The sequence below is a fragment of the Ascaphus truei genome, chromosome 4 (assembly GCF_040206685.1).
Source record: "Ascaphus truei isolate aAscTru1 chromosome 4, aAscTru1.hap1, whole genome shotgun sequence".
NCBI lineage: Eukaryota > Metazoa > Chordata > Amphibia > Anura > Ascaphidae > Ascaphus > Ascaphus truei.
The window spans coordinates 233,194,629-233,266,717 of NC_134486.1; positions in this window are offsets into that span (position 1 = coordinate 233,194,629).

Below are 72,089 nucleotides of genomic sequence, written 5' to 3' on the forward strand. Positions count from 1 at the left end.
AAAAAAGCTCTCCAATGGAGTCACGCCTCCAAATCTGCAGGTCACCCGAGGACCAGGAGAACTTTAGATCTCATCTCCAGAACATTCTAGTGGCCCGAGATTCAGAAAGATGTCAAGGACTCTCGTAGCCACGTGCCCAACTTGTGCCAGGACTAAAACTCCTAGGAATCTCCCTTCGGGACTTCTTCAGCCCTTACCTGTTCCCGACCGGGCATGGACACACTTGTCCATGGATTTCATTGTTGATCTACCTGTATCCAGGGGCATGAACACGATCCTCATGGTGGTGGATCGATTCTCAAAGCAATCCCACTTTATATCTCTCAAGGGCCTTCCCAACTCTTCCAAATTGGCTGATATATTCATCAGAGAAATCTTCCGACTTCACGGAGTACCACTGGTCATTGTGTCAGATAGAGGGTCTCAGTTTGTGTCTCCCTTCTGGTGCTCTTCCTACTACTGGGCATTTCTCTTCATTTTTCCTCTGGATATCACCCACAAACAAAAGGTCAGACTGAGAGGACCAATCAGTCCCTAGAACAATACAGTACATACGATGTTTTGTGTCCAATTACCAGGACGACTGGTCCGAGCTTTTGCCCTGGGCAGAATTTGCTCATAACAACGCACAAAGCGGATCAAACCTGGAGTCCCCGTTTTTCGTGAACTACGGGTTCCACCCGTCTACTCTTCCTCTCTCTTCTTCCTCATCGGGGGTCTCAGCGGCAGACGACCGGATTAAAGAACTGAAAAATCTCTGGAAAAGGTTCAGGTAAACATCAGGACAGCCACCAATAGGCAGAAGACCCAGGCAGATCGCCACAACAGACCGGCTCAGGAATTCAAATTGGCGATAAGGTCTGGCTGTCATCCAGAAACATAAGGCTGAAGGTGGCTTCCATGAAATTCGCACCCAGATTTCTCTGTCAATTTCCTATCACAGAAAGGATCAACCCAGTCGTGTACCGACTCTTGCTGCCTGCTTCAATGAGGATTCCATCCATCTTTCATGTTTCCTTACTCAAGTTAGTTGTCCAGAATGTACACTCTGTTCCTATTTCTCCTACTCCTCACATGGTGCAAGGTCAACCCGAGTACGAGATACAATCCATTTTGGACACCAAGTTCTCAAGAGGCTCGTTACACTATCTTGTACACTGGAAGGGTTTTGGCCCTGAAGAAAGATCCTGGATTCCAAGTCATCGTGTTCACAAAGCCAGGATGGTCCGTATCTTTAATTTGAAGTTTCCAAACAAGCCTTCATGGAGTCGTCCGGAGGTCGTTCCTAGAGGGGGGGTACTGTGAGGATTCGCCATTCTGGCGGCTGGAGACCTTCTCCTCACCTGAGAATCCCTGCCATGTCAGATGCCCAGGATGCGCGATCTCACGGTCCGGTTACGCGCATGCGCGCAGTCTGTCCTCCCGCAGGCTCCTTCTCCAAGGCCCGCCTCCGCAAAGGCGTGCGGCACGTTCGTTCACCTAGCCTCCCCTCTAACCTTCTTCCCAGTCTCCGCCCCCGCTCCTGTGACAGGCAGGCCCTGCGCGGGAGTGACGTGCGTCCCGGTGTCCGTCCCTGATCCCAGTGACGCGCGCGTTCAGTACCGCCTCCAAAACTTGGGCACGCTCCGCAGAGGGACATGCGCAGTACACAATTGACCCGCGACCTGGTCGCCAGTCCTCCATGTCGGCGACGTTGCTGACATGTAGCTCCGCCTCCACTTCTAATCAGGCTGTGTCATAGGGCTCACCTGTGTGACCCAGCAGCCTATGGGATTCCCCTCTTCTGCTCCGCCCTGGCTCTCAATTGGTTGATGGCACATTAAATAGCTGCCTTGCTCATTCTCTCATTGCTGAGCATAACCTAGTGTGACGCTGTGCCTTGCTGCATTCTTACCTGGTACCTTGTTGCATCCTGTCTTGTTCCTGCCTGACCCCCTGCTTCGTATTGGACTCCGCATCTCTCCTCTCCTGACCCGGCTTATATGCAACCATTCTGAACTCTCTACTCCTGACCTCGGCTATCCTCGCAATGATTACTCTACACTCTCCTATCCTGACCTTGGCAAAGTACCCCAATGATCCACTACTCTGCAATCCAGATCCGGCAAATATAAACGACTACTGTACCTTCTATACTCCCGACCCGGCTTGCAAGACCAATCTACACTCTAGGCACGCCCCCACGGTTGTGGGTTGGCGTTTATACAATTCCCTACCTCAGCCTCGCGGTCGCGTCTGGTTTGTGGTGAGCAACGTGTTACAGATGCTAAAACAAGACAGGTGCTATATAACCTCTGCACACCCATGTTGAGCTGATTTAAATAAATTTGGAATAGACATGTCTCTGTGCTGCTTATTGATTCATTTTATTAACGACCCAATTTGCGCTGCGACTCCACTTTTGTTGGCCAACTGTAAATGAGCCACTATGTTTATTCTCTGAAGTGCTGAGTATATGTATAATACTGTGTAAATAAACATATACTGTACATATATCCAATGGGCATGATTCACTAAAGGGCACAAACCAGTACAAACCCACTGCTTGTGTGGTGTTCCCCAACTTTGTACTCATTTCAATATACTAAATGTACAGTATACAGAACTGCCTAGCACAGTGTTCCTCAAACTGCTCCTCAAGGACCAGCAGCCACTTGAGGCTTCAAGAATAAGCAATGCACTTGCACACAGGTGAATGCACATTATTTGCATATGAATGGATGGTTTGCCTCAGAAACCTGGTCTGGCTCAGAGCCCTGGGGAGAGGTTCGAGAACCACTGGCTTACACTATGAGAGTAATTACAGTACAATATGCTTAGTACAAGAAATATGTCTTGCGATTCAATTAAACAATTTTAAACATGGGGAAAATGGGTAGCTCAGTAGTAACCTCACTGCCTTTGAAGATGGTGAATCCAGTTCATATCCCAATGTCAGCTCATTGTGTTCTTTGGCAAGTCACGGTACTGTACTGTATATCCCTGTGCGTCACTGGCGAAACATAGATTGTAAGGTTTATAGATTTTATACAATTTTTAAGCAGTTCAACTTAATCTAGAACTATATATACCGTAGCAGTAAGTATATTTTAGTACATAACTGAATGATTGTGTAGCCCCTTTTCCCCGTGACTTAGGGAACTACGCGTGCTGAATACCTGTTTAGTGTACAGGAGGCCTAATCCTCCTTCACTGGGAGCCTGGGGTGGTGGCGTTATATCGGTATTGTATTGTATTGTATGTCTTTATTTATATAGCGCCATTAATGTACATAGCGCTTCACAGCAGTAATACATGTGGTAATCCAATAAATAACAGATAATATAAATAACAGATCATGGGAATAAGTGCTTTAGACATTAAGGAAGAGGAGTCCCTGCCCCGAGGAGCTTACAGTCTAATTGGTAGGTAGGGAGAACGTACAGAGACAGTAGGAGGGAGTTCTGGTAAGTGCATCTGCAGGGGGCCAAGCTTTATGTGCCATGTGTTCAGAATAGCCACAGTCCTATTCATATGCTTCTTTAAGCAAGTGTGTCTTAAGGTGGGTCTTAAAGGTGGATAGAGAGGGTGCTAGTCGGGTACTGAGGGGAAGGGCATTCCAGAGGTGAGGGGCAGTCAATGAAAAAGTTTTAAGGCGGGAGAGGGCTTTAGATACAAAGGGGGTAGAAAGAAGACATCCTTGAGAAGAACGCAAGAGTCTGGATGGTGCATAACGAGAAATTAGGGCTGAGATGTAAGGAGGGGCAGAAGAGTGTAAAGCTTTAAAAGTGAGGAGAAGAATGGAGTGTGAGATGCGGGATTTGATCGGAAGCCAGGAGAGGGATTTCATGAGGGGAGATGCTGAGACATATCTAGGAAAGAGTAGAGTATTCAGCGCCTCCACCTGGGAGGGATCCCGGTGCTGCAGGACAACCCCTCTCAGGAACCAATGTAGTCAATGAATAAAGATACACACACACTGGTATGACTACTTATCTTTACTAACACATATTTAACAGTACAATAACAATATTAACCGCACAGGGTGGGTGTCCCCCAAAGTACATAGGGTGCTTGGCACCAAAACCCCTGGTGTTCTCCCCCAATTAGAGTCAGTCCCACCCAAGTGTAGGGAGTAGCGCTACCCCTGTGGACCGTTGGTGCACTTTACCTCCCTGGACACTCCTGTACCCAGGTACCACTGAATGATCAAAAAGGATCCTTTTGATCCCACAATGTCTGCTGAATCCTCTCTCTCTGGTCCGCATAGGCGTTCACCTCTTGAGGGAGCTCCAGCTTGAGGGTGTCCCTTAATGCCTATAGGGGCCTGTGGTCTGATCCCAGACCACAGGCAGCAGCTCACCGCGTAGCATCTCTTCGCTGGTGCTACACCTGACACTATAAAGCTAAAGGGAAGCGTCCCTGTCTGGGGTATTCTCTATAGTAGCCACAATCTAGATGGGGATTTAGGACCTAGCTGGGACAATCCTAGTCCTAGTCCAGGGAAGCACTGCTCCCTGGACACTACCTTAACGGTTGCTCTCCTTCTTCCAACTGCCAGTCACTGCCAGCAACTAGTGAAAAAAATGTGATTGCAACGGCGCTTACTTATAACAATGTCCTAAAAAAGTGAAATATGTGTAACAATGTGTTTAAAAGCAAATGACAGAAATAATATCTATAAATTCAATTACAACGTGAACTGTGATCTATTAGTTAATCATGTGATAAATCCACCACCCAGTGTAAAAGGTGCTAATAGAAAAGCTACTCAAAACCCTTGTAAAGACTGTTCTCTTAGTCTTTTTGATTGCAGAATTCCTCAAAGATTCAGGGGAGCGCCAATGTTCACGTGATTATATGAAAAAGAAAAATAAAGGCAACATAGTGTGATACAGTCTCAATTCTTTCTTTCTAGTGAAAAAGGTAACCCACTCACAATTTTCCTTTCAAAAATCAGGCATTACAGAGACACTCCTCTCTCTGTTTAGAGCAATGAGCATGGATATCCACAGGTGTAGACCCCTTTCACTTATCTCTCCACCACCGCACGAATACCCAGAAATAATAAGAAATACCAAAATTGCTCAATAACGTCTTAAAATGTATTGGATATCATCACAGATAAAACATATGGCTATGCACTCACATAAGGAATAATAGGTACAGTCATTGTACGAAATCCTGATAGATAAAGCAATTCACCGGTACACAGTGTGTTTCTTCCCTCTGCTTCTCTGCTCCCATCAACGTCACATCCGGTTGACGCAGGACTGTGGGCGGAAGTGCTGTAAGGGGGATCTCCGGCTGCCAGGACTTCGCAACTGTGACTTGCACAGACTGGATGCTGAACACAGGATTCTACGCGTTTCGTCGGCACGACTTCTTCAGGAATCTAATTGCCCTATCACTGCTTAGCATATTTATAGGCACAGAACTTTTTAATGAAAATTTCTTAAATGTTTTTAATTATGTAACATTCATGCTTATTAAATAGATTGTCATTTTTATACCATTATGTGTTATAAAAATTTTTTGGAGCACTACTATGTAATGAGTAGTTGCGTAACAATCACCACCAATTACCATCAAGTTTTTACCATATGGAATGTAATTAAGTGATTAATTAATTCACTAGTTCTGTGCCTATAAATATGCTAAGCAGTGATAGAGCAATTAGATTCCTGAAGAAGTCGTACCGACGAAACGCGTAGAATCCTGTGTTCAGCATCCAGTCTGTGCAAGTCGGGGTTACGAAGTCCTGGCAGCCGGAGATCCCCCTTACAGCACTTCCGCCCACAGCCCTGCGTCAACCGGATGTGACGTAGATGGGAGCAGAGAAGCAGAGGGAAGAAACACACTGTGTACCTGTGAATTGCTGTAATTATCGGGATTTCGTACAAAGACTGTACCTATTATTACTTATGTGAGTGCATAGCCATATGTTTTATCTGTGATGATCTCCAATACATTTTAAGACGTTATTGCGCAATTTTGGTATTTCTTATTATTTCTGGGTATTCGTGCGGTGGTGGAGAAAAAGTGAAAGGGGTCTACACCTGTGGATATCCATGCTCATTGCTCTAAACAGAGAGAGGAGTGTCTCTGTAATGCCTGATTTTTGAAAGGAAAATTGTGAGTGGGTTACCTTTTTCACTAGAAAGAAAGAATTGAGACTGTATCACACTATGTTGCCTTTATTTTTCTTTTTCATATAATCACGTGAACATTGGCGCTCCCCTGAATCTTTGAGGAATACTGCCAGCAACTGCCTGTATCAACATTCTACCTGCATGTCCCTCAGGCTCCTGGGATATGTAGTCCCTTGCCTTGCGGAGCCTCTCCTAAAATGGGCTCCGCAACTCTGCGGACTGCGCATGCGCAAAGACTCCACTGCGCATGTGCAAACCTAAAATGGACGCCACAATTTCTGCTTCACTGCGCATGCGCATATCTCATCCTGCGCATGCGCGAACACTGAAGATGGTGGCCCCCGCTTGCCGCATACGCCGCTGAGCTCCCGCTGACCGCAGCCGTCCCCCTCCCCGGCAACGGAGATAAGAGGGGACACGGCTACATCTGGTTTAAAAAAAAAAAAAGATAAATGACGTGCCTTTCTTTCTTGAGTAACCAACTCGTGAACATACTTGCATAAGTTACCAGGTAGATATTTTTGCTTTGTTATGACCTTGACCTCATGAATCTAATTCTTTCTCTATTATTATGCCTAATACACAATACTACTCTTGATAAAAATTTGCTTCAGAAATAATATAACAGGCAGCAATGAATTTTACAGACATACCCATTTAGATAGGGTTTGCCTGCATGTCTTAGGCCGAGTCCACGGTCCCTGCTGGCGTGCTGAGGCGCGCTGAGGCGCAGGGAAAACGGGTGCTTTCCCTGGCCTTGCGGTTGCTTACCGCAAGCGCTCTCAGCAGCCGTCAGGGGGCGGTCCGGGGGCGGTCCGGGGGCGGGCGCGTCACTGGCCGGGGGCGGGCCAGTGACGTCACGGAGCTGGTTCGCCCTCATTGGGCGAACCGCTCACGTGACCGGCCTGTCTCGCCGGCAAGCGGGGGAATTTTAAATTCCCCCAAGACCTGCGCTTCCGCAAGCGCGCGGAAGCGCAGGTGAGCCCCTACTAAAGCCGCTCTAATTGCGGCTGTAGGGGCTCAGTGCTGAGCGGGAGCGCGCCTCAGCGCGCTTCCGCCAGCAAGCACGTAACATGGCCGAGGCCTTAGAGTAGCTAGTTTAATAATATCGCTGAGAGAGTTAGAACAGCAGTCAATTCTGTGTTGGATGGAATAATAATTTTTATAAATGATGAAGTAGATATTTTGACGGGGAATGCCGTAATTGTGTGGCTATGATTGTATGTATTATAGCTGCATCTCATATTTTCTCTACTCTATTGAGAGACAACGATGAAATAAGGTGCTACAACCAGAATGTGAGAAAGCAGGTTGTTGTGTTGGTGACCTAGAGTTTATTGGACTATTTAACCTCAGGCGTCTGACACAGACAGTGGATTCCTAGAAACCTCACCAACCTATTGTAATTCAATAACATATATCACCTTCAACTTTTACAAACCACAATAACACAGACACCTCATTGTTTTATATTGCTATGCATTAGCTATATAGTGTTGCAAGAGAACAATGTTTTGTTGTACTGCACTGATTTTTTTTATACCGTTTTCCCGTGTTTTCAGTTTATTAAAACCTTTTTTTTTACATTTAAACAATAAAATTAAAATCGAAAAACATTTGCATTTGGTATATATTGGTGCACTTTTGTTGTTGAAATACTCCTCTTTTGACGCCTTTGTCTCCTATTTGTGGCTGGGTGGCTACAAGAGGTGGACTTCAATAGGAAATGATGCTTCATTTCAGTTTATCCCTAATTATGATCTGGTTTCATTTGGGAAAATTAAATGATAGTGTTATATGGTAGTTTTCAAATTAATGGGCCATAATGTATCTTCCAGTGCTTCTAGATTTCTTATGAAAAAAACACTGCTTAGTAAATAAGGGCCTATAATACCTATTTAGAGAGGGTGTTGTAACCACAATGCCATTCAAAGAAACATACACTGTAGGCAGGGCGGATTACCCAACAGGCAGACTAAGTACATATTTAGGGCACCAGCAAAGCAGGGGCACCACAAAAAAATAGATTTTTTTAAAAAGCATCAAAGTAGTCACCATGGGAAAAATCAAAACTTTGTTGGATTTTCTTTCACTCCACTATATACTCTTTCTCCATTTTTCTGTTCTCTTTTATAACTTATCCCCACCTAAACCAGGGGGTGTACTACTAACGTAGATCGAAATAATGCGAGGAAATCAGATCCTGTCATGTGTTGCAATAAATGTATGTTTAATTATTGATTTCTTTTTCTGAATTATATATTCTTGATTGTTTTTTTTTCTTCTTATATATTATATATACCGGAAACTGGTGTAACATTGGCCCTTTGTGGACAATTTTGGCCCACAATGCAAAAAAGTTGAGCATTTTTTTATCGAATATTAAGCACTAAATTTGTAGGTAACAATAGTTGCAACATCTGCTGTTTCTAATATCATTCTCATTTTCCTCGTTAGATGCCAAGACCGACGCCATTTTGTATGTTAGTCCTCTGTGGCTCGTTTCTGCTTCCTAATAAGCGGCCAATGGATGGCTTTGCGTAACCCCCACATTTCTCTCTTAATCTCATTACGGTATGGGTTTGGGCAATTCGAGCCATAGAAAGGTTAGAATCCCTATACTAGGAATTTGTTCCACATTTGTTTAAAAATAGTAGTTCGTATGTACAAAATGTTGTCTAATTTTCAATAATGCAATTATTTTCAAAGGAAAGGTAAGTATTATACTGTTTTATTAGTAACTTAAAGTAACTTACTAACTTAAAAAAACGTAATGGTAATAATGTCAAATATTTATGTGTTCTGTATACATTTTTGGTAAATCAAAAATGAAGCAGTTTTTATTGAAATTGTAAATAAAAGCTACTTTAATTTCAGCATACATGTAAGTTTTATGTAATTTCAAAAAATACAATTTTATTTTAGTATTGTTCTATTTTACATTGCATATGGGGGCACCTTAATCTTTTCAGTGGTTAGGGCCTCTAAAGGTCTTTATCCGGCCCTGATTGTAAGCATAGAAGTTGAGCAAAAAATTGGTAAGGGACAATTTTTATGATTATATTTAGTACTCTCTAGCCCTTTTCTAGGCTTCTTAGAAATTGCTGCGACTGCTTCAAAGTAACCTTGTGCGTATTTGAATGCATGAGGCTACAGATCGCTTGCTTGCACCCTTCCGGAGACAGAAATGTCAGACACTGTCGCTCTGCTCTTCAGAGTCACATGTCCGATGGGGATGCAAGTGTAACGGTGTTTCCCCCACCCGGTAGGAGATTTGGCCATTACTGATCGTGTGGTGCATGATACCTGCTGGTAACAGGAGGGCTGAGTCGTTCGCCGATGGTAGTGGGGACACAGGACCAGGCTTCTGGGATTCATACCCCATATATCTCTTTAGCAGTGCAGCGCCTCCATCTGCCGTAGACTCCAGAAACGGAAGGTGATCTCCCACGGTAGAACTGTTACCTCTCAATCACTGGTCAGCCCATTCTTATTCAAAAACTTAACCCTTATTATGCTGCAATGTCTCATCACTGCAGTTCATAGGCCCGACTTGTGTATCTTAAAAATGTCTAATAGCTTCAGCCCCCTTTAGATGTGGGATCTATTATATGTGTATAACTAGTGTGTATTTCAGGATACCCAAAAAACATGTTCTTTCCACTCAATATCCCTTAGTATCTCTAGGCGATGCATTTTGTCCCTACGGTCAAATTTAAGAGTCAATACCTTGTGGTTGTAGAAAATTATCTTCATACTGTACTCTGACTGATTAATAGTGAGAGAACCTATTCCTGAGATTATTGGTTGCCCAGGCGAATTTGTTGGGGTTTTGTGGATTTTTGGAAGGTAATAGAATAGTGCCATACAGTGCCATTCTCTGTTATTTATTAAATAAGTAGGCAAATTCGGATTCCTTCTTGTTTTACTTTTGGAACAACAATCATTCTAATTTTTGTATAAATATTTGTGTTGGATTGCTGTTTGGTTTACTGTATGTCATACAGTATCCCCTAATAATCTCTCATCTTCTTTTATATAATCGTCCCTGTTCATTATCACTATTCCCCCAGCCTTGTCAGCCTGTTCTAGAATATCAGTATTTTGTTCTAAACATTTTAAAGCTATTCTATTAAAAGATTGTCTTTATCTATTATGTATGTCTTTATTTATATAGCACTATTTAAGTACATATCGCTTCACAGCAGTAATACACGTGACATAATAATACAGTTAGGTGCGAAAATAATTGGACACTGATACAAGTTTTGTTATTTCGCCTCTGTACCAAAATAAATTAAAGTTACAGTTAAATAATGAATATGGGCTTAAAGTGCAGTCCATCAGCTTTAATTTGAGGGTATTCACATCCAAATTGGAGGGTTTAGGAATTACATCTCTTTAATATGTAGCCTCCTCTTTTTCAAGGGACCAAAAGTAATTGGACAATTGACTCAAAAGCTGTTTCATGGACATGTGTGGGCTATTCCTTCGTTATTTCATCATCAATTAAGCAGGTAAAAGGTCTGGAGTTGATTCCAGGTGTGGCATTCACATTTGGAAGCTGTTGCTGTGAACCCACAACATGCGGTCAAAGGAGCACTCAATGCAAGTGAAACAGGGCATCCTTAGGCTGCAAAAAAAAAGAAAATCAATCAGAGAGATAGCAGGAACATTAGGAGTGGCCAAATCAACAGTTTGGTACATTCTGAGAAAAAAAGAACGCACTGGTGAGCTCTGCCACACACAAAGGCCTGGACGTCCACAGAAGACAACAGTGGTGGATGATCATAGGATCCTTTCCATGGTAAAGAAAAACCCCTTCACAACATCCATCCAAGTGAAGAACACTCTTCAGGAGGTAGGCATATCATTATCCAAGTTTACCATAAAGAGAAGACTTCACGAGAGCAAATGCAGAGTGTTCACCACAAGGTGCAAACTATTCATAAGCCTCAAGAATAAAAAGGCCAGATTAGACTTTGCCAAACAATATCTAAAAAAGCCAGCCCAGTTCTGGAACAGCATTCTTTGGACAGGTGAAACTAAGATCTACCTGTTCCAGAATGATGGGAAGAAAAAAGTATGGAGAAGGCTTGGAACGGCTCATGATCCGAAGCATACCACATCATCTGTAAAACACGGTGGAGGCAGTGTGATGGCATGGGCATGCATGGCTTGCAATGGCACTGGGTCACAAGTGTTTATTGATGATGTGACAGAAGACAGAAGCAGCCGGATGAATTCTGAAGTGTATTGGGATATATTGTCTGCTCATATTCAGCCAAATTCAGCGAAGTTTATGGGACGGCGCTTAACTTTACAGACGGACAATGACTCAAAACATACTCCGAAAGCAACCCAGGAGTTTTTTAAGGCAAAGAAGTGGAATATTCTGCAATGGCCGAGTCAATCACCTGATCTCAACTCGATCGAGCATGCATTTCACTTGCTGAAGACAAAACTTAAGACAGAACGACCCACGAACAAACAACAACTGAAGACAGCTGCAGTAAAGGCCTGGCAAAGCATCACAAAGGAGGAAACCCAGCGTTTGGTGATGTCCATGCGTTCCAGACTTCAAGCAGTCATTGCCTGTAAAGGATTCTCGAAAAAGTATTAAAAATGAACATTTTATTTATGATTGTGTTAATTTGTCCATCAGAAAAAAGGGGGGAAGGAGAACACAAAATTGATGTGTCTCCTAAAAGAATTCACTATACTGCACTCCTACATAATCTAAAATTTAACTTTTAATAGATTTACATAAAACATATGTTACCAAAACGCCGTGTATTGTGAATAAAAATAAATTAAATTAAATTAAATGTTAATTTGTCCAATTCAATTTGAGCCCCTGAAATAAGGGGACTATGTATGAAAATGTTTGCAATTCCTAAACGTTTCATACGATATTTTTGTTCAACCCCTTGAATTAAAGCTGAAAGTCTGCACTTCTATTGCATCTCGGTTGTTTCATTTCAAATTCATTGTGGTGGCGTACAGAGCCAAAATGATGAAAAGTGTGTCAGTGTCCAATTATTTCCGGACCTAACTGTATAACACATAATGGGAATACGTGCTTCAGACCTAAAAGTAACATTATGAAAAGGAGTCCCTGCCCCAAAGAGTTTACAATCTAAGTGTAATTTTGGACCAATAGTAAGGGTGTTCTGGTAAGTATGTTTGCAAGGGGCCATGGTCGAAGTGGCTGGGCATGCATAGACTATCTAGATCTTTTATTACCAGATTGAAAAAAAACTTGTACAGTATGTGGTCACTTTGGGATTGCACAAGGAAGAAGATATAACTCCAATAATTCTATCTCCTGTGTTCACAGGAGAGAAGGAACCCATTATAGCACTCAGGTTCACACTCTGGAGATAAGTGAATGAATTAAAAACATAATCTTTATTAAACAGCATATATAAAATAGTTGTCCAACGACGTACTGAAGGTGAATTGATCCTAAATAGATAAAGCCATATTGGCTCTGGATCAAGATAAGTAGTGTGTGCCAGATGATTTTAATAAACCACTGGTACTGATGCAACACAGTAATCCTAATGCGGACCTGTGTGGTAGGTGATTATTAAGGTGTGTCCGGGTAAGTACTGAATTACTGTGACCGCGAGTCCATGCGGTAGTCTGCGAGTGCAGTCTTATATATGATAAAAGTGCACCGACGGTCATTTTTAGCCTCATTAAGGTGGTTACAAGGATAGTGTTCCCGTTTTTAAGTACTGAGTTAACATACCTGCAGCACGCAATAGCTGCCCTGCCGTGTTGGTGTGCGGCTTAACATCTGTGAGGTCTCCTTCAGCTCTTACCATTATCCAGCCTTCTGTCTATTTATGAGTCACAAGCCTGCCCCATATTATCAGTGTCTCCCAGACTGGGACACCGACCTCTTTCACGACCTGTGTCAGGACACCTATCTCTGACTTTAGCCACGCTGGTTAACACAGGTCCACACACCCCTGGAGTACAGTACCCAGAGGGTTACCTTAGGTCATGTAACACGGATAGGGGCATATATATCTAGAAGCGTAGCTGATTGATTTTCATCATCACTGATATACATAGTATATTTGTTTAGATGTCCATCAGTTGGGTCACACCTACCACAAAATAAAAGAATATATTATACCTTTGTGACCTACAATTTCAGTACTTACCCGGACACACCTTAATAATCACCTACCACACAGGTCTGCATTAGGATTACTGTGTTGCATCAGTACCAGTGGTTTATTAAAATCATCTGGCACACACTACTTATCTTGATCCAGAGCCAATATGGCTTTATCTATTTAGGATCAATTCACCTTCAGTACGTCGTTGGACAACTATTTTATATATGCTGTTTAATAAAGATTATGTTTTTAATTCATTCACTTATCTCCAGAGTGTGAACCTGAGTGCTATATTGGGTTCCTTCTCTCCTATGTCCACTACAGTTTACACCCAAAGCACTGTTCATATTATCATTTAACTAAGGCTGCAGCAGGGGTTCCCCTACTATCTCTATCCCCTGTGTTCAACAAGATTCCTTAAATTGTAATTGCAATTAAAAGAGAAACCTACATTGTCCAAATTGTGGTTATCTATTTCAAGTTCTACTTAAGCAGAACAATACTCACAATCATCATTATTAAAGGAAATTCTATCTATATGTAGTTTATCATCTAATTTGGGACTCTGTTTTCGCAAAATGCCTTTTGAGTGTGAGATTGCAAATAAACTTGCTTAAGTCTATGAATAACACACATCTGTGTTGGGCCAGTCATTGGAGCACAAGAGATGCCTTTATTTATTTGTAAGATCTCATGGGGGGGTTGTTTTTTGAGAGGTTGAAGATGTTGATTGGTTGTATTCGATCCATTTCTGATTTTCTTTGGGTTTCTCTCCTCTTCCTTTCTGTCCCATTCTGGTCTTTCTGCCCTTTGTGTCCCTTATTTAGAATGTAACAATGACCCCTCTAATATGTTGCGTTATATTTTTCTGTTCCCCATGTTCCACACCATTTTTCGTGACCCGAACAAATCTTGTTTATTACTTTTACTATTTAGATTTGATTATACGTTAGTCTTAGGCATACCTCCTTCTTTTTGGAAACTTCTGTCCCTAGGTGCAAATTTGTTTTCTTGGGCTACCATTCGAAGGGCCAATTACGTTGCTCCGTGGAGCCATTTTATTGCGATCTTTTTGTTGGCGTCATGAGGATGTCGATAGGTAGAATAAGGTCTCCTATATGTTTTAAACGGGTTTCTGTAGATATCTAATTTTGTTATAGTATGTCCTAAAAGTTTATTTCCTCCCATTTCTTTATATCTTGACCAATTTCCGTGTTGATTTAATTCAGTCATTTTGGTCACGGAAAAATTTGCATTTCTTATTCAAAATGACTTATTTTTTTCCAATCTATCCATCCAACTTTTAATATCTGAATCAAATTGTTTACAATTGCTTTGTTGTATTGTTCTTGTTTGGTTTGTACTTTTTCAAGCAGCCAGGGGGCAGTGCGATTGTGTGGATCTCATCACACAGGGGGTTACTTGTATATGTGTAAAACTACTCAAAATTTGTAAAGGCGTGTAACAGGGGACTTATCCCTGTTTACAAATGTGTCTCTAATCCAGCAGTGTGGTGGTTAACTGCTGGTAGGCAATTAACTAACACCACCTGGCTGATTACAGGTGGTAGAAAAAGCCTGCCTTTGAGACAGGAAGTGAGACTCCTTAGCTCACACCTGAGCTGAACTAGGAGACAGAGCAGAGATTCCTTAGTCCACAACTGGGCTGAACCAAGGAAGGACAGATGTCTTGAGCGACAAGCTGACCACAAGACAAAGGGGACAAGATTCTAAACTTGGAGCCTGACATTGCCTGTGCACACAAGGGTGCGGTTCCAAGAGAGCAGAGAAGCTTCCCCTACAGCAGCCCAGCTAACAGATAAGACTTTTCGTATAAGACTATTATCTATGTCTATGTGTATTGATAAATGTCTCCATGATTTGGGGCTGGTAAATAGCTTAGCTAACCAACCCAGTCAGAGAGGGCTGAGCAACATATGTAGATAGTCTCCAAAGCAGACATAGGTTTTTTGTTTGGCTTATTCTCTTATGTTGATTTTTGCTGTGTTTAAAGCGATAGGCACAATAAAGCCTTGTTTTAATTTCACCGTAAAACAGTCTCCATTGTGTACCTCTGCACATGTCCTCCTACTATGGTGTCAGAAGTTTGGGATGAGAGGTGGTCTTTGAAGCTAGAAGGACCCGGAGATTGCCTGTGGAATTTTTTTTTTTGTGCTTTTTTCCTACAAACAGCCTGAGCAACATAACAAAATCTCATGCAGCAGAGACCAGAGTTAAAGTGATACACACCCAGGCAGGAAATCTACACTGCACTGAAACTTACAAAACCACAGATGGACTCTTTTCCCCAATCCCAAGAGGAGAGAGGAAGAGACTGCTGAAGCAGGTAAACCTTATTTGCCTATCACAATAAAGTGTAATATGGTCATTGAAATAGGGGGTTTGCCTTCCAGCCATAGTCAGGGTTCAAGAAGTGAGTTAGCCCTTAAAAGGGATAGACGTTTGTTGTTTTCAAATGTTTCGCTGAAGCAATGAATACAGATGGTGACCCACGAGCGGTACTGATTCTGCAAGTAAAGACTGCCACACCGCAGAGGACTACCAGCTGTGAATGGAGTATATGCAGAAAAGTGTGAAAATTGATGCGACTGTGCTGAAGCAGGGGAATTTTTAGCAAACAAATGCTGAGTGTAAAATTGCCCTACCGGGGAAAAAGGGATTGCTGAACTGTGTAAAAGGTATTCCAAAGCCAATTGCTGAGTGTTGAGTCACCCTGCCGGGAGTGAAAGAAATATTCCACTGCAAAGAATTTTTTTTTTCTGCAAGTAAAAAAGTCTGCCTTTATATCTTGGGAGTAAAACAGGCACCCAAAGTGTGAAGTGTGAATGCCATAATACCCAAAGATGAGACTGAAAATTACTGAACTCAAGCAGAAAACCAAATTCTGTTGCTGAAGCGGAGGGATTGCACATAGCAAGTAAATAGTGTAAAGCAAATGCCTTTGCTGAAGCCACAAAATGGGCAGCTAGCAAGCACTGTATTTAAAGAACCAGAACCCTGGGAATTTAAAATGGCCACCCAGCTGAAGTCAAATACAGACTCTGTAAAAATAGGGAAGAAAATGTGTTCCTGGTGTAAAGAACCCCACCACACGGAGCAGTGTCCCTTCAGGCCTTATTCAGACGATGAGAATAAATGCATGCACAGTAATGCTAATGTTATAAAACTTACCCAAGGGAAGAAAACGTCTACAGAGAGGCCTGTGAGAGCTACGACCTCTACAAGCAAAATATGCCCACCTGTAGGACTACCACCATTTGGGGTTCTAGCAAATACAGTGACAACAGCTGCAATAGCGCCTCCTGAGGTCAGGAAGAAAAATATACCTGATGGCCCCAAAATGGAGGACAAAATACAACGTTCCTGTAATGAACCCTACCCCACAGAAGAGTGGCCCTTCCAGTCCGATGAGGAGGAAGACATCTCTTATGGGGAACCCAAACCGAGTCACACCCACAAAACACCTCAAGAATGGTGGGGGTGCCTGAACTCGGTACGAACCGAAAAGACCGCTCCCTATGATGACGAATATGATCGGCAGGAGAAATAGCGGGAGCAGTGGATCACCGAATATTTCCGTTAGCTATTACAGTTGCAAGAAATGCCAGGTGGATCCAGTGACGCTGCTAAAATTTCAAATGAAGATGGAGACCCCAGTATCCCTGAGGGGAAGGTGTCATCCAAAACAAAAAGGCGAAAAAAGAAAAGCAGTTCTTCACTTACCGTGGAAGCAACAGACACATCTGCAGATCTTGCGGAGGAAAAGGGTTTCCGAAATGCTCTGCAGCCTAGAGAAAATGGAGAAGTCGTCATGCAGATGACCGAATATCCAGAGGGCCCAAGGCAGAAGTCGTGTACCCCAAAGAAGTGTCTGTCCGGTGCTAATAGTTAAAAAACCTCAACCAACCATCCCAGGGAAGCGGACCCGGAACCGCTGAGTGACGATCCCTTGACCAGCCCTGGGGATGCCCTGAAGGTTGCCAGGCGTGACTGTAATCGGCTCCGGGAAAATAACGTGAAGCTACAGAAAGATGTGCTCACAATGTACTCTTTGGCCAGGACAGAATTGGACGATCTCAAGAATGAGCTAGATACTGCAAACTCTACTATTACCGACATGGATGAAAAGCAGAGCCAATCTGATAAAATGATGGCTAAGCTGAAGCGGAAGTATGAGGAGGCACTGAAGCAGATGACAGTCTTCCAGCAAGAGATGCACACTCTTCGCATAGAGCTGAATGCCTCACAACAGGAGGTCACCAGTGTCCGGACAGAGGTAGACGTATCTCAGAAGGAGGTTCATACACTCCAGAGAGCACTGGATGCCTCACATCATGAGATCAACAGCTGCCGCACAGAACTGGAAGTCTCCAGAAAGGAACTTCACAGTCTCACTGAGGAGCTGGACATTTCAAAGAAAACTATCCTACATCTTAACTTAGATCTCAAAGTCTCTCAGAAGGAGCTTCAGAACCTAAACCTGGAGATGGAAGTTTCACGCTAGGAGACAGCCTGCCTCCAAGCAGATGTGCAAAAATGGAAGGTGGACTGCAAGGAGGCCCTGAATAGTACAGAGACTGAAAAAAGAGAAAATTTAAGATTAAAAAAAGAAAATTCTGAGTTGACAGAACACGTCAAGGGAAAGAATGAAAAGCTGCACGAGCTTGAAGAAATAAATAAACTTTTGGAAGATGAAAAGTTTGAAACAGAGCACCGACTGCAGAACCAACTGCAAGGTCTGCGTACGCACCTACAGTATACCGAGGAGAATCAGCAAACGCTGCAGGAAGAAAAGCTGCAGGCTGCTAAAGAGGTACAAGCGCTGCAGGAACGTCTGAATACCCAGTACGTCCCCACAGAGCAGTATAGGAGAAAAAGGCCACGCTGCATGTCATCAGAGCAGTCTTCATTGGAGGCGGAGCTTCGATACCAGGTGACTCTGTATGAGAGGGAGCGGGAGAAGGCTCAGAAACTGGAGCAAGAGCTGGAGAGACAGAGAGACTGTTCCATTCCCTTGAGTCAGTACACCAAGGAGAAAACAGACGCAGCCGCAACCTTGACGACAAAAATTACAGAGCTCCAAAATATGAAGGAGACACTGATACAGACTCAGAGAAAGCAAAGTGCGCAGATAAATTCCCTGAGAAGAGACTTGCAAGACGCACTCAAACAGAGTGAGACTATGCAGACCAGTAACTTACAGATTCCTCCAATACGGAAAAAGGTATTGGCTCTGCCCAAGCACCGGTATCCCACAGTAACTAATCCCCGTGAGGACAAGGGTACAGTGAGAGTTGGGGACTCCACGCACCTTCAAAACAAGATTACGAAGTTTGAGCCACCTAAGAAAGCACTAGCCAAACCTACAGCTGCCCAACAGGCAACAAACAGAGGTAGGAGTTCAGAATCAAAGCCAGAAGAATCCTTAGCTGAGGAAGCTGAAAAGATAGGACGTTCTCTGGAAAGGGAGGTGGAGGTGCAACTCAGTCCCAAAGAAGCTGAACTGGCGACTCCATTGTGTGGAGGAGGTGCAGAAAGACCGCTTCAAGAGCGGAAAACTCTAAGGGCTAGTCCTAACTGCTCTACAACTGTTGCCATACAGTTTGTCTACAAAAAGAGGAGTGCCCGACGCAACGGAAATCTCATGACCGCGCACTCTGTAAAAAGACTTTACTTGGAAAAAGTCCTCCTCGAGCGACTGAGGAGTGCAGATCTCAAGCACCTTTGGGAGGAGCCAAAAATAAACTGGAGAAAGGGCTCCAATCCCAGCGGGACAGAGGGTTCTCTTCCTCCATCCACTCTCATTCAAGTCACAGAAAGATCTCGAATGAGAGTGGAAGGATGGGCTTTGGCCGTCGTAAGCCCGAGCTTCCCACAAACAGGGGAGGTATGTAACAGGGGACTTATCCCTGTTCAAAAATGTGCCTCTAATCCAGCAGTGTGGTGGTTAACTGCTGGTAGGCAATTAACTAACACCACCTGGCTGATTACAGGTGGTAGAAAAAGCCTGCCTTTGAGACAGGAAGTGAGACTCCTTAGCTCACACCTGAGCTGAACTAGGAGACAGAGCAGAGATTCCTTAGTCCACAACTGGGCTGAACCAAGGAAGGACAGATGTCTTGAGCGACAAGCTGACCACAAGACAAAGGGGACAAGATTCTAAACTTGGAGCCTGACATTGCCTGTGCACACAAGGGTGCGGTTCCAAGAGAGCAGAGAAGCTTCCCCTACAGCAGCCCAGCTAACAGATAAGACTTTTCGTATAAGACTATTATCTATGTCTATGTGTATTGATAAATGTCTCCATGATTTGGGGCTGGTAAATAGCTTAGCTAACCAACCCAGTCAGAGAGGGCTGAGCAACATATGTAGATAGTCTCCAAAGCAGACATAGGTTTTTCTGTTTGGCTTATTCTCTTATGTTGATTTTTGCTGTGCTTAAAGCGACAGGCACAATAAAGCCTTGTTTTAATTTCACCGTAAAACAGTCTCCATTGTGTACCTCTGCACATGTCCTCTACAAGGAGTATTTTTACTCCATAGAAAATCTAGTTTGACCTCTGATCCCAAGCAATCTTTTAGTTCCTTGACTATATGTCCATACTACCTTTTCCATACATCTACTGCTCTTTCAGTTAACATCTCATTTATTACACCACTTTCCCAGCTTTCTTCCTAGGAGGTCTTTTAGTTTATATTTACATGTAATCTCTTGCCAAATTCTAATGATTTGTTTTTTCTTTTACTTTGAAAATGCTCCCTCATGCTAATACCATCAGAATCTTCCTTTAAGTCTAGATTCTCATCAATTCCTCTTTTTTACTGAAAAGTAAACACCTCCTTCCAGTCTCCAACTCAGCTGGCATCTGTTCGGGAAACTTCATACAAAAATTATCATTTTGTTTTCAGAGATATTGTTGTATTCATTATGAGCAATATATGCAAAACTAGCAGTAAAAAAAAACACTTGTTGGCATTTGACATTTTAATGATAAGTATGAAAATGTTGAATATGTCAAATCATTAACTTATCATTCAAGACTTCCTTTACATTGGCCTTTAACCATAATAATTGTTTGTGGGAAATGTTCAAATGGGATTTAGAATATACCGTATGAGTTGATGGATGTACAGAAGCTGTAGTAACAAGCAGGGCCGCCAACAGGGGGGGCAAAAGGTACTGGTGTCCCGGGCACCATGAGTCAGGGGTCTCCGACCTGCTGCCTGTGGGTCCGCTCCCCCCAAACCCCACTCCCCGCAACGTGGGATGGAGGGGAAGCGCCAACCCAGCTTCCCCCGCGAGCGTGCCAACCCTGCTTCCCCACGCCTGTGCCAACCCAGCTTCCCCTGCACGTGCCTCCTTCCCCAGCCCGCCAGTCTCGCCCCCCCTGCCGCCAACCTCCCGCACATCCCCCAAGCCCACCTCCCGCCCGGGGCAGCTGCCGTGGGGATATCGGGGGCAGGGGGGAAGCATCTGGCGGCAAGGAAGCACGTAGCACCCACCCGGTCAAAGTAAGTCACCCACCCCACCCAGTCACTGTCACCCAGTCACCGTCACTCAATCCACCCAGTCAGTCACCCACCCAGTCACTGTCACCCAGTCACTGTCACCCATCCAGTCAAGAACCCACCCAGTCACTAACCCACCCCCACCAACCCAGTCACTAAAGTCACTAAACCACCCACTAACCGACCCAGTCACTAACCCCCCACTCAGTCACTCAGTCACCCACCCACTCAGTCACTCAGTCACCCACCAAACCCACCCAGTCACTCATTCACTGTCACCCAGTCACTGTCATCCACTCAGTCACTGTCACCCACTCACCCACTCACCCACCCAGTCACCCAGGCAGGCAGTCACCTGTCTTTTGTTGAAAATATAAAAATAAACAGGGTGCATTGTAATGTTTTTTTCAGTATCACAATAAGAAAACAGTTAAGTAAATGTTGCGCGCTAAAAAATATTTTTCCGTGGTAGGTGCACTATGGGTTTGGGGGGGGGGAGGGTTTACTGCTCCCTTCATTTGTCCTGGGCCCCATGATTGCTGTTGGCGGCCCTGGTAACAAGCATTATACTGATTGTTTTAGATAAATATATACACTCACACACAAATGGAACCTGCATACGGTACAGATAACAAAATAACTAGTACCAAAATAAGTCAGTAGAGTAGGATATACAATTAAACCCTTGACTACCACTAAAAGAAAAGCGTCCCAAAAAGACATCAGAATCTTCCTTTAAGTCTAGATTCTCATCAATTCCTCTTTTTTACTGAAAAGTAAACACCTCCTTCCAGTCTCCAACTCAGCTGGCATCTGTTCGGGAAACTTCATACAAAAATTATCATTTTGTTTTCAGAGATATTGTTGTATTCATTATGAGCAATATATGCAAAACTAGCAGTAAAAAAAACACTTGTTGGCATTTGACATTTTAATGATAAGTATGAAAATGTTGAATACTGTATGTCAAATCATTAACTTATCATTCAAGACTTCCTTTACATTGGCCTTTAACCATAATAATTGTTTGTGGGAAATGTTCAAATGGGATTTAGAATATACCGTATGAGTTGATGGATGTACAGAAGCTGTAGTAACAAGCAGGGCCGCCAACAGGGGGGGCAAAAGGTACTGGTGTCCCGGGCACCATGAGTCAGGGGTCTCCGACCTGCTGCCTGTGGGTCCGCTCCCCCCAAACCCCACTCCCCGCAACGTGGGATGGAGGGGAAGCGCCAACCCAGCTTCCCCCGCGAGCGTGCCAACCCTGCTTCCCCACGCCTGTGCCAACCCAGCTTCCCCTGCACGTGCCTCCTTCCCCAGCCCGCCAGTCTCGCCCCCCCTGCCGCCAACCTCCCGCACATCCCCCAAGCCCACCTGCCGCCCGGGGCAGCTGCCGCGGGGATATCGGGGGCAGGGGGGAAGCATCTGGCGGCAAGGAAGCACGTAGCAGCACCCACCCGGTCAAAGTAAGTCACCCACCCCACCCAGTCACTGTCACCCAGTCACCGTCACTCAATCCACCCAGTCAGTCACCCACCCAGTCACTGTCACCCAGTCACTGTCACCCATCCAGTCAAGAACCCACCCAGTCACTAACCCACCCCCACCAACCCAGTCACTAAAGTCACTAAACCACCCACTAACCGACCCAGTCACTAACCCCCCACTCAGTCACTCAGTCACCCACCCACTCAGTCACTCAGTCACCCACCAAACCCACCCAGTCACTCATTCACTGTCACCCAGTCACTGTCATCCACTCAGTCACTGTCACCCACTCACCCACTCACCCACCCAGTCACCCAGGCAGGCAGTCACCTGTCTTTTGTTGAAAATATAAAAATAAACAGGGTGCATTGTAATGTTTTTTTCAGTATCACAATAAGAAAACAGTTAAGTAAATGTTGCGCGCTAAAAAATATTTTTCCGTGGTAGGTGCACTATGGGTTCGGGGGGGGGGGAGGGTTTACTGCTCCCTTCATTTGTCCTGGGCCCCATGATTGCTGTTGGCGGCCCTGGTAACAAGCATTATACTGATTGTTTTAGATAAATATATACACTCACACACAAATGGAACCTGCATACGGTACAGATAACAAAATAACTAGTACCAAAATAAGTCAGTAGAGTAGGATATACAATTAAACCCTTGACTACCACTAAAAGAAAAGCGTCCCAAAAAGAACACAATCTGGTATACAAAAGTAATCATTCATTTATTAAATACTGTACAGTCACTAACAAACTTTAAAAGAAAGTCCCTCATTGCCTCAATAATAGTGAGCGTGGTCTGATGATTCACAAGTCTAATAATTCACAATAAATACCAAATTGGTGAGTGGTGTAGTAGTGTAGAAGAAAATTCTGTCTCATGAAGTAACAAGTGGAGAGAGGAATCTAAAAGATTAGCTCATACCAGCTGGATGGTCGGTCAAAACAAAAGGATGAAACAGAATGACAGTGACAGAAACAAATCTGTGTAACAGAGAAAGATAAAGTTGAGCAAGTACCGAACATATATCTGCAGAACATATATGAAAATTTTAAAACCAGAGACAGAACATAAAACACAGACAAAGCTCAGTTTTTAGCACATCCAGTGAGACTCATACACGGTACAGTGCCTAAATATATATGTATAAATATCTAATAAGTAAAATGGTCTTTTAGTTTGACATTTTGGCCAAAATATGTTGAACATATATGAACCCCCACGATCAAAGAGAGGCATAAACCGTTCAACAAATTATAGTTCAAGGCCGCAAAGATACTTAGTAAGCTGAAGAGTCCCAGATGTATTCAAAACAGAAGAATTCATCACAATGTACTGCACCGACACACTTTATTCGAGCAAATACCCGGTATGTACCTGGCAGATACCTGGAATGCGCCGCTCCTCACCTCTGACAAGCCCCGTTGTGTTTGCCTTCCCAGCCTGGGTTCATGCCTGGCTGATGGGCGGCTGATCTGTTAAATGATAATGATTAGGATTTAATAGGCTGCAATGCTTCGCATGTCTACCAGATGGCATAAATTCATGAATTGTAATGCAGTATATATATATACTGTGCAGTATTGCAGCCAGCGGGAATAAAATGCTTCAATCCCTGCTTGGAAAATACCTCAATGCACTCGGGCAGAAAACAGTCACAAACCTCAATACACCCGGGTATACCCGAATTCGTGGGACTAGCCAAGCTCGGATAAAGTGTGTCGCCAGTGTAAGACCGGAGCATAAATGCTTCCAAATGTCTTGAGGACAGGGAGAGAATATAATTATAGCTATATTATTATTAGAGTATTATTATAGAAACTATTATATTAGTCTTTATTTAACGATGTAGGCAATTAGTGAGGCATTAGTGTTGAGCACTTAAGGTACTGTCTGCATGCTTTGTCTATGCGCATGCATGTCTATGGAACGCATATGTGTGTCTTTGAATTTAAATGTGAATGTAAGAGGGGGGCTGTTTTCACATGAATAAAAGGCTGATAAATCAGATTAGACCTTAGCCACTGGTATGTTGCCATGGGCGTTTTTGTTTTATTACAGGAACAGACCTTAGAAGCAGGGAGTGGGGGAGGAGGGAATACTGTGTGCATGCTTTGTGGATGCAGTAGATAGTGTAGGCAAGTTGCGTCTGTATTGTGGCCAAATCCCACATCAATGTTAGTACTTAATACATTGAAATATTACACAAGAAACAGCCTTTTGCAGTTACAATGTTTTTATGTCAGTGAAACTCCCATAATATAAATATATAGTAGTCTCAATGTCCCTAATCCGATTAATATATCTATATCTATGTGAAAAAAGTTGAATGTAACGTGCAAGTAACAGAAGTTAGTAGGAAAAAGTTGAACATTTTAGTTATAGACTTCAATCGACATCTGGCTTACTCGTGTACAGTTTCATTCTTTAAAATAATTGTGAGCTTGTTACTTTTTAATAAACAAGAATAAATAAATGCTTAAAGAACACTGTCTATACGCATCTGTGTTTTTTAATGTAGCCGCATGCGTGTTCTATGGATTGCATATACGGGTCTTTGAATGTAGGCGAATGAATATTCTATGGAATGCAGATACAGGTCATTTGTGGATGACAGTTCTACTGTATCTAAACATATTGTACATTTTCCTTGATTATCTACAGGTAAAGGCTTAAAATTGGGTGGCAGAAACCAGTTGTATGAGTTGATGAAGAAAGCGGTGTGCTGTTCGCAGTTTTTTGTCTCGACCATGTAGTTTGGATGTAGGGTCATCTCATTTTCATAGTTCGTTGGTCCACACTGGTAATGGGGCTAGTACTGGGGTGGGGGCAGTTACTTGGGTGGGAGCAAATCTGAGTGATCGTTCAGAAAGGTCTATTCAAACTCTCCTTCAAAAGTTGACAACATACCCATCCATGACGTGTGTAGTGCCCAGTACCTGCCTGTGTTGCCAGGTGTGCTATTCAAATAAAGCAATCATTAATGCTTAAGTTGTGTCGAATAGAATTTTTGCAGCATTTTTGTATTTTTTTAGTAGAATGGGTGCTTTGTAGCGAAATACTCATAGATGTCAGATAGAGTTGCCCTCTTATTTGTTCTGTCTTGAATGGCAGAATAGATCATATAAGCATAATTGCAGGCATGTTTTGTTTTGTATTTAGTAAGTACCATGTACCATGCCACGTACAAACGGACTGAGACAAATTTGCTTAATGCATAATGTTTTGAGTCTAGTGTGAACCTGCTACTTCAGATGGAAATTACAAGGTTATTAAACAAAGAAAGGCAGTGTTTAAAGCGAGACATTTCTACATTATATCTTGTATTAAAACACGTGTGCAGTTCCTGGCATACAAGGGCACATATACTGTGTGAAATGCGCCATCTGCTGTATGCAGTAAATTAAATCTAAAGAACTTTTGTAACAAAAGAGATCCTATAAGCATCAGGTTTAAGTAGAGTACAGATATACCAAGACTTACTGTCCGCGGTGCCGGAAAACACCCAGTGTAAATCCCCAACATCTATTTGCAATCTGTGATTCCCCCGTGGCCACCTTACGACTACCGAGTATCATAGGTGAAGATATTTAGTGCGTAACCTGCCGGCCACACGTACTGAACTGCACTAACATAATTATAATTATTCCAGCTGACCACAGCCGAGCCTTTGATGAGCGGCGGCTCGCCTGTGGACAACAAAGTGTTCACGGTTGTCATCTTGCACCTTGCACCTTCTCGCGGTCATGGGAAGTGTAAGTCTTGCTACATCTGTATATATATATATTCAAAACAAAAAAACAAAAAGACAAAAAGCACAAGAGAATAACAATAGTGCGATTCTGTAAATTTGAAATTTCATCAACCTTCACAATAGATTCTACACTCACATGTGATCAGTATAAAAACATCATATAGAGAAAAAAAAGTCTCTTAGAAATAAAGCTCTGTTTGCTGCTCACGTTTGTGAGGATCAGGCACAGGCTCCGCCACCATCTAGCTCCGGCCGTCTGATTGACTCCAGCCTTGCTCCTGCCAGCTGTGCAGCTCTGCGCCTGATTGGCTCTCCCTGCTATTTAGGTTCAGCCTCTTCCACCAGGAAGTTGGCTGAGCATAACCTCTTGTGGCATCTGCTGGTCACAAGCACTCTGCCTCGCCTCACTTTGCATTGTCTTGATGGACCCCGCTGACTTCTTCAATCCTTGACCTCGGCTACTGACCTCTACGATCCGTACCTCCCCACTCTTCGACCTTAACTTTCTCACACGCTACTCTGTTCTCTCCTACCCTGACCCGGTTACCCACGACGACGGATGCGGCTTTGCAGCTTCAGGTTGGTGTTTCAATACCCCCACCTTGACCGCACGGTTCTGTTCTGTTTGTGGCAAGCATTACTGTATGCTCGGTCCTGCAAACACGGACCCCTCTGAGGTGGGTCAAGTCCTGGCCCTGCACGCAAGCCTGTTCCATAAACTGGAACTATACCTGGACCAGAATAAAAAATGGATGGAACAGACAACAGAGAAGCCCAATGCTACATCCAACATGACAGAAATACACAGTAAAATACTTATATATTCTCTTGAAAAAGGGTCATTTAGTCTAACCCTTTGGTCAAAGCATTGTAAGCTTGTGAGCCACGACAAGGCAGACACCCGTTCGCAAGTCCTAACACTACCAGATAAAATACTAATACTGTATACCTCTATTAGGATTTAAATTCTCATTTACCTCTATTAGGAGGGAGAAAGACCACATTGGATCTATATCCAGCAGAATGAAAGGACCTACTCACTTGGGAAGTGGGGAGAGGCGGGTTTAAAACCTGGGAAGGAGCCACCAACCCCCAACAGCTGAAACAGCTGAGAATAGGTTAACAGAACACAAAACCCCAGCAAGCTCTTTTTGGGAACCCCTGAGCCCCCACAAAATACATACTGTACATATATTTTGTGGGGGCTCAGGGGTTCCCAAAAAGAGCTTGCTGGGGTTTTGTGTTCTGAAAAATGGATGGACCAGCTCCAGACCATCGTACAGTCAACTTCGGAACAGGTACAGTGTTCATCAGCGCACCCTGCCCCCATCGCAACCGTACTTCTGGAAGCGGTCTCTACCCACGCCTCATCGTAACCATGTCTCCCCACTCCTAACCGGTATGGCGGGAATCCACTCGGCTGTCGGGGTTTCTTAAACCAGTGTTACATTCAATTTTAACTGTCATCCTCCCGGTTTATATCACAGTATTCCCTGGTGGCATACATTATGTCCCTCACGATGGATTAAGCCTTGGCCTGGGCATCGCCTATTTGGGATAATAGAGCGGACCTCACTAATAATCTGTCTCTATTCACTCAGGAACTCCGATGGGTCTTCGCCACACCGGAACGAAATGCTATTTGATTGAGTTTCAGACTCTCACCCTCAACACCGGCTGGAATAACGAGACACTAGTTCTGGTCATTTGGCAAGGGCTCTCCGAAATCCTCAAGAATGAGCTCTCTGTGCTAGAATGGCCATTGGAGTTGGTTATCGCCCTCTGCATCTGTATGGATCAACATCTGTAGGAACGGAGAGTCGAGAGAGCCTAGCACAGAGGAATTGTTTGCCCCTTTCAACTTCGTTCTGTTCCCTCCATTCCTGACAACTTCCCAGAGCCAAGGAACTGATACAGCTCAGAAGTAGTAAGCTATCAGCCAGTGAGAAGCACCACAGTAAATGTGACGGATTGTGTATTTATTGCGGTCCTGCCAGACATCAGGCTCTTCTTTGTCCCAATAAGTCGAGAAATGCCACTTCTCAGTGAGATCCGCAAGAGTCACACTGGGAACACTCTGCTCTTCTCCCATGAACCTGGTGGGTCCGGGTCAGGCGGCAACTTCATCGACCAGAGTTTCCTCGAGAAACACTGAATCTCTTTAAATAAGAAGTTTCCTGTAGGTTTGGAGGTGATCGATGGTAGACCATTGCAGCCGGCTTTCATTTCCTTGGAGATGGCCCAGTTACAGTTGAAGACGGGTAAGGATCATACAATAGACATCTAATTTGACGTCATCCACTCTCTGTCTGTCAACATAATTCTTGGGTTGCATTGGCTTCAATGTCATAATCCTCACATTGATTGAAAAGCATCTCAACTTATCCGCTGGAGCTTCCGCTGAATGGAGACCTGTTCGGTGCGGTCTCGAACTTTCGAGAATTAATCTACCATCTGAGGAGATTCCATCCGCCTTAGCTATGATCTATGCCTCTTTTAAAGACATCTTTAACAATGTCCAGTCCGAGGAGCCCCATTGATCTGCTGCCCAGTTCAGTTACACCCAGAGATTGCTCCTATCTGCTGTCCCTTCCGGAAACCCGCACCAGAAAGTAGACTATTCAGGAGATCTACAGAGGGGCTTCATCCGAAGGTCGTCTTCTCCTGTTGGGCCGGTTTCTTCTTCATGAAGAAAAAGGATGGATCACCTCTGCAGTGTATCAATTATCTGGGATTTAACAAAATCACGGTAAAAAAACTGTATCCATTACCTCTCATCTCAAACTATTCAACCGGCTGCAGGGAGCATCCATCTTCTCTGGATTTCCGAGGAGCATATAACTTGGTCTGGCTCTGCCGAGACGACGAGTAGAAAACAGCATTCACCACTTGTGACAGACACTATGAGTATCTGGTCATGCCGTTCGGGCTGTGTAACGCTCCAGCCGTGTTTCAGAACTTTGTTAATGAGATCTTCAGGGATCTTCTCAATAAGTACATTATTGTGTACCGTGACAACATCCTAATTTTCTCTGAATCCGCGCAGGAACATCCGGAACATGTGAAGCAAGTCCCGAGACGTCTAAGGGAGAATGAACTGTTTGCAAAACTAGGGAACTGCCAGTTTAACCAGTCTAACACTACCTTCCTGGGTTACATAATTTTGGCTACGGGCTTGGTGATGGATCCAGCTAAAGTGACGGCTGTTTGGAGTGGCCAAGTCCCATTGGCTTGAAAGCCATTCAGAGCTTTCTGGTACTTGCTCCTATCACTGCCTTGACCAGCAAAGGTGCAGATCATTCACATGGTCTTCTAAGGCCTTAGTGGGCATCGAGAGACTCAACATGGCATTACCGTATGCTTTGATCCTGGTGCACCTGGATTCGGCTTTACCTTTCACCCTAGAAGTGGATGTTTCAGGGCAGGGGCTGTGCTTTCCCAATGGAAGGACAAGAAGGTGAAACTGCATCCTTGTGCATACTTTTCTAAAAAAATTCTCACCCTCAGAGCGTAACTACATTAGGGGCAACGGAAGCTCCTGGCTATCAAACTGGCTCTATAAGAATGAAGACACCTGCTGGAGGGCACTGAGAATCCTATTACTATCCTCACTGACCACAAAAAAATTATGTATATTGAGGGCGCCCACCGACTGGGGTTCCGGCAAGCTTGGTGGTCACTATTTTTCTCTCACTTTAATTCTATTATTTCTTATATCCACGGCTTCAAGAACATAAAAGTGGAGGCACTTTCCTGACAATTCTTAGTGGACAACGTAGATGACTCATGAATAACCTATCCTTCCCGCTTCTCACATAATCTAGGCGGCCTCTTTCGACGCCTTGGAGGACATTTAGTCAGGGACAGTCCCTGATCCCAGAGGGAGTAGACATTCCCGAGAATCGCCTCTTTATGTCTTTGCTCTTCTGACAAAAGGTACTAGAATGGGGACATATCTCCAAGAGCGTCGGGCTTTCAGGAGAGAGGAGGACGGCCAAACTCCTGAAGCGGTCATTTTGGTGGCCTGAGATCCGTAACGACGTGAAGACCTTTGTGGCAGCATGTCCTGTGTGTGTCAAGATCTAGAAATCGTCCTGTGGGTCTTCTTCATCCCCTCCCTATCCCGGATCATCCTAGGACCCACGTCTCCATGGACTTCATCGTGTGTCTACCCCCATCCAGGGGCATGACCACGATCCTAGTAGTGGTGGATCGCTTCTCGAAGCAGACACACTTCATTCCGCTGAAGGGTCTTCCTAATGCCACTACCCTTTCCGAGAATTTCATCCGGGAAATTTTCTGTCTCCATGGGTCCCCACAGGTCATTGTCTCCGATTGTGGATTGCAATTCATCTCCAAGTTTTGGCGGGCCTTTAGTCAACAACACGGAGTAACTCTGCACTTTTCGTCTGCTTACCATCCCCAGCCTAATGGACAGACGGAGCGGATTAACCGGTCCCTGGAGCAGTACATCTGCTGCTTCGTCTCCAAGACTCAGGACGACGGGGCAGATCTTTTGCCATGGGCAGAATTTTCCCACAGTAATCTGTGGAATATGTCATCTCAGGAGTCACTCTTTTGTAACTATTGATTTCACCCTTCAGTACTCCCTTCCTCCAGAGCTGCGTACGGGATCCCTGCCATGAACGACCGGATCAAACAGCTACAGGAACTTTGGGCAAAAATTCAGGAGAGTCTTCTGAGAGCTATTTCCGTCCAGAAGAGGCAAGTGGACAGGCATCGATGTGCCACTCCGGAAACACGTCTGGCTATCAACTAGGAACATCAGGTTGAAGCCGCCTACCGCAAAGCTGTCCCCAAAGTTCATTGGCCCTTTTCCTATCATCGAGAGGGTCAATCCAGTGGCATTCCGGCTGCGTCTACCAGCGAACCTGAAGATCCCAGCCATATTCCATGTGTCTCTCCCTGGAGCCCTATGTATGGAATCCTTCTTCCTTTGCTCCTCTGCCCCCTCCTGAACCTGTCCTTGTGGATGGACAGCAGGAGTTTGAGGTCCAGACTGTCCTAGAATCCAGAAGCTGCAATTTCTCATCCATTAGGGAGGCTTAGGTCCAGAGGAATGGTCCTGGGTTCCCCATGAGAAACTTTATGCTCCCTGTCTGCTCCGGGCCTTTCACTGGAAGAATCCATCAAAGCCGTCCCTTGAGCATCCGGAGGTTGCTCCTGAGGGGGGGGAAGGTACTGTGATCCTAGTAACACTGCTTTTGACACAAATATATATGATGTGGTAGGTTTGTGTTCTGAGCTTGCAGCGATAGCGTGTGGTACTCAATTATATAATAACATTAATCAAGAAGATCTCTGTAGAAGATGTGTGCAGAGGTTTTTAGAACATGAGACATTTTTAGAGAGAAAATTAAACAGGCTTTTATTCGTCACAACTTTCAGAACATGAAATAGCTTTTACCAGCAAAAACAGGGATACAGGGAAACAAAACAAACTAGCTCCTATAGGGAGTGCTGACTATAATGCATAGTGAGGTGGGCAACCTATTTTTCAATTTGCCACAGGTGTGGCGAATGAGAAGTGAAAATCGCCACACCATGTAAAAATTGAGAAATTAGGTTGCTCAATCGAACATTTAAAACAACACACACTGTTCGGCTGCGTCACTCACCTCAGCACTATCACCTGCTGCTGGTTCACTTCGTTGACTCATTCAGAAAGCGGAAACCAGCACACGCCGTCAGGAAAAAGTTTATGTTACTGTCGGAGCTGGCAAACTCAAATTCGCCACACTTCCATGGCCACTTCGCCACCTGACACTTGACACTGAGCAGGTTAATTAGAACTGCTCTGAATTAACCTGCTCAGTGCTGGACTCTAGCTCTCTACACAGGTTTTCCTGTACAACTACTTAAACAGGGAAGACACCCTGTTTCAATCTCCATTTCCCCTTATATAAAAAAAATCTAAATGTAATATCTCAAGAAGCCTGAGACAGATGCCTGAATATTCAATCTCGTATAAATGGTACCAAATCAAACTCTTCATTAAGACCAACGGGGGTCATAGAACCCAATTTAAAAATCCAGTATGTTTCTCTTTTAGACAGCTAATTAACTCTGTCACCTCCCTGCTCATCTGGAAGTACGTGTTCAATACCCTTCTATTTAATGCAAGAGGCATTCTGTGCGTGACATTTTTGAAGTGCCCAGAGAGGCTATAGATAGATATAGATAGAAGCCTTTCCTTATATTACGGACATGTTCTTGTATTTTCTGTTTTAACATTCGCTTGGTTCGACCAATATGCTGATTTCCACATGGACATTCACTAAGATTAACCAAATATGCAGTCATACAATTTATAAACGCTTTAATCTGATGATCTTTTTTTTTGGTTGTAACCTTAAATGATTTATTGTCTTTGTCTGCAAAATAACAAATGAAACAAAAACCCTCTTCCTTTTTATTAAACCACTGTGTTACCTGTACTGTTCTCGATGGGGGAGACTGTGTTTTTAATGGATTTGCCTTTTTATAAACCATTCTTGGTTTTCTAGCCAAGAGAGAGGATATAATTGGATCACTTAACAGAATATTCCTATATTTTCCTCCAATATTTCTAATCTGTTATAACGCACCAATAAACCTGGTGACAAATGCAATAAGAGATTCTGAGTTGGAACTTTTTTCACTCTCCAGTCTAGTCATAAGTAGTTTGCGTCTGTTGAGATCTTTTGCCCTATATATTTATTTCTCCAATGCTTGATAATTACATCCCCTGCCAATAATATGTTGTTTAACATTTGACAGTAGAGGAAGAAAAACAAAGCACTACTGATGGAACAAATTGAACAAAAAATAGAGAGATGCGTATTCCATAAAAATTTATATTTTAATAGTCATGAAGACAAAAAAAAGTGAAGGTGTCGCCCAACCAACACGTTTCATGCCATAGCGCTTGATAATAAAGGAGTATGCTGCACACCACAATGAAAAAAATATATACATACAGTATACCAGTGCTGCTGGTTCAAGGAGTACCTGTCAGAGTAATTTCAGGGCAATACTCAGGAAAAGAAGGATCCAACACCTAGTCACTTGAGAAAGACCTATTTAGGTCGAAACGTTGTGTGGCACAAATAAATTAGCATTATAATCAAAACCATAGAGCGCTGGATCCTTCTTTTTCTGAGTACAAGCTTGATAAAGCATCTTTCTATTTTTTGTTCAATTTGTTCCATCATTAGTACTTTGTTTTTCTTCCTCTACTGCTTTATCTTTACAATGCTAAGCACACCGAGGACCCTTGGAAGCTGTCAACCACGTCAAGATTCTGCACTTCATACAGAGTCCGTTATATGACTGTAAGGAATCAGGGAGAGCATCCCCCCATGGCACACTCCCTCCTTACCTGCTGCCTCGCACAACCCCGCTGTCTATACAGCGTGCGTGCGCTCACGGTTGAGCTTTATGGACATCGCAGAGTCTGGATCTGCCCCCCGGTTACGATGCGCGATTCCGCATCTCTCCAAACCTGACCACGGTTTACGGACCACTACTATCCAACTGGCACTAGCCCCAGACCATGGCTATCGGACTTTGACTATTCTACTGGATCATATCTCAGATCTCGGCAAGTTTCAAGACTAATCTAAACTCTCCAATCCTGACCTGGCTGCCTGACCATCCTCTCTCCAGATGTGCCCCCGTGGCTGTGGTTAGAGTTTCTACCCATTCCCACCTCAGTACCAGGGTCCCGCCTTGTTTGTGGTGAGCACAGCGTTACAATGACGTAACATCAATCAAGGTACAGTTGGACTTTAGTTGCTATTGCATTTGGATTATCCTTTGTGATTTACCACACACCTATCTACTTATTATTTAATTATTTGAATCAAGGGTCACCACATGGGAACATTTTTTATGCTACACATAGTTTGCTTATTGTTCTTAGCTCCACACATTTTTTTCAAAATATGTTTAAGATTTAATGCTTGTTCTATATAATCATCTAATTCACTACAATTTCTCCTCAATCTCTGAAACTGGTATCAAAGTGTCCACTATCCACTGCTAAATAACTATAACCCCCCTTCTAAGGGGTTACTAGAGGGTTGGAGTGTATCGAGCCCCACCCTGTGTTGCCATGGGATCATGACATCACAGCAAGTATATAAAGGAAGAATAGGTTTGAGAACGTTCGGTTCCCGGAGGACAAGAGCAGGGTAGACTTGGGGAGACTAGATAGGGATGATCATATAGTACTAGCACAGACCAGGTCCCCCTATTTTATTAGGTTGTAAATAGTGACAGTTCCTCTTTACATTAGGATACCAGAAGAAGGGTAATGAAGTCCTGAATATCTAAGAGATAGGGAAACTGCATGCCACAGAGAGCCTAAGGAAAGAGGGCTCTCGGGTGTCAGCGGATCAGCTCTAACCGCGGATTGGCATTAATATCCTTCAGCAGTCAGTATGGAAGTGGCAGTGCCCAAATAGACCAAGGGTATTGTGGTCACTTGTAGAGGATGCATTAGGATTCCCGTATGGGCCTAGTGTAACCAGGCTAATACCGATGAGCGTCCCAAAGCAACACAGGGAGGGCCGGGTCCTAGACAAGTAAAGCAACTAAGTCAATGCACCTTCATTTGATGTGTTAAGAGTGGGCACTAATGGAAGCATGGTATTTATGTACATCTGTTATAAAACAGTACAATGTTGTTATGTGAGGGTTAGCAGTCCCCATGCCTGAGGACACGAATAAAAGACTGATGTACTACAAACGTTCCTGACGCCCGTTATTATACATCCTTGCTACCTCATCTCCGAGCTGCCTGAATAGCGTTCAGCTCTGGAGACCCCCTTGCTTAAAACCTATGTAAAAAATAATAACAGTGAGTGTGCACTGCTCATCTTAAAGGTGAGTAGCGGTATTCTCTCCCCAGCTCATGGACCATCAAGCGAAGGATTAACATTGCGGGATCCCATTCAAAAGCATTGACATCCGCAGCGTTAATTCTTCTGGGCTGAAAGTCTTACTGTCCTTGTGGCCACGGGTCGTGAATGGTAACATTTTCCCTTGTGGTTACGGAGAATAAGTCTTGAAATATATATATATATATATATATATAAAATGTATTTCATTCAGACCCATATATAATTTGTTAGCATGGATAATCAGCAGTTACTTAGGTAGCCAGGTGTCAAGTCTCCAAAGATTGAAGCGAACATATTCCATAAATATACACTTTTGTCTTGCATGTACATGCTGTCTGTTTACCCTAAGTTATGAAAGTAACCATAGTATATGCTGAAATGAGTCATCCAGGTCAACGTCTGTAGTTGCAAGATAAAACTGCAGCCCAGATAGAACAGACAAACGACTATCTCAATGGCAATGAGCCTGTTGTGCCCAGTTAGTCATAACAAATCTTTATTACTTTGGAAAGAGTCCAGGAATAGGTGACTTCAAGTATTGTTTTAAGATAACTTGCTGAAGAGTACAGGGAGCTGTATAAGTGATTCATACTTCCTACCTGTTCAGAATTTTATGAGCCATTGTTCTACAGTATTTGACTTTTCGCAGATGTTGCACTTATGGAGTGAATCAAAAGCTTCTTCAGCTCAATGTGAGAGTAGCAATATGTGAGAGTTAGAATAATTGAATGACCAAAGAAAATGGAAAAAACACATTTGCTTGTTGGAAACCCTGCACTGATGTTTTTGAGTGAATGGGGTGATTAACTCCCAAACCTCAGTCATGCCAATAGTGAGGATGATAGCAATTCCATCTCATGGGAGAGAAAATGAGACCGTATAATTAGCAATCCCCACAGTGGATGGGTTTGAGTGAATAATAAGGTGCAGGAAGGTACTACTGAGTCACTCCATGATCCCATCAGCAAACGGAGACCAAATTGATGGATGACTAAAACATTGTAGTGCTGTTGGAATTCCTGCACTCATAAGAAAGACTCACGTGTGAAGGTGAGTGGCTCCTTTCTTCACGTTGCCGATAGATTCTGGCCATCACTGGTTCCAGAGAGATCCCCTCTGGTGTTCAGAGATTGGAGAATTCTTGTGGAATCAAAACTGCATGAGTGAAAATGGACAATGCTGGTGGAGACACTGAATAACCATCCCAATGTGTTTCATCACAGATGTAGACCCCTGAAGAAGGTGCAATCTGTGATGAAATGGATGGGATTGATATTTCAGTGTCTCCACCAGCATTGTCCATCTTCACCCGTGCAGTTTTGATTTTGTTCTTGGTTTCTACATGAACAAGTTGTTGACATTGACAAACCTTCAGAATCTGTAAACAAGGATGAAAACAAGGATTAAAACAATGGCATCATTCCAAACTAGCACACCCAAAGCTACTCCACTTGAACACTACTGAGTTGCACCCCCCAACATAATTAAATTAAATGTTTTCATCAGTTTATTCCAGCCCACAGTGCTCAGATGCCATACTGTAATAGTCCAATAATTATTATTTCACATTCTTGAATTCTGCAGTACTGTATTTATACTGTACTGCCTCCCAAGTACATCTAAAATAGCTCTCCTCAAATTGTTAGGTATGGATTTCTTACCATGGGAGCCATCAAAGTTCACATTTCTGACCCACTCGGCATAAAGATGAAAAATTACATGATGTTGGAATATTAACTGGGTTAATCGATGTGGCTGTCCCCTGCAGTGTGTAGGATATCTTTCCAAAGTTTCGCTGGGTATTATGGAAAGAGGGATATAATCTACTGGATCCCCACTTACTGGGATACAGGTGCGTTAACACCTCCGTGGTTCAGTTGCCACAGGTGTGCTTTGGCAAACAGGCACATGTAACTGCTCCGGAAAGCCACTTTCTTGCAGGCCAGTCTCAATAGAATAGGAGGGAGGTTCTCATAGGCACAATGTCATCATCGCTGAATGAGCAAGATGGTATGTATGGGCAGTATGGACTTCTCTCATTTGGGTATTGGTTGGAGGAACATGGGGAGGAGAAGAGGCTTTCTCCAGATGTTATGGTCTCTCTATCCACAAGCGAATAGAGACCATCCATGCGCCTCACCATATGGTCCATCCTCTCAAACACAAGTAATTTTTTTTGTCCATTAAGTCCAGTCTCTTCTCCAGCACAGGTATCTGTGCACAATCACTGGCAGGTCTGGTCACGTGTACAAGTTATACCAACATCACAATTGTAAAAAACAAACACAAAAACATGACAATGCCATGTTATCCCTGAGCAAGGTACCAGTTAAACTTAGACTGGAGCTTGGTCCTTGTGGGGTGCCCTAGGTCCCAGGTTGGGTAAGCTGTGCCTGGAGTGCGGTGCAATGGTTCCGAGGTGGGCTGAGCTTAGTGTGATGGTGCGTGAGGTACCTGGTGTAGAATTAGCTTTGCGGGGAAGTTCAATCGCTATGGTTCTTGCTCGCTTCTTCCAGATTGGTCCTAGAATATTGCCCTTTGGAGTTGTGGATGCGTCCACTGGGGTATTTTCCCTCAAGTTTATTCTTTGCACAAGTGTTTTTAGGGGTCATGGGTCTTTTTGGTATTATTCTGCATCTTCTTAGGATCCTAAGGACCGAATATATCAAACTACGGTAACAAAAAAAAGCAGTGTTACCGCCTAAAAAAAGTGCGTTATTTTTATAGTGCAATACATCACTGCAGTACCTTCAAAAATAACGTACTTTTTACCTAATCCATTCAAGGGATTAACCCCTGCATTACATTGACGGTTAGTATAGCATTGCTTAGCAATGTTTCACTAGCACTAAGGTATGCAAGGGGGGGTAAATAATGTATTTTAATATTGTCATTTTTTAAAATACAGCTTACCATTGATTGCTAATTTGGATATCTAGGTCTCTCAACCAAAATTGATCAAATCACATGGTACATCAAGAAAGCAGATTGGTTGATGTACCATGTGATATCTTTCCTTTTTTGGGTGCCATGAGGTCACCTTTAAGGAATCACATGGTACACAACAACCAATCATGTACCATTTGATTCCTTCCCTTTAAGGTGACCTAAAATCACCAAAAAAAAGGAAGGAATCACATGGTACATCAATCACATTTCTTGATGTTCCATCAAGTTTTGTTGAGCGTTCCTTCTCAGCCAAATTTGATGGTTGTTCACATGGTACATCCACCAATTGGATTTGTAGATGTACCTTGTGACTAGCAAATGTGACATCAAATGCCTCATATAAGACTGTCACATCTCATTTGACAGGAAGTGGATGACGAGTCAATATCTGCAAGAAGAAAATAAAATAAAGAAGAAATCAAGCAAAGAAGAAGAAACACTACTCACCAGAGACTGCTCTTCTATCAATGGTTGCTTCGGGTCAAATTGAGGATCTGGCAAACTTCATCCAGGGTGGATCTATTTTACCTGATGGTTTTTTTTTTGTGTGCCATCGGTATCTGGATGTATGGAAACCCACAAAAGACAGGAGGCCAAAATACGTAAAAACTGACAGGGTTTACTATAACACTAAAGAAAACAAACCTGGGAAAACAAAATTCAGTCTGCAAAGTATTTAGAGCTACAGTATATGCAAAAGGCTAGGGTAGCTAAGGGAAACAAACAAGGACTGGGGGCATATACAGGTGCAGCCACGCGTATTCTAACACTTGCCTTGGAAAATCTGGGGCAATCTCCCAGTAATGCTGCAACATTTCTGTGACATTTCTGCAGACAGATTAATGGCCCATCGGATTAACACAGCGGGGGTCCCTGATAGTCCCATTAAAACTGACCAGGGATCCCTGTTGTGTTAATCCGATGGGCCATTAGTCTTTCTGCAGAAATGTCACAGAAATGTTGCAGCATTACTGGGAGATTGCCCCAGATTTTTCAAGGCAAGTGTTAGAATACGCGTAGCTGCATCTGTAGTACTGAGGGAAATATCAGGACAAACCAAGATTAGCTGCAAGATTAGCAGTACTACATGCAAAGAGCACTAGTAGCAGGGGACAAATAATAAATAGGGGGGGGGGCAAATAGTGCAAAGGGAAAACAAGACAACAAACAAGAAGGTACCTGGAGATCTGCAGAACTAGGAGCCTAAATAAAAAGGAACAGGGAACGATGCAGTGCTAGTGAACAAAGAATTACCTGACTCCTGACCTATAAACAGAAAGTTGACAAGCAAAGAACTACAGTAACTGACTGGGTGGGGTTTTATACCCAAACTAAGATGACAGCTGGCCTCGTGGTCTTTTCTAGTTTTTACCAGTTCGGGGCCTAAACCTGACTCCGCTGTGTGCCCCTACAAGTCTACGAGGAGCACTGCGAGCGGGAATCATGACAATCGGGGATGGATAACTAGTCAATGATGGATTTTTAAGTATGCAGTCCGGACACGGATTTTGATGTGCGGAATGGATTCTTTCAAAATTATCCGCGAAATTCCGGGAAAGGGAATTTGACAGTTTCGCCCATCCCTAGCCGTGATCACACGCAGCTGCACTCAGGTTCAACAGCTTTGTGTGAATGCGATACCAAGGACAGCAAGTCTTGCTACATCTGTATATAGTTATTCTCTTTTTTTTTATGTGGAATACTACACAGTCACTGCAATTGTTTTTACTGTATTGCACTATTTTTGTATTCACATGTAGCTGGATTTATTTGCGCTCCGGAACTGGTGTCGTCATTCTCTCGGACTTGGATTGAGTCCTTCTCAGGAGCAGCACTATTTCCAGGGATTGTATATTACACTTCCATTTAATCACATATACAGTATGATATATTTAATTCTTAACACTATATAGGTGATATTTGCGCTTGCTTTTTTCTGATTGTATCAGTTGTAATTGTCATACAATAATGTTATGTTTTCCATCCTCTTGTCATGCAACATGATCAAGTTTGTTTGCTTAAGGCTCTCACATTGACCAGTACTCTGAACAACCATAGGCAGAACTCTGGGAACAGCTGACTAGTATCAACTACTAATGTGGTGTGAATGGCTTTTTCAGATTTGCACTTTTGGTGAGAAAAGATTAGCTGAGGGAAATGAGATGGTATACTAAGTGTTATTCAGACTTGTTACTAATCACCCAATCCACACACAGAGTAATGACAGTGATAGTGGCTCTGTACAATGCATGTATACATTGTATTGCAACTTTGTTTTACACAATTATTGCACAGGGAGAGGACAAGTCACACCCAGCTCAGGTAAGGGGGCGGGAGGCGTTCCCATACTTCATGCTTAATGCGGCTGCAGTGCCTGGCGAGTAAAGATTGCAGTGCATGGCAGGAAAAGACAGAGGTCAGTATTCTGTTTACTTAATCTCCTCCATTTGTTTTTGTTTGCATTAAGCTACACCTGCGACTCGGTGCTTCTCAAGCACAATACAATGGGTGGGGGTGGGGGGAAGGGAGGTTTTGACAACATTGGCTGAAAGGGTGAACGGAGCCCCCAATGAGAGAGGTTTATTAAGGTGTTTTTGCTGAATACTACTACATTTCTGGTTCCAGTAATATATACTGTATATCCAATGTTTCTTTCATCCCAGCTCAGGCATGAATGCTCAAGGTGAAGGCTGGTGCATTCCCATGCTTCATTCTTAGGCTGAGTCCCCGGTGGTCACGGCAGCGCACGCTATGGCGTGTGCGCCACACACCACAGCACAGCCCTCCATGGGCTCCAGTGGCTGTGTGTTGGCGTGTAAAGCGCTGTGACGCGTACGCTGGGAGGGAAGACAAGAATTTTATCTTCCCGTGCTGTGACGCGGTCATGTGGTCACTGCGCAGCCAATGGCAGGGCAGATATACCCCATCATGACCGCACCCCCGTCATGACCCGCCACCGTGCTCCCCCAGAGCTCCCATACAGACTGCCGATCGCGGCTGCAGTCTCTGCATGCGCCACCAGGCGCGCGTGCAGCAGGGAGGACTGGGGCCGCAGCTTTTATGTGGCTGCAGTTGCTGGCAAGCGAGCGGGAAAAGACTGGTCAGTATTCTTACGTAATGAAAACTATAGAGGTGTGTGGTTCAAGAACAGAACATACATTCTAGGTCTGTGCAGATGCAGTAATTTAAAGCTGCTGTTCTGTAAGTTTTGTAATGTGTGCAAGAGTCCAGATGTGTGCAACTTGACTCACCAAGCAATCATTTAGAAAGGCCAAGTTTTGTTTGCTTAATCTCCAAATGAGGTTTTTTGTTTGCCTGCATTAAGATACAGACGCGGCTCGGTGCTCTGGAGCACAATGCAATGGATGAGAGGGGGGGGGGGGGATTGAGGAGGAGGGTAGGGTTACTAATACTTTTATAGTTAGTTATTTTTTCTCACAGATACCTAGCAAGCGCTAAGGAATCCAAAAATGACCACATATTATATATATGTATAGCCTAGACTCCCAGCCGCTATGTCTTTTCCTGGGCCCTACTACTGTAAGCCCTGTTAAGTGCAGGCAGTGGATGGGATAATTCCTGTCTAAGGTCTTGTGTACTTTTGCAGACTTGGATAAGTATCCAAGGGCGGGCCTTAGCAACAGCCAGAGAGTGTCAACCTGAAGGGGTGGGTACTGATTGGTCCACACACTGGATGTGAGGGGCTATCAGTATCCAGATCTGGCTTGTTATGAGTCAGAATTACAGCCACTTCCGAAAGGATATAAATATTGGCACTTTCCCAAATTGGGGGGGGGGGTCCTTGTCATTCTCTCTCCTCTCTCGGTGGAGTGAGGAACATCTGCCCTCCATCTCACAAGGAGATGTGAGGAGAGGTCCAACAGGCCTGACCTGGGCCTAAAGCCTGAGTCAGTATGTCAGTATGGGCCATCCCCTGCCTTCACAGAGGATCCATGCTGACTGGAAGCGCTGCACCAAGCAAGAACAAAGGTAACCTGTGATCCTGTCCTGTTTCTCCCCACAACATCGCGGAGCACCCAGCTCTCCTGTTTGCCAACAGGTACAAAGCAAAACCCCTAGTAAAGTAGCTGAAGAAGCATACCCACCTCAATCTCACTTAGGGGCTGTGGGGGGGGGGGGGTGGAGGTACAAGGGATATATATGTATATGCGTCAATTGGAGTGCTAGTGGGCGTGACTAAATGTATGTGTATGTGTATTTTTGTTGTATTGGGTGTAGCTTTGGGTTTCTTTGTTTTTTGTTGTATATATTTATTTTTTCTACAAGAGAAAGATCACTTAAATAACTGCACATTTGCCAAAAATGAATACACAGGTGAATTACAAACACTCATTCCTTTATTGTGAAAATTCAAGTAAACACTTCGAAAAGTTGTATGTTCCCCCAACAAAATAGATAGATTATTAAAATGTTCAATATTTTTTATTTTATAAAATAACATCTACCCACACGAATACAACCAAATCGCACTCCACCACAGACAACGCTCCCTCCCTCACACCCCGCAATACACTCCCCCTCAACCCCCTCTGTGTGTGTTTGTGAGAGTGTGTTTGTGAGTGTGTGTGTGTCTGTGTGTATGTGAATGAATACAGACACCAACCCAGTCATACTCAAGTGTCAGTCACCTACCCGTCAGTCACTCACCCAAGTGTCACCCACCCACCCAAGTGTCACCCACCCATGTGTCAGTCACTCACCCAAGTGTCACCCACCCAAGAGTCAGTCACCCACCCAAGTGTCAGTCAGTCAGTCATCCACCCACCCACCCAAGTGTCTGTCACCCACCAAAGAGTCATTCACGTCACCCCCAACCCCTCTCTCTCTTTCTCTCTGTCTCGGTCTCTCTCGGTCTCTCTCTCACCCACACTCTCTCTGTCTTATCTTAACTGCCCTATACCTACACCGAAATAACCTATACTGCTTTCTTCCAGATCTGACTCAAGCTTCACACAGGAGACATCGGAATCCCCCCTACCCCAGAAGACAGGTAGGGAACACATCCCCTCCAGTATACTGTATAACATTGCGGGAATGAGGGTACCTGGACATTGAGGGACTGCGGATCAGGTAAGATCCCAGGCGGGATTGCTGCTTTAAAAATTGTGAAGCAGGGGCATCCTGACACTGGTTAAGGGGTTCAAGAAACTAGTCATTCACATCTGGCTTTTTTTTTTTTTTCGATTAGTGAGTTCATCTGACATTTACACACACACGCACACGCACACACACACGCGTAACTATGTAGCAAGGAGTAATTGTAGTAAAGTATAATGTAATACAATAATAAACTGTTACAGTATGAAAAAAAACAAATCTTGTTATTAGTTCTTACTAGGAATTTATTCAATTTCTACAGCAGGCTGCAGGCCCCCATGTGCCTTCCCTCCCCCCTCCAAATCCTCCTGCCCGGGCCCTAACAAAGTTGATCATCCAACCCTCCCCACCACTCTCCCTGGCCTTGCTACTACCTCCCGTCCTCTTTTGTCACATAGGATGTAGCATTGGGTATCTTTGTCTTTTGTTGAAAATATTAAAATAAACAGATTGCATTGTAATGTTTTTTTCCGTATTAACAATAACAAGAAAAAAGTTAAGTAAAAGTTTTTTTTCGTGGTAGGTGCGCTATGGGTTGGGGTTGGGGTGGGGGGGAAGGAACTGCTTCTTTCATTTTTCCTGGGCCCCATGATTTCTGTTGGCAGCCCTGCCAGTGTGTATCCATTTCAGAATATCTGCAGTACCGCGAGTGCTTCTCTTTTTGGACATTATGTTTAAAAGATACAGTAGAGAAATTTAATTTATTTTACAACTTTGCAATTTCCCAGCACTGAAATCAGTTAAAGTACTACTGTATATAAAAAAAACCTGTTATGTTATTGTGCCATTCAATAGATTCACCGCGGGCACAGACAAAGATATTCACTGCGCAATCTGCCGGACACACACTGAATTGCAATTAAATATATAAACCCCACAAAAGGGCGGGATGTGATTCTGTTGGCTGCCCACGGCCGGATCGCGTTGCACAAAGTGGTTTTGTGGGTGAAATCCCGCGCCTTGTCATGGTACAGAGGACAGTAAGTCGTGCTACATCTGTAGCATAATAAGATGATGTTCACGTGCACGTTGACACTGTGTAAGTGTATATACAGTAAGCAAAGAGGGGATGCTACAGTAGCTGTAAAGTCAAAACAATGGAGGGGGAAGGAAAAGGTGTCGTTTGTGTAACTAGGAGAGGGGGACTGGTGAGGGTAGAAATGCTACTGAAAAGCTTGCTTGATGAGTTATTGTTAATTGAGATTTCCTGGTATATCGAGATGGGAGGATAGCGTTGTGCAACACATTGTAGGACAGAAGACGTAAAGGCAGAATTTTTTTTTTTTAAACTTTCATTTTTATTTGGTAATATAGTGCATACATGGCATCACCACCCATTAGCATACATTACTATATACCCAACTTTGTCGGAAAGACCATACAGACGGACTAGACAAACTACATGTAACGACACTTCATTTTGACAAACATGACTTACTGGGGCGAGACACATATGGGTATGTGGACGGGTCTGTGGGGGGGGAAGGGGGAATTGGGGAGCACTGGAGTCTGCTTCTTCAATGGGGAGAAGTTGCACCTCGGTATGTACACCTGCCGGTTCCTGTTGACTTTTTGATGAGCCCTACTCTATCCGTCTCTATGTCTTCGTCTGGTCTGCTCCGTCAAAGGAGAACGCATCTGTTTTTATTAATGCAAAATTGTGTCGGCGTCTATCCCCGGGATGTCTGTGTGGGCTAGCCATGGGGCCCATACTTTTAGAAATTTGGAGCCAGAGTCGTTGACCCAACTCGTCAACTGTTCCATCTGGCAGACATGCCAAATTCTATTCCTGATTTTGGGTATAGCTGGTAAATCTTGTTGTTTCCTCAATGCTGCGATCTCGCACCTCGTGGCGGTTGCAAAATGCGCGACCAATTTGTGTGTCACATTGGACACGCCCTGGGGCCGTCTGCCCACTAAGAACAGCCACGGGTCCAGGAGGATCTCCAAGAGTAGAATCCTTTGTAGCCACTCTCTAATAGATTCCAAATCGGGACCACGCTCGGGCAGGACCACAGCATATGTTTTAGGTCAGCGACTTCCCCACACTGTTTTGGGCAGAGCGGGGAATATCCCCTGACAAATTTAGAGAGTTTTAATGGGGTATGATACCACCGCATTAGTAAAGGCAGAATTTTAAAGGGAACTATCAGAGAGACAGAAGAAGGCTATTGTAGACCTCTCTGGCTTTGGCATCATGTGAGAAACTTGATGTAATGTTTGATTAATTAGGGGCATGTGGATCTCATGTCTGAGTCTTGATATTTTGGTAAGAATGAGTCTTAAATATCATAGTGAGATAACACTAAATTATTAATCTGATAATAAAAATTAAATTAATTATTTTAGTAAAGCAAAGAGCTTGTGGCTTCTAAAGCAAGGTGATGCAGAAATTCTTGGCCCGAGTTCAGTGATTGAGATGATAATATCGAAATGTAGACTACTCCCTATGAATCACCATTAACATGTGCACTAGAAGCATTGATGCCGGTGTTACAATTGTACCAGCCTAGCTCTTAATAATGTGAAACAAAAACAAATGTTGCTAAATGTTATTTCCTAACAATGGGAAAGATGAAGACATTTTAATTAGTTTAATGGATTATTCTAAAAAAAAAAAAAAAACATAACAAAACAAAGGTTATACTTTCTGTACCATCACACTTCAGTCATTGGGCATATCACAAGTTCTTTCTCATCTGACCAATCCTTTTTTTTTATTGCACTGAGAAAGAGATGCTCCTTTTTTCTCCTTGACACTGCATTTTTTGGAGGCAGTAGGAATGTTGCTCTGGCCTTTTTTGCATGCCCTCTCTCTGCTTACTAATAACAAAAAAGGATCTATGTTGCACCTGGGCGTCTGCACTAAATGTAGTTAGGGTCTCCACCGTACACACAAAATAAACGTCAAGTAACCATTGTAGGTATTTATTCAGCAAGAAACGGGGATAGGTGTGTGTATGCACATGTGGATATTGTAAGCTGATGTTTGTCTTCTATCTCTCTCTTGCTTCTATGCAGCAACATTTTAACAAGTATTACATCTAGGCTATTGCACTAAATCGCATTGGCTCACAGTTGTTATTCCAACAAGGCAATGCCTCATTTGCCTCAGTGGTTATGTGGAGCAATACAGGTGGTTAAGGAGTTAATTACATGAATATTTAATATTTGTTTGAGATTTGTGTGAAACTTGATGCTGATTCTAGTAGCAAATAACACATTGTGCGGTTAATATATAGATTTAGCCAGATTTACTGTTCCTGTGAAACCAAGTGCAATTCCCTGGCACTTCATTGTATGTCCCGGCCCCATCCGCGGGTGCCAAATGGTGTTTTGTGGCTGCTGTAGTACTTTCAAGTAACGATAGGTGGCGCTAATATGTCTTTAACCTAAAATCAATGCACAGTATTCCAAGGATATTGCTAAAGTAATACAAATTTGAATTGTTCTGTGTAATGTAACCCACTCCTTATTCCCATACTCTTTCAATGCTAGGAAACTTCAGATAACAGACAGTCAGTTTTTATAAATGAAGACACATTTATTAAAGTAAATTAGAGAAACATGTATTCAACTGTACATCGGTGTAAGATTTAAAAAAAATATTAATTGATTTACAGTAACATAAATAACAAAGATTTGGGATAAGTAACAGAATCTTCCTCCACCATGATGCCCTGGCTTTCTCTTGTACAGTTTCATCTATAAGACAATCAAGAAATAGATGCATTAATTAAAGACTGTGTTGCTGAGTCAGAACACAACACTGCGCATGTGCGCTCTGTAATTAAAAAACTTTAATTATCCAATATTGATATTCTGTGTCGCTGAATGGTTTCTACACGAACAAGGTGTTGATGTTGAGAATCTTCAAAACAAGGATTAAAACAATGGCATCAGCGGAGCATTGCATTAAATCAACAACAACATTACTTAAAGAAGAGCACACCCAAACTACTCCACTTGAAAACGACTAAATTCTACCCCCGAGATAATTAAACAACAAACTGTATTTAGTAGAAATGTCATGTTTTCATCAGTTTCTGTCACAGTCCTCAGATGCATTAGTCCATTAATAGTGTATTTTATGTTCTTGAATTCTGCAGTACTGTATTTATGCTGCTTCCCAAGTGCATCAAAAATAGCTCTCCTCAAATTGTTCAGTGTAGCCTTCTTACCAATGTTCAAATTTCTGGCCCATGGGTGTAAAGATGAAAAGGCACATGATGTTGGAATATTAACTGGGCAAATTAATGTGGCTGTCCACTGCAGCGTGTAAAATAAGTTTCCAAAGTTTCCCTGTGTGTTATGAAAATAGGAAACGGAACCCACAGGGTCCAATGTCAGTGCTCAAAAGTGCTTCAAAGAAAATAGTACATAGTTGTTCAGATGTCATACATATGGAATATATATCACTCATATGTTAGCTTTTGGTTATTAATTGTGTATTCAGACTCATATAAATGCAGAGTAAAATCATGATTGCTCCAATTCTGGGGATGACCCTCACTGTCAGTGCCCAGAGAGGATGCCTGTTGAGCCCACAAAATATGGGTGACTCAGACCCCCTCACTCACTGGAGGTAACTCCACCCCGGAGCTAGGCTAATAGCAGTTCTTAAATGTCCTTATGAAAGGGTACTCACGACCTCGTTGATGGAAGCCCGAAATCCGCGTGCTCTCAACCTAGAAGTAATACAGTAAATCGCATCCCGTGGGAGAAAAGTTAGGCAGTGCACTGCGTACAAAAATGATGATGACGGGGGCTGGATGACTCAAAAATAGAAACACTGTTTATTGGATGTTCCGCAACATAGTAACAGCAAACAAGAAGACCTTTAGAGGAACCTCCAACGCTTTTCGTGCATGCATGCGCTTTGTCAAAGGTATGGTTCCTTTAATAATACAGAGATATATAGGGATCAAGACCCAGAAGTTCTGCCCCTGGTGCCACGTCAAAACCCATCCACCATGGTGTGGAACAACATCATTAAGCCATCAGGAACTCTCTCCACACATTTATTACTGAGCTTATTTAGTTCTCCTATACAACAAACTAGAGGTTTTGTACCCACCATAGACTTCCACAAATGTGGATCCTGTAGCATATGTACTCATGCCAGACCAAATAAATAGATATAAAATCAAAACTCGTATCACGTGTAGCACAAATTTTGTTATGTACATTACTGAGATGTAGCTGTGGCAAAAACTACATAGGCAGTATGATCAGACCATTAAAAACACGGATAATGGAACCTTTGAGGTCCAACAAGGACCTAAGATTTCCAGTATCCAGACATTTTTCTGGATGCCACCTTGGTGATATACTGTAAACACCTTTTCCTTCAGTGGAATTGAGCATATCCCACTTCCAATCAGTTAGGGTAACCACCAGAGCATCCTTAACTAAAGTGAGATGTTCTGGATATTTACCTTGGACACATTAACCCCAGCTGGTATAAATATTGATTGGGAATTTAAACATTTCCTTACATGAGACCTAGGTACAACTTGTGTAAAGGATAATTATCCATATTAGTATTTACACTTTGTTATTCATGTCCCCTTCAGATTTCTCAAATTGAGAACTATATATGTTTTCCCTTCTCATAGAATATACACTCTATTAGCAAATATTACATACAATTACAATGGGTTGACTGAAGGTTCATCTGGAGGGATTGTTCTCAAACCCATCTACTGTATATATGTACAAATATATATACTGTAGTCATCTAGGAGATGAATGTTCATCCAGTTCTTCTAGTTCCAATTCCGAATGCACAACCTATCAATGTATTGTATTATATATACTTCCTTCCAGGTATATTATTATTATTATTATTATTATTATCATCATCATTAGTATTATTATCCCGAATCTCTGATATTGTCACAGCATTTGTTAATTTGGTTATAAAACACATAACAATTTTTGTTTTTAAAATTAGTTTTTTAATTACATTTTTATGCCTGTCATATTCATACTTGAGGTCAAAAGTGAGATTAACATTAAATATATACAACCTTATTTGCTGGTTTTGACTCAAGTGGTTCCTTGCAAGAGAAGGAGCGGCTCAGTGAGTAAAGACACTGCCTGGCACTGAGTTTGAAGCAGGGGAACCTGCAGCTTCCCGGTGTCATCTCCTTGTGACCTTGGGCAAGTTACTTTATCTCCCTGTGCTTCAGACACCAAAAAAATAGATCGTAAGCTCTACAGAGCAGGGACTGTGTCTGCAAAAATGTCTCTGTAAAGCGCTAATTAAAACTCGCAGCGCTATACAAAAACAAACTATTATTATTATTATTATACTGACTACACAATGGTTTACGAGGGCTAATGTCATCTCACAGGTGTATGTATTTGTTATTTTAAATTTCTGTACAGACAAATATACATGCTATGTGGGTCCTGACCGGAGGGCCGCCACTCGCTCCCTGATGCCTTACTCGTTGTATTCCACACATGGGGAACTTCGGAGTCTTGATCCCTATATATCTCTGTATAATTAGAGAAACCATACTCTTTGACAAAGCGCACGCATGTGCGAAACGCGTCAGAGGTTCCTCTTAAGGTCTTCTTGTTTGCTGTTACTATGCTGTGGAACATCCAATAAACAGTGTTTCTATTTTTGAGCGATCCAGCCTCCGTCATCATAATTTTTGTATGCAGTACACCACCTAACTTTTCCCCCATGGGATGGGATTTCCTGTTATGGAAAGAGGGATGTCAGCTACTGGATCACCACTGTCTGGGATTCAGGTGCATTTATGCTTCCGTGGTTCCATTTCTGCAGTTGGGCTTTGGCAAACAGCCACAGGTATCTACTCCAGGATTCCACTTTTTTGCAGGTCACTCAGACTCAGTAGTATGGGGGGACATAGGCACAATTCCATTGTCGCTGAATGAGCAGGATGGAATGTACGAGCTTCCCAGCATCTGGGTATTGGTTGAAGGCACATGGGAGGAAGAAGAGACTTCCTCCAGGTGTCGTGATCTCTCTGGCAGCAGTCTATCCAAAAGTGAATAGAGACCATCCATGCGCCTTGCAATATGGTCCATCCTCTCTAGTACCAGGTAAAAAAATTGCCATTAAAGTCAATCTCTGATCCTGCTCACCTGAGCATGATCAGTGGCAGGTCTGGCCATAGGTGTGCAAGCTATACCGGCATCAAAACTGTAAAAACAAAAAAACACTTGACAATGCCATACTATCCGAGAAAGGGCACCAGTTAAACTTAGACTGGAGTTTGGTCCTTGGATGGGAGCAAGAAGGGATGAGCTGGGTCTGGAGTGGGGTTGCGATGGGTCTGAGGTGGGATGAGCTACGTGTGATGGTGCTGAATCAGCTGTGCCGGTAAGCTCAATCACTATGGTTCTTACTTGATTCTTCTTCCAGATTGGTCCTAGAGTCTTGCCCATTGGAGTTTTTGTTGCTTCCACTGGGTTTTCTTTCTCCACTTTATTGTTTGCATGATTGATTTTAGGGGATACGGGTCATCTGGTATTATTGGCAAGTATCCTATGCCTTATTAGGGTCCTTAGTAATGTAACTAGTACAGCACTATGAAGGTTCATGCATTGGTAGAAAAAGATGGAGATGTAGCAAAATACGGAGAAGTGCAATGCAGCAGAAGAGTTCTAATCTATATCAGCCCTTTCCATCTGTTTGTATGACAATCCAATTCCTGTAGGACTTTATATACAGTACAGCTGATGTTTATTCTGTTAAGGTGTCAAAGGTTGGTCACCTCATAGACTGGGCCAAATTCATAAGTACAATACAAGGTGTTAATGTTGTGTATGGCTGAGTCTCTATTTTGACAGGGTGTCAAAAGTAGGACTATGGCTTTACTGCCACATCACACTTGAAATGGTATATAACCTGCATTATGAAGCTGCATTAAACATTCAATAGTACATACTGTAGTGCCCACGGTTATTCTAACAAACCAGTGGCAATAGGCAAAAAGACCCAGGTAAACGCTGGATACATGCCTTAAACTTGCCTTTAACTAGACCCAGCATTTCTGCATTGATTAATGGCCCATCAGATTAACAGCGGGACTGCCAGGGACCCCTCCTGTGTTAATCCTATGGGTCATTAGTCAATGCAGAAATGCCTTAAACTTGCCTTAAACTAGCCAGGTTACACCCAGCACATACCCAGAATGTAACCGGGCTAGCTTAAGGCAAGCTTTAGAATACTCGTCTGTACTGTAATAGCAACTATGACCCAAACACGAAACTAGTATTAACATACTGGACATGTGCAAGAAGCTACCAGAGTGCCCGGATTTGCTTTGTTTACTTGCAATCAAAATACAGGAAAAGCTTGTACAAACTTACTGTACCAGTGGGAAAACAAAACATATTTTTTTAAACAATAGCCCTCCGATCAACAAATTGGGGAATGTGGATCAATGCAAAATGTGTGCAGTCGTGGGGTAAATTTTTTTCCACCTTATGTATTAAACAAAAAATCCCATTTGAAATAAAAACATTTTTTAAATTTAATATATTGCATTGCTTTTGCCTTAATGCATAGGCCCTGTTGTACCCTGGAAAAAGCCTGTACATGCCACTAATAGGAAGAACATTTAAATTTACAGTTCAGTTGTCTAGTTGGGTCAATTAATTATATGGATCACAAACTGAGTCCTAATGTTATGATTGAAGACTACATCCCTAAATAGCCTTGTTAAACATTTCCTCCTGTTATATCTAAACAGGGCTCTTCACCGCAGCAGTAAAATACCTCCATTATATGTTTCATTCTGGATCGTTTACCTTCATTAAAAAGGGAACATTTGTGAAAACACAGTAACATGGAACTAACTAGAGAAGCTTTGCTAATATGTAACCAATAAGAGGGTTCATAGACTTTAATACAATATGATTACCTCAACCTTTCATCTTGTCACAGTCTGTGAAATAGATACCGACTGTAATTGGTACATTATAAAATTCTAACTGATTGTGTGGATAAGCGTTGCTATGTACATGTATTATTAACAATTTATTAACTTACTCTCTTAGGTCCAGATTTAACGTGAAATTAACCTAACTTAACATCATGGTACTTACAGTACTACATATCTTCATAGGCTAATCATTAATAATGTTAAGTAATGTTTTCTCCCTTAAAGAGCAATTCATTAACTATATTGAGATGACATTGCATAACTGCTAAAGTCCGTTAACGTTAACGCAAGGACTTAACATAAAACCTAAACTTGCTGTTACTTCCATCCAGCAGAAAATTGACAAAATATAGTGCAATATGTCCTTTCAAGTCGCTAGAAATGTGGTCAGGTGATAGGAGTTATAAGCACATGTCCCCCAATAATAAAGTAAATTCTCAAATTGTGGCAAATGATGTGCACTGGTAGTCTGGTAGAAGAGGAACCGTTCTAAGGAAAAGTAGAAAAAAGAGAACGATAGCGCAGATGGTATAAACAATTTTTTATATATAAAGTTAGCACTTAAAAATGAACACACACAATGTGTACAAATGCAGCGCCCGTTATTCGAACAAATCATGGGGTCGTTTTCGTGTGCGCTGCTGTACTCCACTCGGCATGTGTGTGTGTGTATATATATATATATATATACACAAAGGCAGATGTCACTCGCAATAAAGGTTGAAAACCGGTGCTTGTCCCATATAATAATGAATAAAAATGGAGATTCCTTACCAGGCAGACCAGGAGTCCAAGACCACGCAGCAAGAAACGAGACAGCACTCAGAGTAGATATCAAATAAAGATGTATTGAAAAAAGGCACATACAACCGACGTTTCGGTCCTTAAACAGGACCTTTCTCAAGGGAGTGCTCACCCCTAAGTGACAAAAACCACCATTATATACCCACATCCACAGCATATACAGACAGTGATAGGCTAGCAGCCTGCCCCTCCTCTCTGGATCAGCTGAAAATAACTATGCCAAAAATGAACTAAATGACGTCATTGCTATGCAACCTACAAGACACGGAGCGTCTGTATGGGGGAACCCTCAAAGCAGAGACCAATGCGCATGCGTATGTGTAAGGTGTCAGGCGTGAGAGAGTGTGTGTAGCCCAACACGCCGAGATAAAGCGTCTAGTGTCGTCATAGCGATACCACGAAGGGGAGGATCATTGAATATGTGTGCGCTGACAGTCTGAAGCACGGAGCGCAAGAGAGAGCCCATTGCGCATGCGTGCAGGGACAGAAGAGCACATAAAAGCCAGAGTAACTAAGCAGCCTGAACGCACAGCCAGAGGGAAAGCGGAAGACAGCGGCAAAAAAAAAGCAATATATAAAAACCATGAGTGTGTAGGCAAGAAGGGAAAGGGAAACAACATCGTCAAGGCCTTTCGTCGCTGAAATGTATGCCGATTATACAAGCGAATCTATCAACCCGTGGTCGGGATCGTGACAGACTGCTGCTACAGTTGGAGGCTAAAGCCATTCACGATCTGAGGACATTGTCACCTTATGGCTTGAATGAGGACTTTAGACTTGGATGCTTTATTTAATTATTTCAACCTTAACAGTTTATCTTACATTTTTGTCATTGGTTCCTTTTTTGCCTCCCTTGTATACTTCTGTCATTGTCCTTGACATGGCCCTCAGTATACCCATTGGTCTTTATTGATTATTATTATTTCCCCTCTTTTCTCTTTTTTCTTGATTTGTCTGGTTCTTTTCCTCATTTCCTACCTTCCCCTTTCCCATTATCCTTTTGTACTTCCCTTTGTTTTTGTCCCACTGTATGCTGCCTCTCAACCCCTCTTTCCCTTTCCCTTCTTGCCTACACACTCATGGTTTTTATATATTGCTTTTTTTTTATATAGCACTTTGGTGTTTACACTGTATTGCACCCCCTCAGGATGCACTAGTTCTGGTTTCATCTGATGCATACTCATGTATTCCGCTTTCCCTCTGGCTGTGCGTTCAGGCTGCTTAGTTACTCTGGCTTTTATGTGCTCTTCTGTCCCTGCACGCATGCGCAATGGGCTCTCTCTTGCGCTCCGTGCTTCAGACTGTCAGCGCACACATGCGCAATGACTACCCCTGTATTGAATCGCCATGGCAACACTAGACGCTTAGTTTCGGCCCCTGCACGCATGCGCAATGGTCTCGCGCTCCGCGCTTTGGTACATTAGCGCACACATACTCAATGATCCTCCCCTTCGTGGTATCGCTATGACGATACTAGACGCTTTATCTCGGCGTGTAGGGCTACACACACTCTCTCACGCCTGACACCTTACACATACGCATGCGCATTGGTCTCTGCTTTGAGGGTTCCCCCATACAGACGCTCCGTGTCTTGTAGGTTGCATAGCAATGACGTCATTTAGTTCATTTTTGGCATAGTTGTTTTCAGCTGATCCAGAGAGGAGGGGCAGGCTGCTAGCCTATCACTGTCTGTATATGGTGTGGATGTGTGTATATAATGGTGGTTTTTGTCACTTAGGGGTGAGCACTCCCTTGAGAAAGGTCCTGTTTAAGGACCGAAACGTCGGTTGTATGTGCCTTTTTTCAATACATCTTTATTTGATATCTACTCTGAGTGCTGTCTCGTTTCTTGCTGCGTGGTCTTGGACTCCTGGTCTGCCTGGTAAGGAATCTCCATTTTTTATATATATATATATATATATATATATATATATATATATATATATATATATATATAGCCCTGGTTCCTATCAAACGCAAGTTATGCGAATTTATTTATGACCATATGGGAACTAGACCATATTTGGTCTTCGCATGAATTTGGTGCAAATCAGGTCCTCTGGAAAAGATATACTTGAAAGAAAAGGGATAGGGGTAGGGAGTGATCACAAAACCATACTAATTGAGTGAGATAAATAAATGAATAAATTAAGTAATTATATAGTGGGTGCAAACTGTGAACTGATAAAGTGAATCAGAAAACGGAAGAGGGAACACACAGTGATTGTGTCCCTCAAAGAATTCACTTAGCTGCACACCACTATGTGTGTATAAAATTTAACTTTTAATAAGTGATATATATATATATGTAGCCCTGGTTCCTATCAAACGCAAGTTATGCGAATTTATGTGAATTTATTTATGACCATATGGGAACTAGACCATATTTGGTCTTCGCATGAATTTGGTGCAAATCAGGTCCTCTGGAAAAGATATATCGACGTTGTGTTTTTTATTTGGAATGGCGACGAAATTTTATTAAAACAATTTTTAGAATATATTAACACAAATAATTTTAATTTTAAATTTTTATCTAATTTTAGTAAGACCAAAGTGGAATTTTTAGACCTTGAGATTTATATTGAGGAAAATACCATTTTAACCAAAACATTTTTTAAATCGGTAAATGGCAATAACTATATATTACATAGTAGTTGCCATCACCCAAGGTGGATTTCTAATGTTCCCCAAGGTCAATTTATGAGGAGAAAAAGAAATTGTAGCAAAAATGAAATATATGAGGAACAATCAGAAGTACTAAAGAATACATTTATTGAGAAGAAGTATAGTCCAAGGAGTATCACAGAAGCTAAGTCAAAAATTGTCATGTTAGAAACAAACTTGTAATAAAACCCCCTATTAATAACAAAGAGAAAAATAAGATAGACTTTACAACCAGTTTTATGACCCAATACAATAGAGAAGCAAATAAAATGAAACATGCTCTAAATAAACATTGGCACATTCTGCAGAATGACCCTATTTTGGGAAGTATAATACCAGCTAAGCCTAACGTTGTTTTTACTAAAGCAAGGAATCTAAAGCAGAAATTGGCGCCTAGTGTCCTGAAAAGTAAAAGAGAGGACACAAAAGATAGTAACTGGTTAAAACTCCCTAAAAGTTTTTTCACATGTGGCAAGTGTCAAATCTGTGACTTTTGTTGTAAAGGGGTAAAAGATACTTTTAAATCCAATATTACAAATGAGGAATTCAAAATAAAACATTTTATTAATTGCAATTCGAATTTTGTTATTTATTTATTAGAGTGCCCTTGCGGGTTTCAATATGTAGGATAAACTACCCGTGCCTTGAAAGTTAGAGCACTGGAGCATATAGGAAACATAAGACGGAAGTTGGACACACACAGTGTTCCAAAACATTTTAATCTCTTTCACGCCTCTAATCCAAAGGATATAACCATTAAAGGTATTGAACATGTCCCCCTTAATTGGAGAGGTGGTGAATCTTCCAGAATATCAACATCCTCAGATCTCTTTTCTGACGACATTTCTCCACTCTAAATCTCCTTCCTCTATTTGGGGAATAGGGAGCAGATGATTACGATGCCAAGTTTTCACCCGGCCCTCCGAGTCTTTGATACGGTAGACTGGAAGGCCGGGCAATTGGGAGGCCACCTCGTACACCCCCTCCCGCCATCTGTCGGCCAATTTATGCTTCCCTTGTACTCCCAGGTTACGGAGAAGTACGGCATCACCAGGTTTAATGTCTTTGTGTTTCACCTTATGATCATATCGTCTTTTATTTCTGGCATTTAATTTTTCAGCGGATTTCTCTGCTTGTACATATGCCCGCTGTAGATTCTCTTGTAATCTCTGTACATAGCGGAAATGGGTAGTATTGGGTACCCCATCCGTGGAGACTCTCAACTGGATGTCTACAGGTAATCTAGCTTCACGGCCGAACATGAGGAAATATGGCGAGAACCCAGTATATTCGTGTCTGGTACAGTTGTAAGCATGGACAAGGGTTTCCACATGACCACTCCAGTTAGTCTTTTCTACTCCGGTTAACATGCTCAACATGTCTAGTAGAGTACGGTTGAACCGTTCAGGCAATGCATCTCCTTCAGGGTGGTAAGGCGTAGTACGGGACTTTTTGATGTGGAGGAGGTTCAGCAATTCTTTTATTAGTTTGCTCTCGAAGTCCCGTCCTTGGTCAGAGTGTAGGCATTGGGGAAGCCCATAGTGCATGAAGTACTTTTCCCAGAGTACCTTAGCCACCGTAATGGCTTTTTGGTCTTTGGTCGGGAAGGCCTGAGCATAGCGGGTGTAATGATCGGTGATGACCAGCACATTTCCTATGCCATGACTATCAGTTTCGATACACAAGAAGTCCATGCAGACTAAGTCCATGGGGCCCGTACTCTTCAGGTGGCCCATTGGGGCAGCTCTAGTGGGTAAAGTCTTGCGCTGGATGCACCGCACACACTTACGACAGTGATGCTCCACGGCTTCTCGCATTTTGGGCCAGAAAAATCTATCACAAGTCCAAAAGTTTTATCTACCCCCAAGTGACCATGTTCGTCATGGAGAGCTTTCAATACCAGATACTGTAGTCATTTTGGCAACACTAGTTGTCGTCGATTCGGGTGATTATGATACTCTACAACTCGGTATAATAGATTTTCTTGGATCTCGAATTTGTCAGCTTCTCGCATCAGTATACCCCCCACATCCCCCGGCATCTGGCGAAGGAGAGCCCTGCGATTGTGTCGGATGGCATAACGAATGGCCCCGTGCGACCGGGTTATGTTCTTGATATCGTACCATATCCTTCCAGGCGATAATCTTGTCGGGAGTGACATGCATTCCACTAGGGTCGCAATAGGCTTTGGGTATAGCGTTGGAGGCACACCCTAAGGAGTCGGCTACTCTTAGTTCCGAAAATGCTACTTGATTATTTATGATGGCGGCGGTGCAACAGAGAGCTCTCATTCCTGGCCCTGGGATTTCTTCCCACTGATCTTCGTCAGGAGTAGTGTCCAACCCCGGTCGCCTAGACAGGGCGTCCGTTCCAATGTTCAAGGGGCCTGGTTTGTATTTCAGGGTGAAATTGTAATTATAGAGAGCAGCTAGCCAGCGATGTCCGGCCGCATCGAGTTTGGCGGAGGTCATGATGTAGGTGAGCGGATTATTGTCGGTCCGTACCTCGAACGACACCCCATACAGATAGTCCCGAAGTTTGTCTACAATGGCCCACTTAAGGGCTAGGAACTTGAGTTTGTGCACCGGATAATTCTGCTCACTGGCAGTGAGACTGCGGCTGATATATGCAACAGGCCGTAACCCCTCAGGGTATTTTTGATGTAACACGGCCCCTAGGCCACTCAGACTAGCGTCCACATGTAGTATATAGGGCTGTTCGGGATTGGCGTAGGCTAGTACAGGAGCCGCCGTCAGACTCTGTTTTAAGTCCTTAAAGGCTTGTTCGCACTCAGGCGTCCACTTGTCCCAGAAAGGCTGCCTAGCCGGGTTGGCCTTCTGGCCTGCGTCTACCGGATAAATTTTTAGCAGGCTATTGAGGGCTTTGGCCCTACTGGAGTACCCTTCCACAAATCAGCGATAGTAGCCAAAAAAAAACAAGAACGAACGCAACTCTCCCACATTCTCAGGGCGGGGCCAGTTGACAACAGCTTCTATTTTGGCGGGGTCAGTGGCAATTCCCGCACCGGACACAATATGTCCTACGTACGTTACGGAGGTACGGCAGAACCGGCATTTATCCACGGAGAGTTTGAGGCCTTCCTGATATAGTCTATCCAGCACTTTCAAGTGCCGAGACTCGTGCTCTTCCAGGGTTTTCCCGAAGACGATGATGTCATCTAAGTACACCAGTCATTCTTGGGGGTTCAAGTCCCCTAGAGTCTTCTCCATTAGCCGCTGGAAGATGGCAGGTGCCCCGCATATGCCTTGGGGCATACGGGTGAATTGGTAAAATCCTAGCGGGCAGACGAATGCTGTTTTCTCTTGATCTTTAGAGCTCATGGGGACTTGGTAGTACCCGGACCGAAGGTCCAATACACTGAACCACTGACTCCTGTGTAAAGTATCTAGGATTTCTTCTATTCGGGGAAGGTTATACTGGTCTGGTACCATCCGATTGTTCAGCGTCCGGTAATCTACACATAGTCTCACGGTCCCATTCTTCTTCCTCATGACTACTATGGGGGAGGCGTAAGGGCTTTGTGACTCCATAACAATCCCGGCTGATTCCATTTCGTTGATAACCGCCCTCACATCCTCTATGTCCCGGGGAGAGAGCCAACGGGAACGTTCACAGAAAGGTCTCTCATCCGTCATACGAATGGTGTGTTGGGCATTGCGACTACACCCCACATCCATCTCACTGGTAGAGAACACGGCTCGTCTTTTTTCCAGTTGCATTCATAATCGCTCCTTCCAGGCTTCCGGCAGTTCGGATGAGCCAAACATTTCCCCTAACCTTATCACGCCCCCTATTTATTAGACTGTAAAAGAAAGAGAGGGGAAATAAGGGGCTTTGCTTGTGCAAACTGTTGTTAAACACACATTGTGAAAAGGAAAGATCCAGCGCTCCACGGATTTGCAACAGTATCAAATTTATTGCGCCATACATAGCGACCGTTTCGACCTTAGTAGGACTTTTTCAAGTGAAAAGGCATGATGCCAAAGACAAGAAACAGGATATATACACACCCCCCACAATCAATAATAAAGTGATAAACCCCAAACAGCTGAACAAAAAGCAATCAACACATATAGTTCCAATTGGCAGTCTTATCTTTAGGCTTCCGATTGGCTGTGACTTGATCTCGCTACTTTCCTTAAGGCTGTTATATACTGCGTGCGGCCGCGCGTGCCTATGCGAACACATGTGCACGTGCCGCATGCTTTTCCTGTTTATAGAGCCGGGAGCTGCAGGTAATGTGTATGTGTGTGTATGTGTGAATATATGTGTGTGCATGGGTTGTGTGAGTGAAAGGAAGTCCTAAATAAGATTTTTTTTAAAGAAAAAAAAAGTTTAATAAATATATATATTTTTTTAGTTCTGCAATCATTGACACATACATACACACACACACACACACACACACACACACACACACACACACATACAAACACACATCCACGCATACATACATACATACACACACACATACATTTGAACACCGGTAGGGGTGCGAAAAGATGATTCTCCCCGTCTTCGCCGCTGTCTGTCGGCTCCCCTCTCCCTGCCGTGCGCGCGCGGCCCTTTTGTAAAAGGGCTGAATCATGTCAGCCAACTAAAATTCCGCGCGTGCGCACGGCGTTGCGCACGCATGGCACTATAGAACGTGCCTTAGAATCCCCACTGCTGCTGCAGATCCATGTTGATTCCGGAAGTGCGTCACGCGCAAACGTCCTCGTGCGTTCCATGCAATCCTTTCTGCGTTACAGCGTCGATCCTCCTCACTTGGTTGGTCCTTCGGCCGAAATCTCGCGAGATTATGTCACTGCTTCATTTCTTTGAAGTTTCTTCACTTGCTCGTCACTCCTCCCGAGTCCGCCCACCGCAGGGGCTAACATCCTTCTGAATCCGTTGTCATCTTATTCTTTAGTGGGTGGGGATTAAGTCAGTAGTAGTCCAATTCTTTCATTGAGAAAAACATAAAGTACAGACTTTGAACAGCCTTGATGGAAAGAAAGATAAAGATGTCAGGAACATGTTGTTTCGTGCTAATGATTTCTCCCATGTGCAATAAAAAATTAAAATGGAATATTTGAGCAAATAACTTTCTTTATATATAAATATGCTTTTTTTTTACATATTATTAATTTATTTCAGAGGTATATGAGATCACATGGCAGCAACAACCACCACTTCAGCCAACAGGTCATCTTTTAGACAAATAACAACCAAATGAGATATAATCATTTAACCCCTTAGGGTGCACTGTATCCAACATGAATGTCCAGAAGGTTTCACGTTGTAATAGTAAAGTGTCTCTATCCTGACCTGTGTTACCTGTTCTAATGTGCTCAATGCCCATAACTCTCAGTGATGAGGTACTCTTTGATAAAGTCCCACGACAGGACGAAATGCATAAGAGGTTCTTTCTGTGATGTACAGCACTATCATTTAATAAAGCTGATTTTATTTTATTTTTGGCTGAGTTCCATTACGCAGTGACCGCCTATACTTCATCACTTCTCTTACTGTGTTGATGCTCCATATAGTGAGTAATCAGTACAGTATCATTCGACTTGTTCTTAATTCTACTTTTGTGCTGAATGTATCTCGTCTTGAGCATTCTATTCGTTTTCCCGACGTAAATCAGTCCACATGGACATTTGATTGTATAAACGACATGGGTAGTAGTGCAGGTGATTCTGTTACGTATTCTGTATTTTTTGACACTTCTAGGGTGTACAAATTCACTACCTGTAGTCAAGCTGTTACAGACTGAGCAACTACGGCATCTGTAGCAACCCGGCCTTGGTTCACTCATAAAATGTGGTTGAACATAATGCTCACTTCTATTTTCTTTAATTAAAATGTCCTTAAGATTGGCTCCTCTCTGGTAAGCAAATCTAGGATATTTATTGCAAATGGGATTTAAGGCAACGTCTGTCTGTAGCACCTTCCAATGTCTCCTAATGGCTTGTTTGACGAATTTGCTAGCCGTAGTAAACTTGCTAACAAAAGTCATAACATCTGACTTGTCCCTAGGGATATCTGGTAAATGCTCTCTTTCGAAGTCCTGCGTGACATCCTTACAGTATGCTTATGACCTCTTGAGATAAATCTTTCTTTTATATCTGTTACTGTGTTTTCAAGCTGTTTTGGTCGATCAATGATCCTACTCGCTCTTATTTTCTGTGAGAAGGGGAGCATTTGTTTGAGGGAGTCGGGGTGGAAGCTGGTGCCATGTAAATTGGATTTTTTATCTAATGTAAGCAAACTGTTTTGTTAGGAGATAAAAGAATACAGGAGGTATTACAGTGATCAAGCATAAGTTCTAACACATTGTTTAGCAAATGGCTATGGCAGCCATTTTTAAATCCCCTAAACATAATGGAGGTTTTCACAATGATGTAGAAAATAAAAACAACATCTCTAATGTTCTGGCTTTTAACTACTTTCTCGTGTGGTGTGTGGGTAAGAACTTGTTTTGCTTTCACAGGAGAGTGGTTATGAATGTGGTTTGTATTGATAGTTATGTATCTGCGGGCTTGGTTGGCCTCTGTAAATGTGCAGTGCAGGGCTTATTACAGTATGTTTCTTTAGGCCTGTGGTCCAGCATCCAACTTGTTTCCTTAACTGTGTGGGAAAATACATCAAACATAAAAGCAGTCAATGTAAGAAAACATGACCCCGTTGAACTAATTAAGGAAATATCATTTACAGACCATGTGTGGCATGGGTGCTTTAACCTATCTTCCTAGTCAATGAAGGGCTTCTGGACAATCTTTGTTGGTGTTTGTCTCGGCTATGGTTGTGTGCGCAGAGGAAAGGGCTAATGAGTTAGATCGTTTTTGTTGCTGCTAATTTTTACCATTTGTTGAATCTATTACTTTGGGGTCATTTGTCATGTAGCTTCTGCTGCAGATCTTCTTCCTTTGTTCACAATGATGAGGAGCTTGGGAAAATCACTTTCCCAGCTCAGCTGGGATACTGATTCAGTGCTTTCTCTGTAACAGTGTGTGGATGCAGATAAATAGTCCAGCATGGATCATTTCACATGACACCACATACAACACTTAACAGATCACCTAATCAGGAAATTGGTTTGAAAGCCATCATCACTGAGAAACTATGCAAACTGGTAGATTCTTCATCAGTGACATAGAGTAGCATTAATCACACTCATCCCAAATTCACTTCATTAAAGAGGCAATCCCCAATTTTTTTTTAACATGGGATTGAAGCAAGGAGTCTGCAGAGCTGAACCCCATTAATTTCAGCTCTGGGGACCTCCTGCTTCAGGAAATACTTACCTCCATAAGGGGTGTCAGTAACCACTCCGCTATCAGGGTTCACATTAAGCCGTGATGTTAACAGGTTCAGCTTCCTATTGGCCCATGTGATGCCGGAGCTTTAAACTTTGCTGAGATACCGGCACCCCCTTTGAATGTCTGTATCTTGGGAAGCAGGGGGTCAACAGAGCTGAAATTAAAGGGGTTCAGCCCCAGGGACCCCTTGCTTCAATCCTATATTAAAATACAGTCATTAAAAAAAGTGCATGAATTGCTTCTTTAATGTCCGCTATATACTGCACTGTAAATGTGAATTCAAAAAATGTGTTCAATGGATAGAAAGCAGAAAAAATAAATACTTTGTGTTATGCACTTTGTTAGTAATAATAATAACAATAATAGCATGTTCTTGTATAGCGCTACTAGTTGTGCGCAGCGATGTACAGAGACACTTTGCAGACACAGGTCCCTGCCCCGTGGAGCTTACAATCTGTGTTTTTGGTGCCTGAGGCACAGGGAGATAAAGGTCACAAGGAGCTTACATCTTAACAGTAAGATTTATTCACTGTTAAAGTGGGAATTTTATGCATATCAGATCATTCTGTTTATCTGCGATAAATAATTGCATAATAATATATGATTGCATCAAATGTAGTCATTAACTTAAACTGGTGATATTTTGGTAATTATTGTCCTTTTTTTCTTTTAGGCGCTAATATTTTGCACAGCCGAATGTTACTAAATATTGACCCTTGTGTTGGATGCAAGACTGAAGGTACAGTATGTAGAGTCAAAGATAGAGCAGGTGTTATTGCAACATTCACGCAACCGTTAACACAATGTGTCCCATTTACGCTGGTGCGTTATTTATCAATAGTGCCATTGAAAACAATGGTTAAGGAGATAACACAAGTGTTGGTTAATGTGTTATTTTGTGCATTAACCTGTGTTAATGGTGTAACATCATCTGCTATATCTGTATGAACAACCACACATTAGTTAAGTTATGGTGGGTAAAAAAAAGTGACACAAAACCCTCCATCATACAGCATATAGCAAATGGAAATATTACTGTATGCTCATTTGCATGTCTTAGACAGGTCTGCAACCCCGCCTTTCACCATTATCACCCAGCATACAGTGCTTCCACTGCAGCAAGGGATTCTGGGAAATGGCATACAAATGAGCACACAGTATGTATGAACAACCATATAGTATAGTAATAGCATTTTGCAAAGTAACGTAAGGTGTCTTCTGGCACTGAAGAGTGTCTTAGGGAATAGCGCCCTTTGGTAATATGGGTTAATACTGTATCTACCAAATCGTTAATCACACTATAAAACACAGGACTGCTACTTTAAATGTACTGTAAAAAGGGCCAAATAACTGCTCATATTTGTCAGTATTTCAGTGTGCTAACCAAACGGATGCTTTCGGTACTATGTAAACAGCAGAAACCAGTCTTTATCAACAGCCCTCATCATTCCGAGGGTTTGACCAGAGATGCTCACAATGTACTCTTGTTTAAAAGAAGCTCGTGCCAAGTGATGCATTTCTTTGGTACTTATCTTCCAACCACAAACCTATTACAGCCTTTTAAAAATTTGTAGCTGTCCAGGTGCAAACCTCACACTTAATTTAACTCTACCACATGAAAGAGGTAAAAAAAAATAGACAAGATAACTGTATAGAAACGTTGCCAACTCCATTTTTAAAGAGCCCTGAGGCTTTACAGTTGAAAATGAAATATGTGTTCATTATTCCATGTGAATGTTTCCTTGAGTGAGTGTTGGCTGGTTCTATTAGAATAATTAGTATTGTTTTGTAGTGGGAGAGCTATTTTGCGATTAAGAACAAGGTCGTAATTTATAGAAAAAAAAGAGTATGTGCCGATCACGCACATTTTAAGTGAAACTTCTTTGTCTTTTGTCACTGTTTTGTCACAGAAATTGTATTTGTAATGGTGATGTTTTTAATTAAAAATCAAAACACAATTTCAGTGCCAAAACGCAAAGAAGTTTGACTTAGAACACGTTTTTTTTTAGCTATTTGCACTTCTATATTTATAATAACTGTGAATTCCTTGTGTGTGTGTGTGTGTGTGTGTGTGTGTGTCAGTGTGTCAGACAATGTGTGTTTGTGTGTCAGTGTGTGTGTTTGTCAGTGTGTCAGTCAGTGTGTGTGTCTCTGTGGGTGTGTAGGTGTCCTGCTGCTGGTGCGCCAGTGCCTGAGTGCAGGAGGCCTCTGTGCATGCGCGCCATGTGAGCCAAGCACAGGAGGCACCTGTGCATGCACGCCGAGAGTAGGAGGCCTCTGGGCATGCACGCGCACGCACCGAGCGCAGGCCACCGCGCATGCGTGCCATGCGCACCGAAGGCCTAGACCTGTGTTTTTGTGCGCATGTGTGAGTGAGTGATGTTTTCATTACAACGCAAGGATTTTTTCCCATGAAAACCCTGTAGGCGCCAGCAAAGAAGTTTCACTTCAAAAGGAACAGCCACGCCAACGTACTGGGGATAGAGACACATTGTATACATTAATCCCGTTTAACGGTAAAGTAGAAATATGATATCATTTGTAAATAATGTGAATGGTGTAAATGTCTGTACAAAGTAACTGGTGTACTGCACCGACACACTTTATTCGAGCAAATACCCAGTATGTACCTGGCAGATACCTGGAATGCGCCGCTCCTCACCTCTGACAAGCCCCGTTGCGTTTGCCTTCCCAGCCTAGGTTCATGCCTGGCTGACGGGCGGCTGATCTGTTAAATGATAATGATTAGGATTTAATAGGCTGCAATGCTTCGCGTGTCTACCAGATGGCATAAATTCATGAATTGTAATGCAGTATATATATATATACTGTGCAGTATTGCAGCCAGCGGGAATAAAATGCTTCAATCCCTGCCTGGAAAATAACTCAATGCACTCGGGCAGAAAACAGTCACAAACCTCAATACACCCGGGTATACCCGAATTCGTGGGACTAGCCGAGCTCGAATAAAGTGTGTCGCCAGTGTAATACTATATCAATAATTTGACTACCATTAGGTGTTATCATTTGTACAGATGTACTGCAGCCCGAGTCACTGTCCATGGAGCCGCGTGAAGAAAAGGAAATGCTATGGCTCTGGGGACAGTAAAAGTCGCAGTTGCCTTTGGGGGTGGGGGGTGGGGCTTGGATCTTTCAGAATGGGGCCCCTCACGGATTTTGGTGGGGTGGACGGATTTGGTCTAAAATATCTGGAAATTCTGGGAAACTGATTTGGACTAGTTCCCCCATCTCTAGTGCCAAACTTCACCCTGGTCAATACAACAAGCCGCAGAGACTTTTTACAACTTTCTACGTGTAAATAAAAATAATATTGTGCTTTCTCATTTTGCATTTGTGTGAGTCACACACCCAGTGATACACACCTAATGACCCAAGGTCATTAAGGATTTTTTCTTATCCTGTTCCTCTCAGGGTCAACTTATATAGGTCAGAGTTGGAAGAAATCTCCCGGGCTCTATTTTACTGTATGACGTGAAAAAGGGGTGATTGAAGCAGGTTTGGGAGACTTGTGGAAGACAGGCAGATACACTTATAGGTTTTCTGTCTTTACTGTACTTTGTATAATAATAACTTCATTTAATATGGCGCTTTTCTCCAAATGGGACTTAAAGCGCTTCACAATTACAATATAGGGCGCGGTAAGCACCATTGTGGGTAGGATTTTTATAGACAATCCCTGCCTAGATGATTTGGTGCCTGAGGCCGAAATTTAAACTGGGTTCCCCTATTTCAAACTCAATGTCATTGTTTGTCAGTCAGTGTCTTCAATCACTGAGCTGCTCCTTCAACCGGGTACGGTATAGTCAATGGTGTTTGTCAGTTTTTCACCCATCAGGCCATAACCTAATTGTGTCTGGTTAGCAATCACTATCAGCTTCGCAATGCAGAATCAGCAACCAATCTCAAACTGATGTGCCCAAAAGGACAAAACGCTTAATTTTCAGTGAGTCCTCTAATTTTGTAGTTCCTAGTACTTAACTAGTAAAAGCAGCAGAAAAGCTTTAGGGAATTCATGTATAAATGGATAGGAAGCTAAAAATAACACTCCCAATGATTGTCAATTTGCATATCACTACCCAGAATTTTTGCCACTAGTAAAATGACATATATTGTTGATGGGATAGAAGGATATCTCTCTCCACTCATCCAAACTTCCAAAAACCAGAGGGGAGCGAGTCTGGTAATTTGGCGCCATTCACCTAAACAGTAGAAAATATTTGCCTGTTATCTCTTGCTTTTAAGATATCGGGAAGAATTATTAGACAAGAATTTAGTTCTGGATAAAGTGTAAATGTAGGCTTAATGTGAAATCTTATATTACGTTTTTTTGAATAGAGGTGGTTAGTTGAGACGTACTAGCCATCATTATTGCAACCCGCGTGTGAGAAGGGGGCAGGGCTATCAGGCTATATCACCCTCGGGAGCGCACCACGGGCTGCAATAACATTAGCTACATTTGTATAACTGTCACGCTATGCTCACCACAAACAAGGCGGGACCGCGGGACTGAGGTAGGAATGGATAGAAACGCCACCCACAGCCACGGGGGTGCGTCTGCAGTCTGCAGTGTAGGTTGGTCGAGGTAGACGGGTCTGGGTTTGAGAGGTACGGATCATTGCAGGTACTATTAGCCTAGGTTGGAGAAGTGAGAATGGTCGTTGTCCGTGTGCCGAGGTCAGGGTTGGAGAGGTGTGGATAGCCGGGGTCAGGGGTACGGAAGAGCGGAGTCCAAAAGCGAAGCCGGGTCGGTACACTGAGCAAGGAACAGCAAGACAAGGCAAGACTGTGGAGGCAGAGAAGAGGTAAACACAACGCAACTATGATTATGCTCAGCCAATGTGCCAGTGGCACAGCTGAGAATATGAGGGAGAGGCACCAATGAGAGGAGAGGCGGAGCGGGGGTGCGTCCTCAGTGCAAGCAGGGATTGGGCATAGTGGTGCAGGAGACAGGTGCTGGCTAAATCACTGACGAGGCCAGTTGATGAGGAGCTTGCGTGCACTGTGCATGCGTCACGTGTGCGTGCCGTGCTCCGACGCCTTCTGTGCGTGGGCACAACCTGGAGGCGAGACCCTCCCCTTCCGTAATAGGCAGTTAGATGCGTGCTTGCGCGGTGTGCTGCTGGCGGTAGACGCGGGTCCCAACGGAGTGTTGCAGGGAGTGGAACCCCTGATTGTGGATGGAGGTAAGGCGGGAGAGCGCCGAGGGCGGCGTCACTCCCAGATCCTTACAATAAAACAGATAACGGGTTTGCTTCCTTTGAAAACAATTGTGATATTATTTAAATTACAATCCTCTTTCCTCCAACATTCAAGAAGTAGAGTTAATAATGTTTCTGCCGCAAATTAGGCCAAATAGAGCTTTCTTATGAATGATAACTTTAGAGGACAAAACTTTCATTTCACACATAAAATAAAAAATAATGTGTATTTATGTGACTAATACACATATCATTGTGTTACATTATATACGTTACACTGTTTGTTGATCCAAACTTTTCTTTGGCTAATGACGACACTGGCAGCATATTTATGTAATGGTGTTTCCCCCACCCGGTGGGAGATTTGGCCATTACTAAACGTGTGATGCATGATACCTGCTGGTAACAGGAGGGCTCCGCTGATGGTAATGGGGACACAATACAAGGCTTCTGTGGTTTATACCCTACATATCTCTTTAGCAGTGCAGCGCCTCTATCTGCCGTAGGAACTGAAGGTGATCTCCCACGGTAGAACGATTACCTCTCCCCCTGTAAGGTCACGCATCAGGCAGGAGGTATAACAACAGGAACGGTTTATTGTCTTCACTGTACAGCACAGTAACAAGGCAGAGTTCTGCCCGATGCAGTCTCACACCTATCGCTGAAGGATGGTCTGTGCACCTTCACTAAAGGCCAAGGGCACCCGTAGCAGTCCCAGCTCTTCCCACCTCCCTAGGAGAGGCAGAGGTATGGTCCACACTCATTCTCCCCCAGAGGTAAGATGACTGGAGAAGGCCCAATAATAAACCTCTTCAATGTGTGACCTGCCTTCCTCAAGTGGGGGAAGGCACTCCTGAATTAGGGCGGCCCTGCGCTTAAGTACCGCCAGGAGGAGGACACCAGGTCTGGCTCATGATTGTTCATGCCCAAGCCTGATTTCACCACCTCCCGCTGTCACTCAAATGCAGCTCCTCGTAGGGGAAAACCCCCATATAAACTACTGGCAACCTGATTGTACCAGGGTTTACTGTCATTTCAGTTCTGGGGACCCCCTGTTCCCCAAGATACATCCATAGTGGGGGCTGGTAGCAGCTCCAGAGGTTTAAATGTCCTGGTAGCCAATAACAAGCTGCCAGAGATTACATCACGGCTTCCTATTGACTGGCGTGACGCAGGACATTTCAGCCACCAATATGTTCTCCACACATAGCCCAGCCGGAGATGCTACCTATGGAGGTAAGTATATCGGGAAACAGGGGGTCCCAGAGATTAAACTAATGCCATTCAGCTCCAGAGACCCCCTGCTTCAAACCTATTAAAACATTTTTTTTTTTATAAAGGAAAGCAGGTTTGCTGCTGTAAGTCGCGTTGTCTCCAGCAGACTCTTACTGGACACAGGTCCAGCAGCCACATGTGCTTATCCCACCTAGTAATCTGTTTCCCATACCTTGTCACCGCCTCTCCACCTCATCATTTTTGTAAAATTAATACATAAATGGGGTCACAGCTCAATATGTATAATATTCCACAGTAAATATAGAGATGCTATCACTTTCTTCCATATACTGTATCAGCTTCCCAATTCTGCATAGTTAGTACGTGGCAGCACACGGTCATTGGGTGGAAGATTGCATGCCCTCATTTCAAAAGGGAGAATTAATGGTTTTCACACCTGTTCTTTCCGTCCATTATCAAGCTCACGTAGTACCGACCAAGCAGGAATTTGGATATGCGAGCATGATTAGTCAGCAAATAAAAATCTCACTTGTGAGCACGTTCACATCCTTTCTCAGACAGGTCTGCAACCCTGCCTTTCCCCATTATCTCCTAGCATACAATGCTTTGCCAGGGATTCTAGGTAATGACATGCAAATGACCACTCAAAGTGTGTCACTTTTTGCTTCCTGTCCATTTCAACATGGACCCCTATAAATATATATATATATATATATATATATATATATGAGACCCAAAAGGTCAAAACTGCAATCTGAGTAGGTTTGCTTTCTATGCACTTCTTTAACCCAGGCTGTGTAATACAGCAGGCATAAGCTTATAGGGGTCCATGTTGAAAATGTGTCTCGCAGTGTGTTTAAAATAGCTGCTGCCATTCACAATCATTAGGAAATCAAAGATTACCAAGGTAAAAGCTGATACCAGTGAAATAATACACAGCTAGAACATAAGCAAAAAAACTAAGATTGAAAAATAATGGACAGTTAGAAATAGATTAGCACAACACAAACTATCAGACTGTTAATATGACTTTTTAGTTTTTCACAGGGATTACTGTTTTAGCACAGATGTACTTGTGTACAGAGATTCTATTGCAAAGCCAGTATAACTAGCCTCACACTGAAGAGACACAAAAAGTCGAAATCGCTGTCTGAGAGTAGTTTTTTTCTCTGTCTATGCAATTATTTAACCCAGGCTGTGTTGATAAGCTGTGTAATGCAGCAGGCATATGCTTACAGTGCAGTAAAACTGTGTGCTCATTTGCATGTCATTACCCAGAATTCCTGGCTGCAGTGGGAGAACTGTATGCTAAGGCAGCGGTGCGCAAACTGTGGGGCGCGACCCCCAGGGGGGGCGCACGACTACCGACGGGGGGCGCGGGGTTTACAGAGGCCCCGCGCGCTTCCCGAAGGCACTTAAATTAAGTGCCGGGGGAGCTGCAGGGCCTCTGCAAACCTAACTTACCGTGGCTCCAGCGGCTTCCTCCTGCGTCACCATGGCAACGCGGCGAGGTCATGTGACGTCACGTTGCTATGGCAACGTGACGTCATTACGCCGGAGCGCGAGTAAGTTGGGGTTGGGGGGGGCGCGGGAGTGAGGGGACAGCCGGCAGGGGGGCGCAGGGAAAAAAGTTTGCGCCCCCCTGTGCTAAGGCCCCGCTGCCTCAGACCACGCGCCCGCACTGCACAGGCGGCGCGTGGAGAGGCACTTGACCGCTATCTGCGGTCTGTAGGGAGCGGGTGGGGGGGGAGGCGTGGCCAAAACGGGTCGGGTGGGCGCGGCAATGACATCGGGGAGCGGGGCCATCACACTGTCTGTGCCAGGGGTTCCCTCCCCCCCCCTTGCATCTGCTGACACTGCAGACACAGAGTATGAGGAGAGAGTCTGTGGGTGGGAGCAGGGGTGCTCCCTTGGTGCTGCAGCTGCTTTCCGCCCCCCCCTCCCCTCCTTCTCTCCTCATTGGCTCACAGCCACACCACGTGACGCGTCGCCGTTTGGGATTACAATTCTCTTGCATCCCTTGGCGGCTGACGCGTCACAGCGTGTAGTGAGCCGTGCAGGGAGGAGGGACTGGGACCTGCTCAGGAGGATACCATCAGATGGTGAGTAGCGCGCGCCGCCGGACGCAGCGGGACCAAAGCCTAAGAAATTACAGGGAAAAGGCAGAATTGCAAACCTGTCTGAGAAGGGAGTGCTCACAAATTATATTTTTATCATGGAAAAAAATGGAAACATACCATTTTAATATATACATCATGTAGCTCCACTTGTGTCTCCTGCTATTACTTCCTGTAATTGTTTAACCTATTGTTTGCTGGTTTGGGCAAAATTAAGCACTTTGGTATTAAAAGATGCAGATTCCAAATGTCACTGCCAGTCTGGGGGTTAATAAACAGCCGCTATGACCTGATTTGATATTACACTAAAATATATATATTACCAACAGTTACACTGCCAAACAATATACTCACTACTTATAAACTGACAAATGTAAGTACATTACCTTTGTTACACTAATCAATTACAAAGATTTGTTTAAGATTCCTTACGTTCTGACCTTGCTAGGCTTTAGCGTCTACTGTTAGCACTTAGCAGAAAAACACCGCAGCTTCTATTAAATACACAGTAAGCGAAAACTATTCTTTTTGCTGAAGTCTTTTAATGATGAGACGCACCTACCACGGATAGCAGCATGTCTGCTAGTGAGCATTACTTTGGTCAGAAATGCAAACAATTCACACAGGGATTTATTCATTCTGTTCCAGTAAGAACGCTATACACTGCTTTGTCTCTGCAGTTCATACTTTGCTTTATCTTGCCAAAGTTTTAGAGCTCGAAGCTCCTTAGCAGCAGCTGACACCATTCCCAAACGAACACCCAGCCATGGGGGCTT